Raw genomic sequence first — 72,089 nt, 5'->3', positions numbered from 1 at the left:
GAGGGGGCGAATCCGACATTTTGTCCAATCGTTATTTTGCTTAATTATTACTTTCTGCACTCAGCGGATCCGGTGTAGTCAGCGCTGGTAAAAAAAAAACGACGACGTCGTTGCGGGATCGTCCAATCGTCATTTGGTTTAATTAACACCTTCTGCGCGTCGATCCCCAGCGTCGTCAGCGTCCGGTAAGCACATCGACGACCGCGTCGATGTCATCGCCCCCTCTGCTGCTAAGTGGTTATTTACAATGAAAGTCTTTATGATCTTACAAACAGAGTGATCACTAACTCCTCCTCCTGTAGATCAATTAGGTTATTTGACTGATCGGTGAGTTTAAAATTAATTCTCGTTAAAAACCGATCATGGCATCGCATATAGACCGGATTAATCGGATTCTCAACGATTAAATATCCCGGAGGGGCTGTTGGTGAAAATGAATAAAGGATATATCCCTGTTGAGCTTGATTTGATTGATTGGTATCCACCTGGTAACTCCCTTCGATAGCATCACACACTAGATTAATTGCTATCACCGATGCGATATTTACGTTGTATGGAGCAATATGCCTACCATCATCTCCGTTATCGTGTCTGAGGATATGAGTTGATGAACTGATAAAATCATTAAGAGACTTTCTTAGTTCTGGCGCGTTGTATCCTGGAAACTTGAAATCAGGTAAATCGGCTTCTGTGATATTATACTCGGTTAGGAATTTTTGTTTATTATCATCGCTGCTATCGGATATTACTTTAACGATTCGTTCATTGATATATTCCATGTCTGATATAAGTTGATTTAACACCTCAACGTGTTTTTGTGCTTTTGTCTCTCGTAGCTGTTCTAGTTGTAATTGGTAATAATGATTAATTTCGGCAAACATATCAGTGATATTCTTTAAACTAATTACGAATGTGGTGTGCAATTTAGGAGTTTCCCCATGCTGAAAATACCATTGCATGTTATTCCTGTCTTGAAATGCAAATATACTGGGTAATAACGCGTTTTTCATATTATACAATTTATTTTGATAATTGGGATTAATATCATGATACGATTGCTTGTCCGCGGGGGTTTTATGAGGTGGATTCTCAGGCCATCCTAGTATGGTTCTTATTGAACTGTTATAAATATCAACCATATACCCCGGTGTGCTTATTTCAATCGTCGACGATAACGTCGGTTCATGAACCGTAATAGCGATTTTTGATTCCTTTCCTGTGATCGATTTTATCCTGCGTTGAAATTCTTTATTGATTTGTTCTATTTGGTATGACCCAGTTGGTATTGTAACCTCCTCCCAGTCTGGGGCCCCATCGGGTTTATTTGTCCGTGCAAAAACCAGCGAGTTATTAGGTTGTTGTCCGTTAAATGCGTCCGCTCGAATATTAGGCCAACTGTGATATACTCGCAATTTTGCCAGCGCTATTTCCTTCACTGGAACCGGCGACGGGAAGTTCACACTGAATTCGGGTTTCGTTGACGTTATCGATATCATATTTGTTTGTACCGGAGTGGTGTTCTCCGCGATCCGCTGAAGTAATTGAAACCCTTCGGGGTTCAGCGACATTATTATTATTTGTTGTCTTTAGTGTCTAATTTCAACAACCAGGTGGTTCCGGCTTCCAGTTGAAAATCCTCGATTTTTGACATCGCGGAGCTATACAACTGGACCATCGTGGAGAATTCAACATCGGATACGAACAAATTATCAATTGACAACGAGATCAACCCGGATAATTTCGAGTACGCGTCGGATACTATTTGATGTTTTACTGTATACTCGTTGAGTTTTTTCTGAAAACACGATGATATCTTCCTAGTGATTGCGTTGGCGACTCCAGCAATTGTTGTCATCGCGGAGACGGCGATTGGAACAGCGATCGGGGCTATCGTGGTCACCGTGGATAAAACGACGCCGGTACCGGCCACTATACCCGACACCGAGTACACGACCGCGTCGATGGCGGTTATTTTTCTGCGGTATTTTTTTATTTTTGCACGGTATTGTTCGGAAAGCGTTTTCAAGTTCGCGGAAAATTCTTTTGCGGTATCGAATCGATATTGATGTGACGTCGGTGATACCTCTGATTCAATTTCCTTGGTGGTCATTTTTATTTTAAAAGAGCTAGTGTTTTTAATTACTTAGATTCGCTACAAATTCCACATACCATGTGATGTTTGCCCCGGCTAGATTTCTATCAACGGCATAAATTGTAAACAGTTCAGTTGCGTTCTTATCTATAATTGTTGATATTGTATTGTTAAACCCGGATGAACTCGACGATAATATATTAAACTGCATCATTGAAACCAGTGTCAATCGATAAATACCCTTAATAGTTGCGGTAATATTTACTGTATTCTGTGTAGGAGTCCAATCGAATGATCCATGCCGAATTGTGTATACTGTGTTGATGATGTTCTCATGAGGGGTTTTTATTTTTTCGAGTTGCTCTGCTACTCTCGGTAGCCCGTCTTTAATCGCTTCAACATCAGTTCTGATTATTCCTACTTCCCGCCAATGCGCGTCTATATTATTCTTGTTCGCTGCAACATTAGTTTTGATTGTTTCTATTTCCCGTGTATTCTCGGTCATACTTTTTTTGTTCGCTGCAACATCAAGTTTGATTGTTTCTATTTCATATGTATGCACGTCTATGCCTTTTTTGTTCGCTGCAACATCAGTTTTAATTAATCCTATTCCCCGCCAATACGCGTCTACATTTTTTTTGTTCGCTTCAATATCAGTTTTGATTGTTCCTATTTCCTGTGTATGCGCGTCCGCACTCTTTTTGTTCGCTTCAATATCAGTTTTAATTAATCCTATTTCCTGTGTATGCGCGTCCATATTATTTATGATCGTCGTAACATCAGTTTTGATTGTTTCTATTTTCCGTCCATGCGAGTCTACATTATTTATGATCGTTGCAACATTAGCGCCGATTATTTCTATTTCCCGTTCATGCGCGTCTACACTCCTTTTGTTTGTTGCAACATCAGTTTTGATTGTTTTTATTTCCTGTCCATACGCAGTGATATCATTTATAGTTATTGTAATCTCATCCGGCTTGGTATTTTTTTTACCAAAGAATTTATCAAAGTTGTCATCGATCCTGTTAACATTTTTTCGCAACGGGGGTAAATTGGCCGACAGCGCCATAAGTTCCGAAATAGCATTTTTTATCATTACAAAATTCGGTTCGGTTGCCGTCGGGGGTCCCCGAAAAAAACTATCGATAATGTCTTGCACATTGTCTAAATGCGTTAGTATCGACCTGAACTGTTCTTCATGCAAGTTAAATTCACTACGTAAACCCTTTAACGAATTTGACATGGTTATATAATTGTCGCCAAGTGTACTTATTTTTCCATTTATCGTCAAGATGGATTCACCCGGTTTGAGTCGTCCGTCGCTGGTATACAGCGCGATAGTGTCCTCGGCGGTATCACGCTGTCGTATTAAAACGTCATCCAGCGACACATTACTGGATTTCAATTTACCCTGGCGGTCTTGAAATACAACTATTTCGCCTGGGTCAACACTGGTTAAGTTCAACGTATCAGCGATTTCATCCTCAATTAGTTTTTTTATGTCATCGGTGGCGGGCGTTTCCGTGGGCTTTTTCAGCGCCGAAACCGGTCGTCCCCAGATATCAATCATTATTATTGTAAATGTTATTCTCTAAAATCCGTTGAGCTTCTACGACCCCACTAGTGTATTCGTTTACAACCACATGAGGTGGTTTTCGCGATGATGAAATCGCCGCAAGTACGTTTAATACCTCGCGGCCACATATCGGTGGGTCACTTAATCGCTGTGTTGGCAGCGTGGAATAAAAAACCCGGGCTGAACACGCCCGGGCTGAACACGCCCGGACATACCGCATGAACTCTTTCGGCGGGGCTAACCCGTATGAATCAAAATAGACGATCGCACGCGGATCAATCGCGTACGCAACCCAGTGAGTTCCCGCTCCGGAGGATCCATCGAGGTTAATTATACCGGTTTCAATATTCCTTGGTGCCGCCGGTAATTGGTCCCTCATAAAAACACCTCTGAAGTTTTTTATCGCTAGCGCGTTTGCGGCGTCTATTAAATCAAAATTAGACATTGGAGTCATTAAACGGTTCCCGGTAGTCTTAGACCCTTCCCCGAGTACCATGAATACGGGGTTCCCGGTAGTCTTAGACCCTTTCCGGCCACGGGTCGTTTTTTTTTTGTAGCCTTTCCCGGTTGCCTTCTTCAATGCCATTCCCGCCGCGGTACCAACGGCTCCTAACACCGCCGCCTTAGCCACTGCTGGTGCGGCCGCGGCAATCAATGCCGGAATCTCAGCTAACAGCGGAAATATCCCACCGGTCTTTTCCATGTTTTTAATTGCTGCGGCCGAGAAATCTATTTGAACACCCTTTTTATTCTTCATCGCATTATTGAAATGTTTTATTTGATGCGCCGTCAACGATATCTTATGATTACCACCTGCCATCTGCGACGGCTTCGGCGTTATTGTGGTTCCGCATTGTTTAGCCGACTTTGATCGTAATTTCTTGACTTGACCATCAGTCAACTCTACACTGACGACACTATACGACATTTATTGTAAACGCGTTTTGTGCTTTCAATTACATGTTTTCCACTGGCGCATCAACGATTCTCATTCGTCCACCAACGCCTTCTAGCAGCATTGATTTATCGCTGAGAATGACAGCAACCGCTCTATAATTGGCACCAGCCGGGGCTATACGAGCTCGGAAGTGTATATCAACGACGGATTGTCTCGTTAAATCAAGATGTTCCAGCGAAAAATAATAAATCGGATACAGGTTTTTAAAATCAAGTTGTGATATTTGCAAACCAGTGTCGACGTTTTGATCACGACCCATATACGGCAGCAATCGATGATACACACGTGCGATATGGTTGTCGCCGTAATTAAGCTGTATATCCTCGGATGGTTCCTGTTGTCCGTTTATTCTCAGCGAAACCTCCATGACTCCTAATCGATCAAATATCATATGGCTGCGTTCTTGACTGCCCAATCGTTCCCTATTCTGTAGCGCTATGAATATATGACGCGGGGCTGAAACACCCTGTTTTGATGCCAAGTGCCATGTAAACGTATCGGCGACGTTATCCTCTTTAGCATCAGTTGTTACCGCTAGCCAACTCAACAACGATTTTCCTCCCTGTTCCATAAATGCTAACAATCGTGCTTCCGTGGTAACTGATGGAGTCAGCACCGGCATCCACAATGCCATTTTAGTTAAAATGACTTTACCGGCAGCGACGCCAGCAGCATGCCATATTGCATTGTTATCATCGCCCCTTCGCGTCAGGGCAATTGTGTGCTTGGCCCCATAGATGACTTTTCTAACATTTCTGCAGAATCCAAATATGTGATGGAGTGGAATCGCGCATGAAAACTTTCGGCGTGGTCCTTGCAACATCCCTACTCGTGTTGCGAATCCCATATTGTAATTATCGTTAAGACTTTTTATAATATTGAAATTAGCGCCTGGCCTTGCTCTGCGGTCTGGGTTATTTGCTTCAGCCTGTGGGTCAGTTGCGGTATCTCTTTCCACCAGCACGTTAACGTACTGAAGATGGTCAGCGTTATCGGTGGAGTCCTTCGCAAACATCATCGATGGGCCCGCCGATCTTGTATATAATCATCCGAGTATCTCGCTAACCCAATTATCGTCGTTGCAACATCAACCTCGCGTTCTATTGATTCAATTTCTCGCCCGTCAATAAGATATCTGGCGCTCTCAAATAACGCCATAATACCGTTGTTGACGAAGCCAACTCGAACACGATGGTCATCTGCGTATGGTGCATTATCGGCGGCATTTGTCACGAGTTCTCCCTCAATTTCGATAAACGCTTCACACGGCAAAAAATATTTACTGGTATCTTGGACTTGAAGTTCAATTCGCGATCGTAGGTCAGGTTGCGCTGCATAATAAGAATAAAATTGATAATCACGGACAGAATCATCCCTGCGCACTGGGGCATCCATATCAAACGCGGGGTCAGCGGTTCGCGCAAACATTCTATTATTTATCATGTTGATGTTTTCAATTGCGATTTTTTCGTCGTAGACCACTTCCCGCTATCGCGTTCATGAGCGCGTTGGTTGCCGCATCGGCGGATGGCGAAGTCGCCAACGACTGAGTCGTCGCCAACGACTCTAGTTTTTCTTCCACGGCGTTATTTATTACTTTACTGACATTTGCAGGCATCACTGTCGTTGATGGCATCACCGGTGGTTTTTGTTTTTTTCGTGAAAATCCTTTGGATTTTACCAACGACATTAGTTTGTCCCGCGCGGCTGAAAGCGCCTTTCCGGCAACATCTCCAATAGCACTAATTCCCTTATCACGAATAACATCAATAGCCTTCATTCCTAATTGTTTGGCTAACGGCGCTACTTTTGGAGCCATTCTTGTAAATAACCCCGCAATGGTGCTACCGAGACCATCTCCATAGTACGCGCGGTAAACAGGCAATCGCGAGTTTACCACGTAGACGAGTACTGGTTTATCGTGGTTGTAGTGTATGATCATCCTTATTAAAAACACCAGTTTTCCAATTAATCATCCACGAGCTCGTCTATGAGCGTTCGATATGCATTAATGTCCATAATACCGCCTGTAAATAACCGCTTGCAAATATCAGCGGCCTCATTGATTATTTCCGTAGAGTTATTTCCGGCTCGTTTTCCTCCAATTAGTACCTCTAGCCGTGATATATCACTGAGAACACTACCAGGACAGGTAACGCCGTAGGATTCTTTACCAACAGAGTATCCTTTTCCTTTTTTTGGTTTTATACTTTTTACTTTATTGTGGAATATTATATATTTATTATCACGCGGTGGTAATGCATCTTTATGTTTACTCGCTAAATACACCATTCTTGTCCAATCCTTTAACGACTTTATATTTTTCTCGTAACCGCTATTGATATGCTTCTTATCTCGTATGCTCTTAGCAAAATTGTTGGCAGCAAAATTAATTAATTCTTCATGGCTGAAGCCTCTAATTTCATCTATTGTGCTCTTCTTGAGTACATTACGGGGTATATCCCCCTCTTTTTCTTCCGGTATTTCTTCTTCTGGTATTTCTTCCGGTATTTCTTCTTCTGGTATTTCTTCTTCTGGTTCTCTTGCGGTGGCGCCTAGTTCTTCTTCATCGGCCATTGTAACATAGGGTTCTTGTGGTTCGGTTATAGCGAGTGGTGGTGGCCTCCGTGTTGTAGCAGCCGCTATTTTTGCAGGGAGTGTTTCTAAAGACCTTTTTGTTTGTTTTGTCTCTGCCGCTATCTTTTCAAGCGCATCGAGGACGGGTACTGTTGCCGCCGTAACATCTTTGGTCGCTTTAGTTACCGGGGCAAAGAGTTGTTCGCTTCCAACGGCAAAATCAGTTTGCATTTGTTGCCGCGTTTGAAGTTGTTCTCGGACCCTGTCTCGTAACGGTATGAACTTTTTAAGCGCTGCTAGCCGCTCTCTGGCTAGCCGAGTAGTAAGTGATTCGCCTACCATTATTGCAATTGCGAAGCAATTTCTAATTTCCCGCCCAGTGTGTCATCGGAGGCTCCGTCTATAATCCTTCTAATGTTTTTGATCTTACTAGAAATCTCCCGGCGTCGTTCATAAACACGTCCAATTTTTTTTCGTATTATTTCAACGGCAGTAAATAGTCCAATGAATGCATTTGTGTCATTGTGGTACAAGTTTTCATTAATCGTATGTTGCAATCGTTTTATAAAAAAGTACTCGCGGGCCAGGGTAAAACGCCCCCGTTTTGATTGTTCGTTAATAATTTCATAATCGGATAATATTTTTTCACTGTCGAGACCATCAGATAATTCAATTCCTTGATTTTTTAATTTTGAAATCTCGGCTAATATATTATTGATGTCTTCGATATTCATTATTCTTATAGAACATCTTGTTTTTAAATAAAAAAAAATGAAACCCCGTGTATCGATCCCGAGGTGTTCATACTTTGTTTTCTTCCGGAATGGACAATTTATTGTCATGGCGACTTCGTCAGCGCCATAGGCGCCGGTGACTTCGTCACTCGCTGATATTTACATATGAAAATCGAATTCTATGCCCGGTCTTTTTTGAGATTGCTGTTTGATATACTCGTTCTGATACTTTTCGTATTGAGGCGATACAAATGTCAAAGTATCTACTGGCTTCATTCATCGACTGAAATATTTTTTCCTCGTGAGTTGTTGTATCAAATGACTTTACGGGTTTTGCTTTCTTTGGGTATTTACCGGTTTGGCCTTTTTTGGTATTTTGACTTTGAGAGATAGCTTGCAAGTTTATAAGACAATTATCAGTCTTATTATTATTAATATGATCAATCACAAGTCCATTTTCGATTAATCCGTGAAAACATTCATAGATGATTCTGTGAACAAAATATGTCTTCTTTCCAGCACCAAATTGCAAATACCCGTGATTATTTACGGTACCAACCGGCTTCTTCAGTTTGCGGTTTCTAACAATGCCGTCGCGAGATGCCTCGTAACTGACGAGCACAGGATGCGGCTGAAATTCTTGGTCCATTTGTATAATAATACTATTTGTCTAATTTATTATTTGGTTTAATTATAAATCTTTCAACGTAGTCTTGGGGGGTTTTGATGACGAAGTCAGCGGTGGGGTCAATGACGGCGTTTTTAATTCGCTTGTCATAATAGCGTTTTAGTTCCCTGTATCGCTTTCCGCCACAATTAATACACAACTGCGATTTTCCTCTTACACCGACGTGGCAAACCAAGCACGGGAGGGGGCCAAGAGAACCATTACGAACGCTTTGTAAATGATATCCGCAGAATTCACCTCTACATGATTTATTGCACGGGGTTGTCGACCCAATCATCAACCATTTGCAGTGATTCATTATGCTATATTCTTTCATTTAAATACTTGTTTTAATTATATGGATGAGTTTGAGAGATTAGCAGCAATTAAGCCCCGGAAAAATATTAAGTTCAATCTCGATAGAGTCCTCAAGGACACACCAAAAGCGTTAATAAACGATAGAACCCTGTTGAATAAAATACGCGATTGTATCAATGAATTCAAGCGTGATGGTGCATCTCATAGTTGGTCAACATTTCGAATTGATGGTGTTGTTGATGCAACCATGAACGACAACCGCGCAGCAATGATAATATCACAACTTGACGGTAAAAGGTATTTCTTCAGAGTAAAATTCATTGTCCGGGTGGAATCAGGTAATTGGATCATACGTGATAAATTTGAACCAGTTCTCAGCGACATGAAAACAGTCATTGTTAGCCGCGACTCCAAGCCGGGGCTGTTAACCGGAATTGACAGACCATACTATGAACGAGCGTATCCTGAAACAGCAGTTGTTTATGGAATATACCCGTTAAATAAGAAACCTGATATCGGAAAACTGAAACCAATGAAACAGTCAACGGGGATAAATTGTGTAGCAGAACGAGTAATAGAGCATTTTACAAATGCATGTCGAGGAAACAAATTGACTGATTTACGACGTAGCAAAATCAACCAGTGGGAACTAACCGTAAAAGAGCGTGGAGCAACCATCAGCGACATAGCGAGATTAGAAACATCGCTGAGATTTCCAATAACCGTTACAACGATAACCGGTGAAGTATTATACGAATCAAAGTACAAATCAAATGGGGCCCCAATCAAAATTATTGATCATAACGAACACGCATGGACGCCCGCGATCACAATATTTCCACGGGATAGAACAGTAAAGTATATACCCGAAGAATTCCTGGGAGAACAATTCTCCAAGGACGGTTTTCTCGCGGAGAGGAAACTATTTGATGCTATTGCCTACTTGTGTAAAAACGACCCTGTATCAGTGTGGTTACTTCGCAGCGCTGAAAACGATGCGGATACCTTTGATCAGTTTGTAAGACCAAACGGTGAATTATATCGCACTGAAGCGTTTCACAACAAGATGAAAAAAACCGCCATGGAATTTGAGGAGCATGATGAACAACTGCTAACAAATTGTTTTACGATTCCATCGGTTGTAGCTCATGTTGCAGCAAGGAAAAATGCGTGGAGACCAACGCGCAAGGAATTTCTGCCGGATGTACAATCCAGTTGTTTGGAGTATTATCACGGTGGATTATGGAACACTGAATACAACCGCGACGCTATGATTTCCGTTGATATGGTTGCCTGTTATCCAGCGAGTTTTCTCGGGTATGGATCCGCCGCTAAGTACTTTAGACGATTTGGACACCCCAGACATGAAATGACTCGTGTTGCTATTAATGGACCACTGCCTGATTTTGATTTAACCGGATTCGCTCGCATAGTATCATTTGAATTCGCGGCAGGACTCCATCGCTGTTGTTATATTTGGATCGGTAGACACATGGCTGAAAAGAAGTGGCTGCCAATAGCGCTGCTACGGTATATGATTGATTGTAGCATGCTAGTTTCGTTGATTGTCAGTGACGCGATTATATCATACCGGGCGCAGACTGAAGTCTGGTTACCAGAACCGGAGCGTCTAGATAGCATAATTGACGAATCCAGAAAACACATTGATGCCGACGAGGAATATATCATCGAATGGTCCAAAAAGATATTCAACCAACGAAACTGCGAGGCAAAAGATCTCGGTAGAAGAATAATCGGTAAGTTCACACAAGGTGGAAAAAACTGCGACTACAAACGATATTGCTCACGGCTGATTATAGATGACGCAGAATATGATTTCGTAATCAAGGACGCAGTGGTAAAAAATAGATACGTGAACTGCAAAACAGCTTTCTTGTCCAATGGAACGAGGTTGGGTACAGTTGTTTCCTACAGCGATGGAGACAGCCCCGCGTATCCACATTTGAGGGCGTCTATGTTGGGTTACGCCGCTATCAATTTATTCTCGATGATAAATAGATTCCCCGATACCGCGGTTAGAGTAGCCGTTGATTCGTTTTATGTTGACGTAGCGTATAAGGAAAACGTAACCGAGTTTACTAGTCCGGACGAGAGTTGGGGTACATGGAGAATTAAAAATGAAATACGACGCGATTATTCTCCGTCAGCGGATGTCACCGTTGAGAACGACTACTTACGCGGTGATAAATTGTCAGAATGGTCTAATGCACCACCGTGTTCTGATCCAATTTGTAGACATAAAACAGTTTATTTAAGCGGTTGTGGCGGGTCAGGAAAGACGACTCGGGCAATTGAATTATTTCGAACGCGGGCAAGTATAATCGTGCTTACACCGACCCATAGACTAGCGCGAGAGATAAAACAACGAAATGTTGACGCCGTTACTTATCACAGCTTTTTTCGATACAGCGGCGGTGAGTGGACTCCTGATCGAATGGGTGAAAAATTTATTCCTGGGGTTATCATTTGGGATGAGATATGTACTGTTTCGTTAGATACTTTACAAATGTTTCTTGAGTGGTTGCTGCGCGCGAATACAGCGGTGATCATGTGTGGCGACCATGGTCAACCACCACCATTTGTCGGCGAGGGCCCACATGATTGGTTAAAGGGTTTTGTGGACTATTATGAAGAAACCGATACTGATTACCGAGCACTTGATGAACAACTGCGCGGGGTTAAAAAATTAATCAGATTACAGCCGGATAGAATTCAGTGTGAAATAATCCGCGAGGTGATTCCGGAAACGCCGTTAAATGAATTATGGGAAACATGGAGACCAAACGATTTGATTGTAGCGAGTAGAAAGATAGTCAGAGACACACTTCAGCGGAAGTTGTTTGCGTTGCATAAGGAAAAGTTTCCAACGCGTCCAGTGCCGTTATGTTATAGACCCGCGGACACACGGCGGCAGAACATTGAAGTTGAAATTCCAGGCCTGACAGCGTCAGGGACAAAAAAACAAATTCTCGTGCTGAATGATATTGTGCTCGTTGATATCAGCGTCGTCGAGGACGCGCTACGTGCTGATAAATCCCCGTGGACGCTAGGATACGCAACAACAATACATTCCTCGCAGGGACTAACCATCACGGACACAATTGTTTGGATGGTTGATAATCGCATCGAATGGTCAAATCTAGTCTATCTTGCAGTGTCCAGAGTACGAAGGATAAATCAGCTTCGAAGAATTGTTATTGACGGAGTCAGTGACGAAGCCGGTGACGGGGTCACTGACGGAGTCATCGATGCAAGCATCATTGATAGAAAACTCTCGGGTTACCGCCAACAGGATAAAAAAAAACAGCGGCGTTTTGATATTGATGCCGAATTAATAATTGCGTTACGACAACAACAGAATAATCACTGCGCGAGTTGCAATTGTATAATGAGTTGGCGTTATTCGGATAAAGACGCTCGCCAATTTACCGTGGACAGGATCGATAACAGTCTCGGTCATGTCAAAAACAATGTGAGGTTGACCTGTCTTGAGTGCAATAGACGCAACGGCGCTAGTTAAGACCACGCGGGGGTAATTGAGTATCGTCAGGTATCACTTGTAGTTGCTCGCGTGTAAATCCGCGCTGAGGAACAGTTGAATCCAGTCTATAGATCGGTGGTCTACCAGTTGATCGTGTTATCGTTGATATGTTATGTGTGGTAACACTCCAGATAGTATCAGTAGCTCTTTTTTTACCGCCTTCAAGCTCTCCTGGTTCATACAGATATCTAACAGTGACATCGCCGAGAATCGGCTTGGAAACGCTATCTATTTTTGATCTTCCGGGTATATACTCGTATTTAATCGCGTCGCTGGGCTTCATGTTGATTGCTCGGGTAATCTCGTTATTTAACGCGGCAATTACGCCTGGCAACCTTTTGACCCATTCACAAGATCGTTTTTCTTGGATGAATTCCTTCGCGTATTGATATCCAAATAACCGTTCAGCAACAGTCCGATTGAATCGTTCAACAATTGCCTGATCACGATGTAGCGCAGTATGACCTCGTCGTATCGCGACGCTATGATGTTTCAGCGTTGATAGAACAGCGCCGCGAAATTCACTACCGGGATCAACTTGTAATAGATTTGGCCAGCGCAGAGGACCTCTTCGATAAATTCTTTCAAACGCATCGGCTACTTCAGTTGCTGACTTTGTTTTTAACGGCTCCGCTTGTTTGTATCGACTCGCAACATCAACTACGGTTAGCGCGTATTTGTAACCGTTGTCATGCGGCAGAAATAGTATATCAGCCGCAGTGGTCCTCGTTACTTTTGCAGCGCTTGCAAGCTTACCAATTGCGGCCTTCCCCTTCCAGTATCCTCTCGGAGAATAATAGATGGATTCCATATTGTTATTATAAACGCTAGCGTTTTCAATTACCAGCGCGAGAAGCTCCGCTTCCAATCATTAATTTACCTTTCATAGCCGATTTTACCAACCATGAGGCCAATTTTTCTTTGACGGATTTATTAGGAATAGCATTTAACGCGTGAATTAATTTTACGTCCGCGATATGACGCTGTTGCAAATCGCTACTTTTGTAAGCAACATCATGAGCATGACACGCCTTATCGATAGCGTTTATTGGATACTCACCGAGTTTGGGCTGATTTTGATCATCGAGTCTGATATCTAATCGTGTTCCGGGGCCACAGTAGCTATATCCTGGGAGGTGTTTTTCTCCTGGATACTTTGCCCACGGGGTTCCGGGGAGTTTTGATAACTTGGCTGCAATATCACCTCCTCGCTTTTTTTTAAAACATCTCCGGGTCTAATAGAAATAAATCTAAATTTCTTTATACCGCATTGTGCACACTTGCCAGTAAGCGCCGATCTGTTATTTCTTGTTGTAACGGTTGTCATATCATTTGTGCCAGTACGCACTCTACACTTTACACAATATAGATCCATAATTTATGTATAGAGACATGAATATAATTGACTTTTCAGCGACTAAAACAAGAGAACCAGTCAAGCATGTTGCAGCGTTACCAAACTCGATCCGGATGATTATCATCGGACCATCTGGATCCGGCAAGACGCAATTGTTACTTAATTTAATAATGAGATGGATGAAGTGGGATAAGTTGTATTTAATCGCCCCTAGCGTGGATGATCAACGATGCTACGAGGTGTTGAAAGATTTCAACGAGAATGCATCAGCGATCGCTAAAAAAAATGTCATCGAGTTTATTACAGATATCAATGATGCACCAGGTATCGATGATATTGATGGCGACGTTAACAATCTAGTCGTGTACGATGATGTTATGTTAGACAATCAAAAAAACCCAGCTAGGATATTTTCCAGAGGCAGGCATAAAAACACTGACGTGATATATGTCACTCAACGGTATACTCAGATTCCAAAAGTAATTAGAGACAACTGTAATATTCTTGCTGCATTCAACGGCGTTGATACACACACGCTACGAAATATTTGGCAGACATGGTGCGGCGGTGACATGGACTTTAATGGTTTTCGAAACTTTTTTAGTCATGCTCAGTCGACCCCACATGGATTTGTAACGATAAATTTACATGATCCTCGGACACGATATCGTATCGGACTTGACCAAATATTCGGTTAGTTGTAACTAATTTTCATTGTAAAATGCCCCTTAGCAGCAGAGGGGGCGATGACATCGACGCTGTCGTCGATGTGCTTACCGGACGCTGACGACGCTGGGGATCGACGCGCAGAAGGTGTTAATTAAACCAAATGACGATTGGACGATCCCCCAACGACGTCGTCGTTTTTTTTTTACCAGCGCTGACTACACCGGATCCGCTGAGTGCAGAAAGTAATAATTAAGCAAAATAACGATTGGACAAAATGTCGGATTCGCCCCCTCTGCTGCTTTCTCGTCTACACCAAAAAACAAATTACACTAACAAGTCCGCCCTTGCTGAATAACATTTGAGATTACTTTCTCGTCTTGGCTGAGTTAATGTTGGTGCAACATAATTAAAGAGGAATACAACCGGGTTAGATCTATTGGTGAACGCCACCTCATCGTTGCAAAAACAATCCCTGAGTGCATTATGCCAGACAGTGCATTTGGTGACAGAGTTATCAGGTACTATTGCAGTGATTCCAAGTTGGCTTCGAGTTCGCTTTGATATATCATTGTGGTCCCAACTGTTGATTTATATTTGGCTCTAACAAAATTATATTTGACTGTACACGAGGGTCTGTTATCACGGTCTTCACGCAAACAGATAAGTGGAACTAAATCACTATCAATGTTGGCATCACTGGTCATCCGTTCCAACGGGGTGTTCACGAATTCCATAATCACATCAACGCGGTAAGAATCCATTATTTATATGTAATGATAAACCTATCTTGAACACAAACGCTAAAGACAGTTGAATATCTTTCTCAATAGAAGCTACATACTGTATACTTGAAACAGTCTGTAACTTAACGGGGTTTGTCAATGAGCGATATTTGAGACAAAAAATCAAGATGTTGCAACGGCAGTATTACATATAACAGTGGTAAATTCTATGTAAATAATCGACAACTACAAATTTCGGTGCAAGCTCGTACGAGTCAAATTATAATAGATGTCAAGGCATTATATGTATGCGTCCCAATCAATCCCATGTCCAGATAATGAAACCAGATTCACGATGCCAGTTTCCCTTGTGCGTGGAATCATCGATTCAAGTTCATTCCGCATAAAGATACATAGGAAATGTTTGATGACTGAATCATCGTGAGTAAATCAAGATTGGCTAATGGCTCGGCAATTTGCGAGTTTTAACCGGGTAGTCGAAGGTCTTTGCCTGACGGTAGTTTGCTAGTTGTCTCAGGTAGTCGAGGACATTCCCCTTTTTTTATTCGTTAACAAGACGCTACGCGGCCTCGAGAAAATAATAATAATAATAATAATAATAATAATAATAATAATAATGAGGACTTTGTATAGCGCCTAATCTTTAGAAGCTCTAAGTGCTTTACAACATTAGACAACACCAATAAGATAAAAAGCATATATAATGATATGATTACAAACACAAACACCATGAAATTAGAAAATATAAAGAAAAAACATGTTGAGAATATTTAAGGTAGGAAACATTATTAGGTCTTTAAGTTTGTTCTTGCAGTCGAAATAAGTGAGTTTTGAGAGTACTCTTGAATGTGATCACTGTGTCTTTGTGTCTAAGTTCAGTGGGCAATTCATTCCACGTTGATGGGCCCTGGTATGCAAAAAAACGCTGTCCACATGACTTTGCTTTCATAGTGGGAATAATGAGTATACGATTGTCAGACGAGGAGCGTAAGTGTCTTGCTGGTGTGTACACATGGGTGAGGTCGGATAGGTATGTTGGACTAGAATCCGTCAGTGAAACGTAGCACAGAGAACAAATGTTGTGTTTTGATTCTGGATCGAATGGATAGCCAATGTAGGGTACAGAGCAGCGGGGAGGTGTGCTCTGATCGTGGTATGATCCGAGCAGCTGTGTTTTGAACTTTTTGAAGTTTTTGGAGTAGATATTGAGATGAACCAGACAGAATTGAGTTACAATAGTCCAGTCTTGAAAGTACTAATGAACACACACGTATTTTAGTGGCATCAACTTAAAGATATTTGCGAATTGAGCTGATGCGTCTCAGCTCAAGATATGCAGCCTTGCATATGTTCATGACATGTTGGTGCAATGTGAGAGTACTGTCCAGAGTAACACCTAGTTTTCGTACTAATTGTGTGAATTTGATGTTGGTGTTGCTGATATTTATTGTTTGAGGTAAAGGATGTGAATGAGAAAGTCTTTGTGTTGTAATCAGAATGGCCTCTGTTTTATCATCATTCATCTGCAGCTTGTCACATGTCATCCATGATTTCACATCAGAAATGCACCTCTCTACATCTTGGATGTAGCATCAACTTCAGTTGGGTGGCTAGATTTGTATATTTGGGTGTCATCAGCGTACAACTGGAGAGACACTGGATGATGATCTATGACACTTGAGAGCGGCTGAGTGTACAGAATGAATAAAATAGGTCCAAGAACAGACCCCTGTGGAACACCACAACATAGATTAACTGAGCTGGAGTGTATTCCATTTCCAGATACAATTTGTGTCCTGTTGATCAAGTAGGACTTGAAGCACAGTAAGGCTGTATCATGAATGCTAAATACATGCTGGAGACGGTAAAGTAATATATCATGGTCTATTGTGTCAAATGCTGCAGACAAATGAAGGAGGGTGAGGACTGTAATCTTTCCGCTATCCAAAGCAGAGAGAATGTCATTAACTACTTTTATGAGAGTAGTTTCAGTACTGTGGCAAGGGCGATATGCAGTTTGTACATTGCTAAAAAGACTGTTTGAATTCAGATGAGATACAAGCTGGGATAGAACAACCTTTTCTAAGATTTTTTATATGAATGGGAGATTACAAACTGGGCGGTAGTTCTTTAAAATCGTTATGGTATAGTGTTGGTTTCTTCAGCAGAGGCTTTACAATGGCAGTTCTGAAAAATGATGGGAATTCCCCTGATGAGAAAGAGGTATTAATAACATCAGTTAGTGAAGACAATACTGGATCTAAGCACTCAAGCAGCAGTGATGTTGGAACTGGATCAAGTTCACATGACTTTCGTGCACTCTTCATCAGGATTGTACTTACGAAATCCATAGAGACGAGTTCAAATGCTGCTAATGGTTGCCGCTCAAATTCTGTATCCCTACTCATCAGGAACCCTTAGAAGAAATTTTGCTTGATTTTACCCAGCTCCAAGTCGCACGTGGATATCAAAACCGTGGTCGTTCATGGGCCGGGATCAAAACGTTGACACTAGACACGTTGGCCAGCAGCCTTTTTCAAAGCCATCCCGGACACGGTTCAAACAGTCCTTAGCGCATCCGCTGTTTGCAACCGCAAGGAGACGCTGTCGCTAATGAAGTTGGAATGGCCACGACGAATGAAAATGTTCCACTAGTCTTTTGCACTTGCGTCAACTATGACTCTGATACCTTTCATGCCACTAAAGTGTTATAATGTTTGGCTTCATTAAACGGATCAAGTTATGTTTGGGTCAACCACACGCTTCCAATTCCAGTTAACTTTGTCGGTACAACCTCCATGTGTCACCTCAATCTTTTCGTATTGCACTACTTTTATTTGCAAGCTACTTTGGGCTAAGGTCAATCTTAGCTTCGTGATAGGACTTTATTTTAGAGTATGCTGTTAAATTACAATAACTGCAATAATTACAGGCGCGTCAATGAAAACTTTTTGACCACCTGTGTCCTCCATTGAGCAAAATTACAACAATGTATGTATTACTAACATGGACGGGGGAGCAGCGGCGGGGACCTGAGGTACTCTTACATGATTGTCAGTGCAGGTCCAGGTGTTCGAACCAAAACTAATAAATCGGGTACGAACGTCATGCTGGGTGTCTAGTGTCAACGTTTTGATCACGGCCCATGAACGACCACGGTTTTGATATCCACGTGCGACTTGGAGCTGTTGAAAATCAAGCAAAATTTCTTCTAATTTTTCCTGATGACCGTTTGACCGCGAAGAAACTTTCCTAAATGATCAAATGTAATTTTATTAACGCGCTGTTCAACACGCGCCCGAGTTTGAAAATCTATAAATACTTGTCATGTTTCGTTGATACCTCGTTGACTAATTGTTTGCCATAATAACTATTGAACGTTGCCTTGTTATGAATCTGTGGTAAGCGGGTGAAAAGGCAGCGGTGATATGCCCAAAGATCTCATAAACGACAACAAACGTGGTTCTGCAGTCACAGAAGGTATCCCACGTTGTAATTAGGGTTATAAACTTTTAACTCTTATACAGCTACAGTAGTGGGGGATCTGCCTGGTTGATAGGCTTTTGTATTGCAAATAGTACATGTTCAGCATTTGGGTTTCCGACCTTTGAAAAGTATAAAATCGTCATCAGATCTTGCATAATCGTCACTGTATCTGGCGACTCCGAGAATGGTTGTGACAATGTCAACATTTCCAACACTTGCGTTGGTTTCCATTTCACCGATGAAATAGTGTACTCTGCTAAACAACTCGAGAATAACGTTGTTGACAGATGCAATCTTTGTACAAAAGGAGAAATCGATTCCGGCAACGAAGTTTTCTAACATGCTTTCTTACATCCTTTTCCAAGAAGTCTTCACATAGGCCGATAAATCAGCCCTTCACCCGTTACGATCTTGATGTTGGGGTTAGGGGCTGATTTCATGTATTCATTGAACTCTGCAATTATCAGCAGACACTTTTGGCTGCACATATATGTGTATATTTCACACACTTACCGGTATTTTTCGCGGCTGTTGAGCTCCCGTCGGCTGAAGAGTTCTTTTTGCGATATGTACAGCATATTTCCGAATCAAATCTTACGTCTGACAACTTGTAAATCCAAGCAGAATAACACAACCCTAAAATACCGTTGACATTTAAGTTTCGTGATCACCATACTACACAGAGCAACCAATCCGATGCGACTTCCGCTCGTTCCCTCATTCGAAACACTCGGGAGCTCAACAGCCGCGAAAAATACCGGTAAGTGTGTGAAATATACACATATATGTGCAGCCAAAAGTGTCTGCTGATAATTGCAGAGTTCAATGAATACATGAAATCAGCCCCTAACCCCAACATCAAGATCGTAACGGGTGAAGGGCCGATTTATCGGCCTAGTCTTCACACAACAGAAAATACCCATACGTATGTATTTGTAAGTCTAGACGACCTCACTAATCTGGATCCTTGCCCGAATAAACTGATAATCTCGTACGCTTCGATCTAATTTCAATGGCACGTCCGTGTCAAACACGGGCTCCGATATTTTTCAAATGTTGCCCTTGTTTATATATTATCAGTTTCGTCTAATGCCTTTTGGATGGCTTTGCCGCTTGTATCGACGTTTGTCCACAACCGTAATCTTCCCATTACCGTAATTTCAAGTACTGAATAAGTTATATGTGGTTCAGCTTCATTCATGTGTTTCTTGATTGGCGCGGAGATTGTTTCTGTTGATGAAACTGTAATCGCTATTTGGTTCTCCCGGCTGGGAGTATTGTCGTAGTCTATCTTGAATCGACTGAACCACTCGCAACCCAAGATTTTTCAACGTTTTGATGCTATCAATAATTCGCATTGTAAATAGTTTAGCGATAGGTACAGTGCGCGAAGACAAGATTGCGAGCACCTTTGGCGCTCATGTATACAATTCCTCGACAGACAACATCATTCATTTACCTACTACATCATGTAAACGTTTTTTCTTGCTTTAATAACACGCACCGGTATTACACGCAATTTGTCATTTTACGAAGTCTCACGTCGGTCTCTAATATACAGCTGTATTGCTGAGGTCTTCTAATAAAGATATACCATGTACCCGTCCTGGTCCACAACGGTATAATGAATAAGTGTCAGCCGTGGATTGTGGCATGGAAGATGCACACGCGTCTCGGAAATATAATCAATATCAAATCATCTGGTTCCACATTTTGGGAAAACCCAAACAGTATGTAACCCTGAGAGGTTAACCGTGCGGAAGCTCCACTTTCATAACAGCCACTGATGGTGTAAATGGTTACATTGGTCTCAATCGTAAAGGTAATTCTCGGGCAATATGGTAGCAAAACGCTCCAAGCCAGGCGCACAAAATTCGTTTGTCCTCGGGAATTTCAATATTGTTTTAGACCACTTAAAAAATATATTATTGACGACCGTGCAACCGTAACGGTGCAGATTTGATTGAAATAACATAGCTGAGTGTAGATTTATATTCGCGTATAAAAAGTGCCAGACTGATCTCTTACATGATCATTTTATGTCCCACTCGTCCAGGGGAAGTTTATCTTCTTTCTAATTTGAGCCACCATTTATTTAAAACACAAAGGAATTATTCGCGAAAAGACAACCGAATGGTCTTGATCGGGCATTCCGGAAATGTAATACACGTGCGACGCAGATACAAATCTATCTCCAAAGTCTGTTTTAATGAGTTAGCGCGTCAATCATAATAAAATTAACTCAGCTTGGTAGAACGATACTCATCCACGCAGTGTATATTTTACTGCATCGGATTTACTGTGTGCAAATTCGCGTCCCTGCCGCAGACATACCACATAAATGTCATGTTTAAGATCTTTTACATAAGAAAACCCGGAGAATTTATTTTGCTTTCTTAATATTTTAGAACCACCAATCACAATTTAGTACATATTCCTCGAGAGGATCAACCTTGAATTTTCCTACTACACCTTTGTTAGTGTTACTGAACAGAGGACTATCTTTCGGATACTCACTTGTATCAAATTCATTTACCAATCTGTGTTCGGTCATGTACACGCCATTTATTGTGATGCATATCATCCAAAATTCTGTATCCGTACACAAAATCTTGATCTTGACTTAGTAGAAACCGCGGGGCCCCGAGTGGCCGAGTGGTCTAAAGCGCTCTTCGTTACGGATCACTGCTATCTCACCTCTGTCTGCGGCGGTTCGAGTCTAAGATTCAGCCAATGTGGGCATGTGAGAAAGCTTGCCAGTAGCTTCTCGTGGGTCGGTGGTTCTTTCCGGGGTTTTCCGGGTTCTTCCTCCACCATTAATACTGGCCGCCATGTATAGCCTATCGTGCTGAAAAATGGCGTTAAACCCCACAACAACAACAACAACAACAAGTAGAAATCGTACATGAGCAGCTTCGACAAATCAACATAGACTGGCTCTGCTAACTTCAGCTTGACTTTGTTTTTACTGTGGACAGCTACGAGTCTGCCATCAAACATTTTGTGTGACTGAAATGCCGGGTTCGCATTTAATGGGTTGAGTTTGTCTTGCTCAATGCCCCGAACAAGATCAGCGTTATTTCGTTTTCGTAAATTTTTCATCGTTTTGCCGAACACGGTATTGTTCATCAGCTTAAAGAAGTCTTTCTTAGACCCATCCTTAGCGTCCGCTCACAGATTCGTATTCATCTGGATATAAAGAGACATCCAAGCTCCAAGTAACAGGTGAATTTGCGGAACACGCGTTTCGAGCCGTTCATGCAACTGTAAGTTTCGCATGGTTATTACAGAGTAGCTTTTGATCAAAAGATTCGGGACAAGCTTGATTAAACTCACGTTTTAGATTCGTCCACAATCGAACACATGGACTACCACCTGCGTGGTACCAATAACGCTTCTGGAACCAGTAGTTAGTTGCTATGGGTTTGATGAAGCTCGCCTGGATGCTGCATGTCAATCTTCAAAGATATATACATTGTCGTTGTTGCTGTTGTATCATGTACGCATTTGTGAATGTTTATGTGCTCATGATCAATGCCTTCAAATCCAGCAACATTTATGGTCTGCATCATTGACCATTAATATAAGTTGATGTTGTTGACGTCAAGGTCCATCATGAAAATCTTGTATAACAGCAGGATCTTATCTGTCCACGTTTGAGTTGTAGCTCTATCGCATCGGTGGCTTGCATGGAAATCTCGCCGCCGACTCCTCTTTGAACAAAGAGGTGCTATTCAATGTCTGATAACAACTACAGCTCAACCTAAGTTTCTGACTGCAGCGGATCCAGAGACATTCCTGGTTACGAAAAGTAGTGGGCGGGATCGCTTTTGTACTCACGCCAGGCGGTATCGCAGAATATCTCAAACACATCAGCTAGTAGCAGTAAATCCGTACGCAGGTACAGATCGTGATAATCACAAACATTATGAGAACTACATTGTTTGCTTTTGCGTAGTCGTTGACGGAAATACTTTAATGAAAGGCCTTAATCGGTGGTAACTTTGGTACAGCAAACTTGTTACAGTTACACGTAGGAATATATTCTTTTACGGATTAATAAAATGAATGTTCCATCATCAGCGGAATTACCGTATCGACGAGTGATTTTAAATCAGTCATTGCCTTTGGAAGCTCTGTCCTGCTGAAAAGATGCTCACTAGCTTATCCAGTCTAAAAATGAGGAACTACATCAAGCCAAGAAACTACCTAAATATCTTCTATTTTCCATCGTGTTTGGAATGACACTCATTTGGTATAATAGACGCTGTTGCAACTGCTTGAACTATCAAGTCACCACCACCATACCCACGAAGGTTATGAAGCACATCGGGAATTCTTGTTTTGGTTGGATAAATTCGTAAATGTTGACTGCGTGCATTGTGTGCAGCTTCTCAGTGATGTGGCATTGGTTGAACACTTTTTCATAGGTAGAACCAAAAACACCATCACAGATCCAACATATATTGCCTTGGAAAAATGGAGTGTGTCATCATTAGTCCTAATCATGGAAAAATAGAGTGTGTCATCATTAGTCCTAATCATGTTTGCGGGCGTATCCATTCTACTGTGACGCTGAGTGATTTTATTAATAATTCCTACATGTCCTTGCCGTGGTACAACATTGGTGGCTCAGTTACTCTGTCGGATTAGATTATAGAAGAATAAAACCCGCATGGAACTTGTTCAACGGCTTGAGCAGTTTCTTACAAAACCTCAGGCGCTTCCACTTTTGCTTAAGTATACTAAGTCCGTGTAGATAACATATGGGACCTCAGTTTTTCGGCGAATTTCAAAAATTTGTTCTAACTAGGCGCTGACAAAATTATCAGCTGCGTTTTTTCACAGATTCCAACACAATAACAATTATGTTTTTTGAGTACTAAATAAAGCCAGATAATATCGACACGGACATTTTACCACAGTGCTTTCCGTGTCAGTAAAGAATACAGGAAATATTATTTATCCACACTTAATGAAATTTCGCCTATGAGATAACCACTTCGCTTAGCAACAACATGTCAATGTTGCATCCCGCGCCTTTTGTGGCGGTTAATAGTTTCGCATAAAATCCATTGTCAGAGTTAAGCTGTTCAAAATTTTGAGCAGGGTATTAGTATGCATACTCTCGAGTTTGACGGAATGGTGAAGTCATAGGTATAGAAGGCAGTGACCTACATATGTAAGCTCGGTCCAAACCACCCATAATGACACTATTAACAGAAATGACGTTAGATCTATATATAAGGATGGATATATCTGCATCAAGCAAGTGACGGTCGATTATTAGATTTCACTGCAGCAGTTCCCTTTGTAATCTGACAGTTGCATCTGTTGATTTTAATGTAACTGGAAATATTTCAAGATACTGAAACATAATGGCAAAAGTCAGATTTAAATTTTGAAATAGTATTTGCCCCGTAGAAGCTCACTTCAGTATGACGTCACGTTGAGTTAATTTGAACTAGAGGCGAGAGGCCCCGGGTGGTCGAGTGGTCTAAGTCGCTAGCCTTTGCAGGTCACTGACAACTCACCTCTGTCCACGTTGGTTCGATTCTCGGACTCGGCTAACGTGGGTATGTGAGATAACTTGACAGTAGCTTCCCGCAGATCGCTGGTCTTTCCAGTGTTCTTTTCCAAGGTTCTTCCTCCAGGAAAAGCACTATCATGTGCGGAATAAAATGGCGTTAAATCAATAACAATAGGAACTAGCGGCGAAATGTAACTAATCATGCGTTACAGTCATTTAAATATATTATTTTTCTTTCAAGTATCAAACTTCTAGTTTTTAGTACAAAATCATTTCTAGACTGCAAAAATCATGTCCCTTTCCTTTTAAGTGGCAGCCCTGTCGATTTAAAAAAAAAAAAATTGCCGTTTCATTTTCTTCTCAGCTAAATTGAAACCGAAATGGTCATTCGGTTAATAACCACTGTTATCTAGATTAACCGCATTAACCGCTCTTCCGCGCAGATTGGCATTGCATTGAACATTACTTAAAGAGCCTTTAAATCTCGCTATTTGATTACCCTGTCTTCAACGGCTCAAGACGTCTTTTCTTCTGTAAAAAAAATACATTTAATTATGTGTTACATGGTTGGGCAAGCTACGGGCAAAAGTTCGATTACAACATGACCTTAACTAAATTCAGTTTGGGAGAAATATCAACATATACTTTAATGCAAAATGAATGGGGCTCATCTCGAAGTATTTAATAATGATATATGATATTATACATACAGTCAAATATCACTTGTAATCGGAATAGTATCGGCCATTTCCGTTAAGCCGAGAAAGATACCAAAACCATTGGGAACTTTATTTGCATGGTACACAATGGCGATAAAAGGAGACGGAGTTACAATCATAACATCGTCTGCCTTTTATGAGACAATATATTATGTGCGCTCCGCCAAAAACCAAAAACTTTGAATTGATGTGTATTCTACAACTACTTTAGAAGTTTTTTCTCGACTTGACGGAAAAGGACCAGCGATGTTCCGATCGATTACTCGACGTGCTTTCCTAAAATATCGCGATATATTAAGACTTCCGTAATTATGTGTAAAATGGTACATCTATAACGTTAGTCACGTGTTACATTTTTTGCATCCCATCTATCATTCGTATAAACTATTCATTTGTAATGTTGGTCATTGGTTTCCTTTTTAGAGTACGCTTTGATAAGTTAAAAGCAGGGCCGCGAACAGGATTGGTAGGCCCTTGGAAAAATTCTCCAGTAGTCTCCTATGAATTACAAATTGTGGAGGGCCCCCTGACCGTTGTGGGCTCTCGTAATTTTGTATCAGTTATCTTACTCTGTCCACGGTCCATGATACAAGTAGACAATTCAACCTTGGAGACTCCGGGTTGTGTAGAAGAAACATTAACCTTGGACTTGAGCGGAAGTGTTCATTCTCCACACGTGACCCGGACTGGAATCAATACAAACATATCTCCTGACAGGCGAGGTGTAAAATTATCACCCATTTTTTGGCAAATATCATATTTAATATCAATATGTGGGCAAATAAATGACCCTTTGTTTGGAAATTACGCTTTAAGTTAATTTATATCGAAATAGAAGGAAGACGATGAAGCATGGGTTCTTTTCTGTAATGATAGGAAACAAATTGGTGTTAAAATCCGTCTAATAGTCTGTCCGTAATAGTAATTATAATATCCATTTGAGGAAAATGAAGACGCATTATATTTCCAATGAACATTATCACCTTAGCTGGTCCATTAAGATGTGATAATTGTATATCTGGACGTCAATTATCCATGAAGGGCATCCGCGGTCACTTAATATCATTTTGTCCCACATTTCAAACACTCTAGCATCAAAAGAGTATTAACAGTTTGGGTTACATATCAGTTGTGACATAAAGAACCATGTCAAAATTAAACATCCACATTTTAGCCAAAAACAGAAACAAAGAATGTGAAAGAAAAATTTAAATTGCTGAATTATGTTCAGGTTGTGCGTTTTGTTGTGGGTAGAAAAAAAGTACAATCACACTAGATGAAGCAAACATGCATAGCGCATATGAAGATTGATATAATTAGTTTGCCCAAAAGGAATTTTCAATCTCTGAATTTTTAGTCATCTTGTTTGCTTTGCTCTAGAGTGCGGCACTATTTGAATGATCACAAATAATTCAAGCCGTACTCTAGAGTGCGGCACTATTTGAATGATCACAAATAATTCAGGCCGTACTCTAGAGTTTGGTACTATCTGAATGATCACAAATAGTTCAGGCCGTACTCTAGAGTGCGGCACTATTTGAATGATCACAAATAATTCAGGCCGTACTCTAGAGTTTGGTACTATTTGAATGGGCAAAATTAATTCAGGCTTTACTCTAAACTGCAATGCTATCTGAATTATCAGAAATAGTTCTGGCCTTACTCTAAACTGCAACGCTATCTGAATTAACAGAAATAGTTCAGGCCTTACTCTAGAGTTTGGTACTATTTGAATGAGCAAAATTAATTCAGGCTTTACTCAAAACTGCAATGTTATCTGAATTATCAGAAATAGTTCAGGCCTTACTCTAAACTACAACGCTATCTGAATTATCATAAATAGTTCAGGCCTTACTCTAAACTGCAACGCTATCTGAATTATCAGAAATAGTTCAGGCCTTACTCTAGAGTTTGGTACTATTTAAATTAGCAACAATAATTCAGGGTTTACTCTAAACTGCAACGCTATCTGAATTATCAGAAATAGTTCAGGCCTTACTCCAAACTGCAACGCTATTTGAATTATCAGAAATAGTTCAGACCTTACTCTAAACTACAACGCTATCTGAATTATCAGAAATAGTTCAGGCCTTACTCTAAACTGCAACGCTATCTGAATTAACAGAAATAGTTCAGGCCTTACTCTAGAGTTTGGTACTATTTGAATGAGCAAAATTAATTCAGGCTTTACTCTAAACTGCAATGTTATCTGAATTATCATAAATAGTTCAGGCCTTACTCTAAACTGCAACGCTATCTGAATTATCAGAAATAGTTCAGGCCTTACTCTAGAGTTTGGTACTATTTAAATTAGCAACAATAATTCAGGGTTTACTCTAAACTGCAACGCTGTCTGAATTATCAGAAATAGTTCAGGCCTTACTCCAAACTGCAACGCTATTTGAATTATCAGAAATAGTTCAGACCTTACTCTAAACTACAACGCTATCTGAATTATCAGAAATAGTTCAGGCCTTACTCTAAACTACAACGCTATCTGAATTATCAGAAATAGTTCAGGCCTTACTCTAAACTACAACGCTATCTGAATTATCAGAAATAGTTCAGGCCTTACTCTAAACTACAACGCTATTTGAATTATCAGAAATAGTTCAGACCTTACTCTAAACTACAACGCTATCTGAATTATCATAAATAGTTCAGGCCTTACTCTAGAGTTTGGTACTATTTGAATTAGCAAAAATAATCCAGGCCTTACTCTAAACTGCAACGCTATCTGAATTATCAGAAATAGTTCAGGCATTACTCTAAACTGCAACGCTATCTGAATTATCAGAAATAGTTCAGGCCTTACTCTAAACTGCAACGCTATCTGAATTATCAGAAATAGTTCAGGCTTTACTCTAAACTGCAACGCTATCTGAATTATCAGAAATAGTTCAGGCCTTACTCTAAACTGCAACGCTATCTGAATTATCATAAATAGTTCAGGCCTTATTCGAAACTGCATCGCTATCTGAATTATCGGAAATAGTTCAGGCCTTACTCTACATTGTGGCAATATTTGAATTATCAGAAATAATTAAAGTCTTTCGAAAGCCCTTGTATTTTACTTTCTTTAGTGGCATCCAGTTTATAATCTCGCATCATTGTAAGACTTCTTGATGTTTTGGCGTCGAGCCCATTGAATATATAGAACAAGCAGCACAAAGAAGCAATGACAACATCAACAAACGGAGCAAATTAACATGAACAATGTCAACATCAACAAACAACGGAAAAACATGAACTTCGTAAGGTAATCAAAAGAGCATTTTAAAAAAGAACAATTTCAGGCCTTAATTCATTCGTTATATATCGGACTTTATGAATCTTGTGATTGGATAGATGAAATGTATACATCAATGATCACGCATATATACATAGTGTGTGTGTGTGGGTGTGGTTGTGTGTGTGACCATTGATGTATACTTTGTTTCGGTCAGAAATACTAAAGAAGATATTGCTGTCATTTCGATATATATTTTCACGTGTATCTCTAGCATTGGTACAAAATTAGTATCATCCAGATGTGGCATTTCTTCTAACTCACAGATGAGACGTGTGATCGAATCCCTAATAACTCGAACTTTGAAAATGAGACAGACGGGAGATTCAGCAGAACACCGTCCAACTGACTGACATAACATTTCAAATGATATGGACGGAAGTTTCAGCAGAACACCGTCCAATTGACTGACGTAACATTTCAAATGAGCTGGACAGGCGTTTCAGCAAAACACCGTCCAATTGACTGACATAAAATTTCAAATGAGATGGACAGGAGTTTCAGCATAACACCGTCCAACTGACTGACATAACATTTCAAATGAGATGGACTGGAGTTTCAGCAGAACACCGTCCAACTGACTGACATAACATTTCAAATGAGATGGACTGGACTTTCAGCAGAACACCGTCCAATTTGCTGACATAACATTTCAAATGAGATGGACTGGACTTTCAGCAGAACACCGTCCAATTTGCTGACATAACATTTCAAATGAGATGGACTGGAGTTTCAGCAGAACACCGTCCAATTGACTGACGTAACATTTCAATGAGATGGACTGGAGTTTCAGCAGAACACCGTCCAACTGACTGACATAACATTTCAAATGAGATGGACTGGAGTTTCAGCAGAACACCGTCCAACTGACTGACATAACATTTCAAATGAGATGGACTGGACTTTCAGCAGAACACCGTCCAATTTGCTGACATAACATTTCAAATGAGATGGACTGGAGTTTCAGCAGAACACCGTACAATTGACTGACATAACATTTAACGAGTTGGACTGGACTTTCAGCAGAACTAGCAGACGTAACTGAATTTCAAACAAAACAACATTAAGCGATGATATAAAAGGATAGCTAAACAAAAATAAAGCATTCATTTGTGACCCCAATTCTGAACCTATGTGTGTCTTTAACGTTAATCTTGCCTCTCCCATGTATGAAATTCTACATATATATTGACTCTAATTTCAATCAGAACTTCAATTCCCACCGCGGGCGATATGCAGGTGCTAGCATCTACTTTATGTCACTTCTACGTGGTAGGTAATGTTTCTCGGTCATGTGTGATGTTTAACTTGTTATTATATACCTTCATATATCATACAAAACCTCAGGTGACAAGGGGTGTTCGGCAGGAAAACGTTTTCATAATGGAGCTGAACACATCAATTTCATGAACGTCCATCTATTCATCCATCCATCTAAACATACATACATACATACATACATACATACATACATACATACATACATACAAAACATTAGGTTACTGGTCAGTGTCCATTTTTCTAATAATTACAGTAATTAGTATGAAATTATAACATTTTCAAAGTATGAACAGATAAAAGTGTTAGAATTTCGACATGAATATTTTAAATATAGATCACTATATGAAATATAGATCACTATATGAAATTGGAACTATTAATTACAGTGGTACTGTAAGATATTTTCGCAACGTTTTAAGGCTAAAGGTTAAATGACAGTATGATTTCACGAATCCGAGCTGAAAATGTGAGAATTATTCTCGATGTCTGGAAGTATTTTATTACAGTTCTGGTTCTCGAGATACATATGAAAATGTGCAGTTATGAAATTCAGTTAGGAAAGACTTGCTTTCTTTTATTTCTTTATAATGCTGATTTGACAAAAGATTTTCAGTCATTAAATTAAGTTTGTCATACTGCTCCCATCTAAATTTAAAGTAACCATACTACTCGTTATCACACACAAATATATCCCTTTTAAATCAGCAAATGAGTTAAAATCGGTTTTACCGCATATTTTATTTCAAATTAGTCATACAATATCGTAATCAGACAAAACACAATACACAACACGCTGAATAAACTTGCCATGAGTTTCAAGTTCCCACCAGAGCCTCTAATTTAAAACGACTAAGGAGTAGGTAACGTTTGAATATGATACCTTCATTTACAACTTATAATATCATTTCATCGTCAAACAGGGCTTCAATTATCAATGACAACCTGTATCATATGTCCACATTTCAGGTATTCCCTCACCGAAGTAAATTATTCAGAAGAAGTATATTGAAAAGTAAACGCATGGTACGCCAATAGAAATCAAAGGCGAGGATCAAGCCACTGAGCATAATAAAGTCCAGCAAAAGAAAATCATATATATATATATATATATATATATATATATATATATATATATATATATATATATATATATATATATATATATATCCGTGAAATTGAAATAATTACGAAATAATAGTAAGTGAATTTACCATAACATATATGGAAAATTCAGTCAAATTCACAAATAACATCTTTTGGCAATAAGTACATGGTGGGAAATAATAGTTAACTACAATATCTTTAAATATTCCTTATAAAACAATCACCAGTAATATATTTAAAGAATAATTTTATTTACATCTATAAAGGAATAAACTCCTAAAAAGTTGTCAGTTTTATCTTTCAAAGATTTCTTCATTTATATATATATATATATATATATATATATATATATATATATATATATATATATATATATATATATATATATATATATATATATATATATATATATATCCTAGTGGTTAGAGCGTCGGTTCGATCCATGGTCGAGTCATACCAAAGACTTACAAAAATGGTACTAAGAGCTGCCTCGCTTGGCGCTCAGCATTAAGAGGTTAGTGTTAGGACTGGTCGGACTGGTGTCAGGATAATGTGACTGGATGGGACATCATGCTACATGTCTGCGGCTTGATGCCCCAGTGCTAGACATCACTATAAACTGCCACATTGTAGACATCGTAGCGATATGACTGAAAAATTGTCAAAGCTACATTAAAAATCCAAATCACATCACACATCACACACACACACACACACACACACACACATATATATATATATATATATATATATATATATATATATATATATATATATATATATATATATATATATATATATATATATATATATATATATATAGATAGATAGATAGATAGACCTTTACGATTCTGGTGTTTCTTTTTCATGTTGAGGCAAATTTTAGTTTAGAAACACTGCAACACTGCTTGCTTTTTTCTTCTTCTATATTGTACCGATAGTTAACGAAACAGGCCAAATATAAACAAATGTTACCTGTATTTAACTTTCTTACGTGGTTCAAGATGATCCCTTTATCTACTGTTATATTTTTTTTTTAATCGTAGCTATTTGCATAATTATCATCGCAGATATTACTTTGCTGCGGGACTGTTTAAACATGTATAACAATTTTATCGGACGCAGTAAAATAAGGCAGAATAAGTTACTTTGTTTTAGAAACTTGTCGGTCGCTTACATCTACGTTTTTTTCTCTGTTTAGATGATCTCAATGTTCTGATCTAGATAATTTGGACAGGGTTGTGTTTTTTATTGTTGTTATTGTTGTTGTTGTTGTTGTTGTTGTAGGGTTTAACGCCATTTTTCAGCACACGATAGGCTATACATGGCGGTCAGTATTAATGATGGAGGAAGAACCCGGGAAAACCCTAGAAAGAACCACCGACCCACGAGAAGCTACTGGCAAGCTTTCTCACATACCCACATTGGCCGAAGCAGAGACTCGAACCCAGGCAGAGACAGGGTTGAGTGAGGGTAGGGTGTCTCATCGTGCATAGCTGAAGTGAGACGCGTTTATCACCAAAATAAAAGACAAATGAGCTAAATTTATTCAAATTAAAAGGATCAACTCCAAAAAAATTGCAAAAAAACATCCAATTATAAAACCAAGGGTACCCAAATGAACTCTAAACGACATAACAGAATCATTATAACTATAAAGTTTAAAAATGATCGACTTGTTTTCAATTACAATTTATCCTTGGATTCATGGAAGAGAAAATGACCACTAGATATTTCACTGATGGCCTGAAGTAAAGCTAATACTCTGTAATACAAACTGTACCCATTAATCATACACCAATATCAAGGGAATTTTAAAAAAGAATTAATAATACCTATGATTTACAAGGTCTTTTTTTAAATAGCCAGTATTACATTTGAGGCAAACCTTCAAAATTCGTTTTCTTTAAATATTTAACCCTATGAAAAATATGAAACAGTATAGCGACATCCGAGAAAGAAAATCCAAAATTGAAGTGCTCTTTTACTTCAATAAATAGAAAGAAACAGAAACAATGCAAAGATACCCGATGTGTGTGTGTATATATATATATATATATATATATATATATATATATATATATATATATATATATATATATATGTGTGTGTGTGTGTGTGTGTGTGTGTGTGTGTGTGTGTGTGTTTTCGCGGAATTGTTGCTGTTGTTTATTTCGTCTTTCGATGTTGCACGAGAGCACCATTGGTCTTGATTCAGCGATACCCGTCAAGCCAATAAATTAAATGAAATATAATTGAACGATGACATATGGAAGATTTTAAAATGGACAAGCTAAGAAGAGGTGAGAAGAGACGAACTGCCATACTTGATCGGCTTGTGTGTGTGGCTTGTGATCTTCCTTGAGTGATGTTCCTATTAAACATGCACGAAGCATTATTGTTCCAGACTTATCGGAAATTTCAAATTCGTTACTGGAAAAGTTGAGGAATCATATATCTTGATAAGTGTAATATTTGACTTTGGAAATTGATTGGAAAATGCACCTTACAGGTGCCTATCCTGTTAGCCTTGTAACTTACATTTATTTCTGATAAATCTTGACAGTGGGCGCTGTAAAACAAACGTTTACAGAAAAGATGATACCAATGTTTTGTCATGTTGTTGTCATAATGATTATGAGAAATTTGTTATGTCAATTTCAGTCGTGTCACTCATCCAATTACCTTGTTTAGTGTCCTCCGTGCGACATGACTGGTCTTTCATCTTGCCGCCATACCTTGCGGCGAAGCAACATCACCTTGTTAATTTTATATTTTGATATCTGAGTCTTTGATCTGTCCAGAAGAAAATGGTTTAAAAGAAATATCACATAACCATTGTCTTGTTATTCGGCGATGTAAACCCGCATGACAAGTATGAACGTTCTACTCAACGTAACAGTTTAGTGTGAATGGGGGAAAAAAAGAGATTGAATTTTGTATGGATTTGAAAGAATACGGCAGATGTAATAATAATAAAAATAATAATAATGAGAAGAAGAAGAAGAAGAAGAAGAAGAAAAAGAAATGAAAATTATATTATATTATATTATATTATATTATATTATATTGCGCTAGTAATTTGTTTCATGCAACTTGGTTTTCATTCTAATTTTTACAGTAGGGAAGCTTTGTAATATAAACGAAAATCGGTCAAATATAAAGTTGGTGACAACGTTGAAATGCGTTATTTATCCTTAGGCCAAATAATAAAATGTGTGTGGTTCCGGTTACACAGAGATAAATATTAAGCTCGGTAGGTCAGTAGAAACTTGTCGTGGGCTTATTTAAATGAAGTGTAAACTATAAGCGTCGTTAACACCCTGACTTTATATTCAATCGTAGTTACATTCTATTATTATTGTCCCCCCAAATTTTTTTTTGATATTTTTCAAGTTTACTTTATAAAAAACAGTGTAACGTCGGCAGAAAACAAAATAGCGTCGGTCGGCTAACCCGAACCGTATACGTTTTTTAGTGCGCCTTATTAGAAACTGAAGACCGTACAAAGCAAGAAGATACATAGCGCCATCTAAACAGGTGTTGTTTTAAACAGTTTATGACTTTTACCGCTTCTTGGCAGATCATTTAAGTTTTCCTAATCCCTCTTTTCCGCATCCAGCGACAAGTCATTTGTAGAGATTAGCTTTAACTTTCAGTGAAGCCATAAAACGGGACCTGTCTCATATATTATTTCGTTGTTCGCCATGGTTTCAATCTTGAGTGGACCTCGTTTTGAACAGCGCTGTAGCAGACGAGATATTATTTGTTTAGAAGCCTCCAATACACTCGGAATGTCGAACAGAATCTGAGAACAAATAATGTTTTCTCTCTCTCTCTCTCTCTAAAAGATCAAGGCGACACTCTGCGAGTATCAGTCTCGTCTGACTTGTGGAAGTAAAGCGACAAAATAGTCAATTGAGATCATTATTGCCACAGATGGGTTTCCATTTCTCGCTTAAATCCGTGTGAAATTGTGTAATTATGCCTGGGATTACAATTTTTAGCCATGAAATGTTGGGTTATAGAACAATTTTCTGCTTCAATTTTGGTGTAATTGCTATGACTATAAATAGCCTGAGAGCTGATTTAATTAGAAGTTCTCCACGAACAGAGTGATAGCTTGTAGGTACATACATCCAAATGTCCACAATAACTATTTCTTAAATATTTGTTTAAAATTCCATACATATCAAAACTTTTCTTTTTACTAATTAAGTGATTTAACATAGCACAGTTAAATGATGAATTCATTTTGTGAATGTATGGAATCAGGGCCTCTAAGGAAATAATAATTTCTTTTTGACTCGGAGTTTCTTCAATTGAGAGAAAAGTTAATCAATTCCATGGAATGAAAACCTAATCTCATTTAAATATTTCTGTGTTGTATTCCAACCATAATAAATACAATTTCAGATAAATAAAGAAAGTAAAAAAGAAAAGGAAAGAATGATATTGTGGAAAATTATGAATCATTCAACGTCTGAACAGGGAGTAAAACTTAAGTGTTTACTTGATAAAACAAACGGTGATGTGCAGCTCAGAGAGGCTGATGCTTTGCGTTATATCTTCCAGACAATATTAATGGTCACATTCGCAAATCCAATAAACCTAATCTAGTACAATTTTGAAGGTGTAGGTCGTAACTCAGGAGTTACAGTTTAGCAAATAGTCTCTTTCTCAACCTGACGTATCGCCCGAGATCTACTGCAACATCGTGTAAATTGGACAAGAGAAAATAAATGTCTCGTCTAAAAAAACGACAAAACATTACTTTTAATTCCGTAAGTCAAGAAAAAGACACATTTTACTCAACGGTCATGGTATACGCAATAAGGGTCAATTATTTAATTGCTTGTTGTCGCATCTCTTGACTGCACTTTATCGAAATGCTTCAAATGTATAATAATAAAGTTTGTTGCGTTTAATGTATAATTATAGCTCAGCTAAATTTGAAATAATAAAAAAATATGAGAATGGAGAAAGAAAAAGAACTAAGAACTAACCATGCAGTAAAAACGCTGATGCATGCACTAATCATCTTAAATTATTTGGGGGGTTTTTTCTCCATATAATCTCGTTGTTTCATATTTTCATATTTGTTGTCACCTTTTGTTTATCTTTTCATTAATGTGATTACCTCACTTAGTGGTTTCTTGGTCATATTGGTATGCTTTTGGGTTTTTTTTCTTTCCTTCTTTTCTTCCCTTGTATTATCCCGTATTCGTTTTTCTCTCTCGTTTTTTTTCAGTTTATTATTTTACATGCAGTCATATCTGAGAGAAAAATGGATAGATACATAAATAGAGGGAGAGATAGATAAATTCAGAAACGAATACAAATATAATCTAAAGTATTGATATATTTTCGAATGTCGATATAAAGATAAAACTCAGCTTTAAATAAAAAAATATAGATAAGATATACAGCTACGATATATTGACAGAATAAATTAATATGCAAATAGATCATCGTCATCATTCCGACGCTTTAAAAAGTGTCTGGGATATTGTGATACCATTTATTTTCCTACCGTCTGTCTGCCTTTTCCGTTCACACTTAAACCGCTGGGTGGAATTTCAAGCTACCTTGTCGTTATGTTGCCCCTGTTGTAACCGTCTGTGGGAGGAGAGTCACAGCAGGAAGACGTTAGGTGAGCTGAAATATTATACAGCTATAGTATATCGACTCTGAGTGTGTGTGTGTGTGCGTGTGTAGAGAGAGAGAGATACAGACAAAGTCACGAGAAAAGAAAGAATTTTATATATATATATATATATATATATATATATATATATATATATATATATATATATATATATATATATATATGACACAATATCATAACACATTTTTATGATTAGATGCAAGTACAGGAAAACATATTTTCTTTTCTACGTATCTGTATTTGACTTGATTTGTCCATCTAGTGCCTAGCTATCCGTCAAAATTGTAGGAGGGAAATCTTGATAACAAATTTACAATTCAGTTTCATCAAGTATTAAAAGATTACTTATCGTTTTTTTAATATTCTGATAGGTTTTGCTTTTATGGATTTGCAGTTATCCGTCCTTTAGCTCATTATCTGTTCACACCTTTATGGATTTACCGTTAATTCTAATTATATTTGCATACTGTTTTCATAGATTGTTTGGCATTTTTCGAAATAGACTTATATATATATATATATATATATATATATATATATATATATATATATATATATATATATATATATATATATATATATATAGTATTCCAATCACAGCTGTCCTTATAGCTGCTGTGAAAAACTGTCTTCTTGTGAGATAGAATCAGTACTTTTGTACTGTGAAAAAGTCATGATCTGAGATGTGATCGGTAGTTTTGTACTGTGAAAAAGTAATCAGGTGAGATTCAGTTGGTACTTATTTTAGTGTGAAAAGTTCGTCATGTGAGATACTTTTGTACTGTGTGAAGAAAGTAATTAGTATTTTGTACTGTGAAAAAGTCATTAGATGAGATGTAATCAGTGCTTCTGTAATATGTAAAAATTCATCAGGTGTGATATGATCGTTGCTTCTGTACTGTGAAAAAGTCTTCCGATGAGATCTGATCAGTGCTTTGTACTGTGAAAAAGTCATCAAGTGAGATATGATCAGTATTAAATACGTTGTACTGTTAACAAAGTTATAAGGTGAGATATGATTAATATTTTAGTTTGAATTTGTTGTGCTCTTAAATTGAAATTAGCTGTAAATACTGAGAAGACAGCAATACCCAACAGTTTCAGAAGACAAAATTCTGGGTGATGTGCCATCTGAATACACGAGGACTGAAAAAACAAAAAACATCGTGAATTAGTACAAAAAATGAAATGAGCTCGAAGTAAACATATTTCATGGATTATTTAATTATTCATGGCTACATGTAAAGAACAGTCAAATATATAAATGCTAGCAATGTATGTTGACAAAATGCTGTAAAATAAAAATTTCTAATTAAATTAAATTAGATTATGTTGCGATATGAGAAAGACAGTATGTATCAATCAACAAGTGAATAAATTAACTACTGACTGACCGAATGATTGATTGATTCATTAACATAAAAAATTAATTATAATGCAAACGTAATTGAAAGTAAAAAATATACAAGCATTGTATAGGCGTAACTTTGCGCCAAATTTTATTTTATTCTTGTTTAAGTAAAGTTGTCATCAAGCTAGCCTACACAATCCGCCCCAAAAATGTCAACAAAATCCAGAAAAAGAAAATAACTTAGATTCCCATGCCCCATAGAAATGGAAAATTAAAACCAGTATGGATTTCCGTTTCATTCTTTCACTTTGAAACTTTTCATGCTTCTTTGATTTCACTTGAATGCAATACACAGACAAAAATAACCTCCCTGATCAAACGAACCTAGTAGCGCTTCGAGTTTACATTATGACCCGTAACTCGATCTTGTCTCCTTTATGTTCATTGAATTGCATCATGCTTGTTGAGCTGACATAATTTCATACTAAACTCGTGCTTTCTCTTTTGTTTTCAGCCAGAAACCTGCTTGAGGGTCACGAAAAAATAAGAATATATTTGCATACTATTTATGACAGAATAATGAAGCCGAGGAAAAGGGAAACCCAATTCGATTTTCTGCGCATATACATATAATTATGCAACCCCATTCCCAGGCGAATCCTCTGTTGTAAGCATTAGTAGCACAACCGTTTTAATGTTGTTGATCAGGCGAACGCCGCTTAAATCGCTGTGTTCGATTTTCTTGCGCTTTTCCACCACTCTCTGCACTGGAGTAGCTTTCCTCATTTCTATGTGCAGCGCTTGTTCTCATCCAAGCAAGATCTGTTCGATCAGACTCTCGCTTATTGGATTTAGTGCTGCTGCTGCTGCCGCCGCTCTTCGCTTCTGACGGAATCCCGTAACTATGAATATGAATTATGGACGGCTGGATATGAAACAGGGAGGTGAGTAGATGATTCGTCGGTGTTTGACTAAAGGGGGAGGGACGCTAATACATTTATGCCTATCATAATCCGTGCAAGCTCGGTAGTCCCGCGGGCAAAAATAGAATAGGCACAAGTTATTGTATTGGCGTATTATTACATACCGGTCTGACGGCTATTGTACACACTAAACGATTCCGCAAAGAAATGGGTGGGCGTTTTTTTTTTATTATTATTATTATTACACCGTGAGGTCATGCAGCAACAGCACGCTGAAAAACAAAATTAGAACATGTTATTGGATAAAAACTTGCGGCGTTTAGCGATTTTCTTCAAAGTATTTTAATATTCCCAAAGATATGAATAGGAGGTTTGTATTCAGTGCGACCAAATCTGTAGATCTTCATCAATGAAATATTGAAATTAGTCACTTTCTTTGAAAAAATCTCATTTATTAGAAGGTAATTTTACCACAATTTACTCTCTCTCTCTCTCTCTCTCTCTCTCTCTCTCTCTCTCTCTCTCTCTCTCTCATACATATATATCGATTATGTACACCAATATACATACACATCGTAGACAGATAAAAATGGAACCTTGTGTAAAATATGAATCATGAGATAACGTTCCTTGTAGGACACACGGTACTAATTATATGGAAAAATGGGAACCAGACTGGAAATGGGTGAACATATAATATAGTAAATATGGGTTTGGCAGTCCAGTATTGTTTAAAAATTACTGTAAGTTGTTTTAGGAAAAACAATCTTTTGAGAGCTTATCTAAGTTGTAAGTGAAAAAAATAGAGACATTGTTTTATTGATGGAATTTCAGTCCTTGGAACACTCATTACTAAAAGTAGCACCTGACTCTTTGGTGCGGAATTGAAAGCACAAGTTTCAAACACATGCAGGTCCAGAAAAGTCCAGAAAATCCCGCGGCTCGTATCCTTTTCTATACACATAATCTGACGTCCAGGTTTGATCTATACTGACAAATATAGGTTTGATCATGCGAACTCCGAAATTTTAAGGTATTGAATTTTTAATATCATGATTTTTGCATAGGTTTACTATGAGAACTGAATTAGTATTGTGAGTCCTTTTGAGCCAAAATATAACTTTATTTACATATTTTTTTTATATTTTTTTTTTGTATTTTGGAAAGGACTATCATTCCTGAATGGAAATAAGTAGAGCATTTGCAAAAACCACAAGCAGAATTTGAATTACAATAAATTTATGCGTACGTGCAATGAAGTAATATTATTGTTAATTTCTCTACGTGACGTTATTTTTCCCCTCCGGTAACGTCATATTTTTCGAAGGGATGTTTTCTTCTGCTAAAGTATTCTGTATCTACATATATATTTGTAAAAAAAATTTATTAATGACTTTTGCTTTATGATATGATTTTTTTAATTAAATTTGAATTGTGACTGAATTTTACCATACTTGTACCCGGAAAGAATTCATTACCTGAGAATTCATGAAGGCTATCTACGTGATCGTAATAGACGTTATATAGAAGTGTTTGATGACGAAAATCATGCATTGTATCTCCTGTCGTGCATTTTATATTCTGTCTTATACATTATCAAATAACGAGTTCCCGTTCTGTTACGGTAATGTGGTTCTTCTGAACATCAAAAGAAAATGACATTAAAAATAATTAAATCCATTGACTTTTCCTATGAAACCGTATTGCAGAAGAAATTTAGCATCATTTTATCTAAGTATGGTGCCATTCACACAATGAGGTAAAAATATACAAGTACAATAAGATCTTTTTCTCTCAGGCTGCAGTATATAGAAATATAAAAAATTTATTCAAGCATATATTCGCGAGCCTTGTAACAAAATACGCTTTGGTTGCAGTTGTACATTATCAAAATTTTCATTCCATGTTAAAAGCAAATCACGGAATATGGAAGGACACAATAAACCTTGTTTAATTTCTGATCCCATATTTGCGTTTTTTCATATTGCTGATGTAATAAACCATTTTCTTAATTGATTACTAATTTATGAGATAATTTTATTTGGGTAATCTACATCCTATATCCATAGGAGAGGTTGCATTAATTGCCATGACAAAATATTATTTCCTATCAAATATCCTGCATTCTGTGTGTTCTTAAATAGCCAGTTAATTTTCCGTCTGACGCTTGTGGCCAGTTTCGAATATCAAAATAATACCATTCTCGTCTATATCCAAAGAATTCATATGCCCAGAAGTTGTTTTATGTACTGAACTCGTCACCAAGGTCTTCCTAAAACATACAAGCGAACGGCAGTATATCTTCCCCGCAGGCTACAATATGTAGAGAAATAAATTGTATTCAAGCCGATCATTAGTAAGACATTTGTATAAAAAAGTTACAATTTGCATTTTAGCTGCAATTGTGTTTAATTCTTGATTTTATTCGAGATAAATGAAATCATGGGACTTATATTTTTCTTTTAAAAAGTTATTATCGTCTCAAACATGAAAGAAAATGACAGTAACATACATTTTGTTTACTGGACAAGTGGACAGAAAACTAAGAAAAACAATGTCACGCCAATAAACGAATAATTCTAAAGCAGAATTATGTTCATACATTAACTCCGAAATGAAAGAGCCTAACCGCATGCAAAATTGTGCACCTTAGAAAAGCAAGATTTAACAATGGACGTGCTTCTATAAGCATGGTCAATTTTGCGTTTCTTAAAAAAATAATTTAAAACAAAAACACATTTAAAAATGTGACAGGTGTATGGTGAAATTTTTTGCATTTACAACATGCACGATGGAAAGAATGTTGCCATACCTCTATGCTACTTTTATGTACAGGTGTCGAAATTTCATCAAATGTTGTAGTTGTGGAAATTTCGCATGATCTAATTCTAAGCACACATCTGATGAAAATGGCTTTCCCCGTGTCCTCGAAAAATCGGCTTGAATTAGTCCACAGCACACTAACTTTAGCGGGTATTAAAATGCTGAGTTTTGCCAGATTAGACAATACCAGTCTCTTAAATGAATGATCTGCAAAAAGATATTAAAAGTAAAATAAAAGTTATCCGCTCATTTTTCTATAATTTACTTTAGAAGTCCATTAAGAGAAAATGACCGAGAGAAGGAAACATTTTTTTAAAAAAATAGGTTGACATTTAATAAAGTGCCAAGCTGCATCGTCTGTAACCCTAATTACACACACGAATAATACTCCAGTATAAATTGCATTTAAAGCTATTTTAACAATACATAAGATATCCAAAATCTTTATAAGAGCTAAAATAGCCAGTAACGAAAACCGGGGAAATTCCTTTTCTTTAAAAATCTAACCTTATGCTTAGTAGGAAACTGTCGAGCGCCACCTTAGTGCCGATGGTGCAGAATGCTTATAAATTGATAACCAGTTTACGGCAGTTTTAACAACATTAACAACATGGATAACAACACTGTGTAACATTTGATGTGTTGACAGAATATAGTTAAGTACAACAACAACTGAATTAAATAGAATACTTACCACTATTCAACGTGATTTAATTACGTAAGTCATTTCCCGATACACCGTAAAGTTGAAGGTGAGTGCAAGTCTCTGACTGAAATGTTAGTTTATTTTATGGGGGAAAAAGTTTTCTTTCTGCAATCAGAATCGGGGAAGTTGTCAATATTTTCACTAAACGGATTCATTTTGAAAATAAAATATATACAAGTTTGCATAAACATTTCATTATGGCCAAAATTCCTCATTGATTCCTATATAAAATATAAACATGAAGGTTGTATTACATTTATGTATCTGGTGAGGACATTAGTTCGTTTATCCTGACCCACCCCCACCTAAGTCATTTTGACTTAAAATTGTATATTCAAGATAGCATGATATAAACGATTTCTCGATGTATGTAAGATGCGTAGCCGTGTATTTTAAACTCTGACGTAATAGTACATGAATTCAGTAACACCAAAAAGAAGTGGTTCTTGTTACATTAAAACCATTTTGAGAATCTGATCGATTACGTTGTTAAAGATACGTCGAGTTTTCAGATAAATTAGTTTTAATTATAAGGGTGTCATATCTTACCTATATTGGGATTAAAAAAAGCAACACAAACGCCGAAAATTCTGTGCAACTAGTTTCGCATTTATGCTTCTTCAAGCACGAAATATTTTGAAAGAAACGGATGACGTATTTTATTTATTTCTTACCTTTATACATTTCGGTCATTTTAAGACAGCAACAAAAAACTGTTAAGCTGCCTATAAATACGAGCAAAAATTACTATTGAATAAAATGTTTAGGACAAAAAATACATTATCTAACTTAACTATAATTCTTTTTCAGGATAGCACGCAGTATCCGCTCCGTTTGTTCTTGGACTTGACAACAGCTATTCATTTTTTGGTTTCACTTGTAAAATTTGGCAGAAGCCACATCCAAATCTGGTTTATATCTTTTGAAATGGTTTAGACTTTTGTTCTTGTTGATCATTTAAAGAAATATTATTGTCTAATGGAAAATATCTGTCATAAAATATATACATTAAGGCTTTGGTAAACCTTGTAGTAAATCTGTAAGAAAAAATGTGTGTCATGTTTTCGTTAAAAATTGGCACTTGGACTAGGTCATCAGTTTCAGCTGTTTGAATGTGTATTGATATAGGACTTAATCATCAATTTCAGCTGTTAGAATGTGTACTAATATACGACATGGTCATCAGTTTCAGCTGCTTGAATGTATATTGATATAGGACTTAGTCATCAATTTCAGCTGTTAGAATGTGTATTGATATAGGATTTGGTCATCAGCTTAAGCTGTTAGAATGTGTACTAATATATGGCTTGGTCATCAGTTTCAGCTGTTTGAATGTGTATTGATATAGGACTTTGTCATCAATTTCAGCTGTTGGAATGTGTATTGATGTAGGACTTGGTCATCAGTTTAAGCTGATAGAATGTGTACTAACATAAGACTTGGTCATTAGTTTCAGCTGTTTGAATGTGTATTGATAGAATTTCTATTGACAACCATTGCTGCGTTTCAAATAATGTTGACAGTTTTAAAGCCTGTAGATAATCTGTACAAAAAACTGTGTCATGTTTCGTTAAAAATTGGCACTTGGACTAGGTCATCCGTTTCAGTTGTTTGAATGTACATTGATATAGGACTTAATCATCCGTTTCAGTTGTTTGAATTTGTATTGATATAGGACTTAATCCGTTTCAGTTGTTTGAATGTGTATTGATATAGGACTTAGTCATCAGTTTCAGCTGTTTACATGTGTAGTGATATAGGACTTAGTCATCAGTTTCAGCTGTTAGAATGTGTATTGATATAGGACTTGGTCATCAGTTTAAGCTGTTAGAATGTGTAATAATATAAAACTTGGTCATCAGTTTCAGCTGTTTGAATGTGTATTGATAGAATTTGTATTGATAGCCGTTGCTGTGTTTCAAATAATGTTGACGTAATCATGACTCTTTATTACCTGAGCACGCGTTAATTTTGTTCTTCTTCTTGTTTTTGCTTGAAACAGTTCGATCGTTTTATTATATTCCTTACGTTGATATGAAGACGGAGTAAGGAATTAACTGACAATATATCTATCATAATTCTTTATACAGGTTTCAGATTTTTACCAAAATTAGTAATGTAAAACCATGCTGCCACATGTTATCACTACATAACTACAAACTGAAGATACCAATTTTTGTTGCTTTTTCATACCATTTCAATCTTCCAGTTTCAGTTAAGGAAACTGTTAAACGATCTTTACTTTTACTCGCAACCACGGATCATTTTTCTCAGTGAAAATCGGTAACTGACTACTTTATATATTACGAAGTGAAGTTAATTAAGTTAAGTAAAGCATGTGTGCTGAACACGACAATGTCTGGTATGTCTGTGCTAAAGAGATCGACCCACAGGGACCATCAATTCAGGGTAACCTCCTCCCGGAAAGTCTCATCACCTGAGCCCTATATCAGTATTCAACGACCTGTCTGTCGAATCATCCCATGCTTCAGTTTGACTTTATTTAGTCGTCATTATATATATATATATATATATATATATATATATATATATATATATATATATATATATATATATATATATATATATATATAGTAAACCGTTGTATAGCTGGTCATTACTCAATTATACCGCAGTTTATCTAATCAATACTCAAGCATAAAGCAGTTTATCTAGTCAATACGCAAGTAGACCGTAGTTTATCTAGTAAATACTCCAGTAGACCGTAGTATAGTCAGTATTCAAGTAAAGAGAGAGGACAGCTTATAAAGGGGTGGGAGTAATCATACCGAAGCTCATTTTCATGGTAGCTCTGATCGAGGAATGTTACTTCTTACTGGGATCTGATTGGCTGATTGCCTTTGGTTTTGTTCTGACACAGTGATTAACTTGTGGCGCATAACTACATGATTTCATCAACTATCAGGCGTAAATTGTTAGGGGACTGTGGTGATGGTGCTGTTGGTGGTATCTAGTATCATACAGCTCTGTGCAGAACTCATGTGTGCAAGGTCAGTATGTGCAAGATTTTTCAAACCTCGACTGATCGGTGATATCAAAAGCTGTACATCCTTGAAAAAGCATGGATTATGTCAACCCTTTATGGCCCAAATGGCACTATTATAACCACTTTTGTGCCAAGGTGCCGTAAATCGCTACTACGTATCGACCTGTCTTTTGTGAAATTCAGTTTCGAAGTAAAAAGTGTACACATTGGTGTTAATATACATATTGAATGTAATTTTCCCGCTTTTTTCAAAATAGTGTGAAGCGACAGGCGTTATAGTTTGTAAATGAGAAATCCTGATATGTATGTATGTATGTATGTATGTATGTATGTATATATATATATATATATATATATATATATATATATATATATATATATATATATATATATATATCGAGAGATAGGAGCAGAAGAATAAGAAAATTGAAACAGGCATAAATAGGGAAATATATTTTAATGGTATACATAAGGTCTGATATATTTCCTAAATATGAAAAGAACGTATTTCCAAAAAGTATATCGATGATGGAAATAAGAATGGTGTCGCCACTTTAGCAATATACATTTCTTCCACTGATACATTTCAATATCGTATTACGAAATAGATAATAAAATAAATATATGCGCCGTTATAACTTCGCGTGAACGTTGCTAACACTTGATTAAGCTTCTACCTAAACCAAGGCAATTTTCAAAACGTTTAATTTTATATGCAAACAAGTTTGCACCACCTTGGGCTAAATAGAATTATACATATGTGTTCATTTCATGTGAAAGTTATGAACACCGTTCAATGATTTCAGTGGGTTTATTTTTTTATAATCTAGGTTCAAGTGATAGAAATCATTCAACCCATCAAATCAAATAACCAATCGATCGTTTGACAAATTTCGTTTAAAATAAGCTGTCTGTTAAGATTCCCTATTAATGTTCCACGTACTGCGAATATTTTCAGGAATTTCAAAATGTTGAATATTCACTAAAATGGAAGTAATTCATTTCCTAATAGAGTCATTACGTGCTAGGTTTTACCTTTTTCTATAACTGCACAAACTTATCTGAACAAAAATAACCCCACTCCTTTGCATTTAGTCATGTTAGTTACCCTTGCTGCTTATAGGTAATGTTATAATGTTAATGTACTAATAAGTCTGCCATGTAGTTTTTTATATTCTATTCTATCACCATCAAACGTTCCTGAAAATTCAAAACTTCTTCAACCATGATTAAAACTACACGCAGTTGGGTTCTAAACACCACGGCCATAACACACACACACACACACACACACACACACACACACACACACACACACATATATATATATATATATATATATATATATATATATATATATATATATATATATACGCGCACACACACACGCACGCACGCACACACTCACAATAACAACAAAAGTCACGAACTCTATATCACTTTCACGTATCAAATTAGATTCATAGGATTTCGTAGCTTGTGCCAATTTTAAGAACTGAATCAAGATAAATGAATTGTAACTTTGACATTGGAGGAGAAAGAAAAAAAACAACAACAAAGAAACAGGCGATCCCGATAACGCAATGGTAGCACATACGATTCTGTCGTGGGCTAAAAATAAATGCATTTATAAGAGTTCAACCATACATAGACGATATCGTTACTCCTTAGGTATTTCAAATATCCAAGGGCTCAAAGGGCATTGCGGGCACCGTTGAGTTGTTGTTGTAGGGTTTAACGCCATTATTCAGCACAATATAGGCTATACATGGCGGCCAGTATAAATGGTGGAGGAAGAACTCGGGGAAAACCCCGGAAAGAACCACCGACCCACGATAAGCTACTAGCAAGCTTTCTCACATACCCACATTGGCCGAAGCAGAGACTCGAACCCACGCAGACAGAGGTGATATGGCAGTGATCCGTAACTGATAGCGCTTTGACCACTCAGCCACCCGTGACCCCATGCACCGTTCAGATTATGGTGACTATAAGTAGGTGATATCGTTTGTTCAATCCACATCAAGTATATAGATATATACGATACAAACAGCTATAACATTGAAAATGAAATTCAAACTTAGTCTTATCTTGCAGTCTTTTTCACGCTTGGATTTATTCGTCTACTCATTGCTCATACCAACCGATATATAAATATGGAAGAAAATTAATAAGCCGAGAAAAGTAATGGTACAAAATGCGCACGTTACAGCAAGTATACATTTCCTTAGGCTAGGTCTCTTGTCAGTCTTACAATCTGTAATTAGAATATGAAACGTGACATAAGACTAGATTGTGAGAAAATATGCATATCTATACACGCTCTCCGTACTTATAGATTCATATTTAAATGAAGTCATCGCAAGGTCATCTCATAGCCGACCGCGCTATGGCGTGCAATTCTCCACCTGGTACCATTTTATATTAACAACAAATATTATACAGATTGCTCTACACGATGTTAAATCAGCATGCTTACTGATACATTAGTCACACCCTTTCCTGATTGAAAAAAGTCTGTAAAATTTGGCCTAAATATTGGAAAATTTCCATATTTGATACCTGAATTTATTACAAATTAAGAATCACGACCATTACGAATGTTTGTTTTAGAATAAACGGGTAGAAGCTAACTTATAACTTTTTTGTAACTTAAGTCTTGAATTATTCATTTTTTTAAGTTCTGGATTATTAAATTATTTAAGTCTTCAATTTAAATTTAAGGATTTTGCTAATGTATACTTTACTTAAAGGGATACACATCGTACTGTAAATGCGTTACACAATGAGATCGATGAAACGATACACACACACACAGAAACATAGACATTTAAATTTAAGTGTGGGTGTGAGTGTATATATATATATATATATATATAGAGAGAGAGAGAGAGAGAGAGAGAGAGAGAGAGAGAGAAAGAGGTTCCCATATATGCAGACATAAATACGTATATAATTTTGACCCAGACGGCCAGCCAGCTATGCATCCACCAACCAGTCCTTCCATTTATTTATCCATCCATCAATCCATACCTACCTATCTACCTACCATCAATCCATACATCTATACCTACCTATCTACCTACCTGCCTACTTATCAACTACTTAAATACAAACAAGGACACACAAACAGACACACACACACATACATACATACATACATACATACATACATACATACATACATACATACATACATACATACATACATACATACTTTTATAGCTGAAGGTCAAAGTGTACGATATATACATGCCATCAACGCTTGTATTCTACACTGAAATGTCACATATTAATGCAATTGGTACCTGATTAGACGGAGGTGAAGTTGCCTACCTAATGGATGTGATTTGTTTCTTTTCAAAATGTCTGTACGTCAGATTCTGCTGACAATCTTTACTCGTCTCATTCATTTATGACATTTAATAGTATATATGTCTCTGCATATAATATTTCTCTTTGTCTGACTATACATATAATATAATTGGAAGGCACTGTTATAATTCTAAGTCTTTAAGCATAGCATAACGAATCAGTAATACAATTTTGTCATGTTTCCTGCATATTTAAACTTGATATGGGGACTCCTGGGTTGAAGAAAGGGTTGTTCCTGACTTTGCATAAAATCTGCATGTAACAATTGTCATAAATCAAGGTCATTATTTACAATGCATTAGAAATTTTAAAACATAATTGCAATATTTAGGGTCACAGAGTACAAGTGCTGATTAGGAGTATGAAATGATGAAATATACTGCTTCATTATCGGAATATCTCTTCCTTATAGCGCATATAATTCATACCAATGCAAAATTACATTTGTATGTTCATACTCGTTGATATTGATAATATTATTGATGTTAAATGTGATAATGCCGTATTACGTACTTGACATTAAAATATCGATGCAGGTGATCAATACCTCAGGGCAGAAATTATGAGTGAATTGTTTTTTGTCTTTTATATGGCACTGTGTAACCTTGGAATTATTACAAGAGAAAATGTATAGTTTTGGAAGTAAAAAGTGGCAATATTTGTATCTGGAAAGAAAATCTTTTTCATATCAGTTTATATGATTATACATACATGCATACGTACGTACATACGCATGCACACGCATATATATCCTTAAACACACACGCACGCACAAACATACATACATACAGTCATGCATGCATACATGCATGCATGCATGAATACATACATACATACATACATACATATATACATGCATGCATGCATGCATGCATGCATGCATGCATGCATGCATGCATACATACATACATACATACATACATACATACATACATACATACATACATACATACATACATACATACATACTTTCTTACTTACTTACTTACTTACTTACTTACATGACCAATAGGTTCATATAGCGTCACGATTAAATTATTATTCCATGGGTGGATTGGAAAATTAAGCATATTGTTTGAGATGTTTGATATTTATCTAAATCAAGGAAAGCAAACAATGATACGTATATAACATGGATATTTGTCCACGTTCAGAATATACAACCTACTTGTTGCAATTCATCCCTGCGATAAGACTAAATACCTTCAATCAATGCATCACTACTGAAGAACTGCTAGAGTCGTTTAAATTGCATATTTAATAAGAACAGATATAAAGATGTGGCAATGTGACTATATGTTTTTATTTTTCTGTTTCTGTTTTCCAAAATTAAAAGTAATTCTTCGCATTTTGGACTGTGAAGCAAGTATCTACAGCTCTGGTGCTGTCTACTACTATGGTCGAGTGCCTTCCTAAAATTGTTCTTTTTTTCCCCCATTTAAAGCATGATATTGCCGATTCAATCATTGGACAGACAAAACGGCCCTGAAGACAAGACAACTCTGTCATTTGTATTGACATTAGCGATTTCTTTGCGCCTGTATGGCAGAAATAATGATGTTCGTGAGAATCGTTCTGCACCAATATAGGAAACCATTACCGTTAGTTTCTTTGGCTTTTACTCGTTTCATAAGATAATGAGATTCCAAGATAAGACAATTCCAAAGATAACCCAACCAGATCTTTGTCTGAAAGAATTGGTTTGCGAAGAAATATAAAACGCTTCATCAAATGAATTTGTTTCGGGAATTTAGAACGTAGATTTGTTTTTATGGTCTACGCTTAAAACATACTGCCTTCCGAAATAGGTTGCAGAATCCTAAGAGTGACTAGTCAATGAAGTATTTAATGCTATGATTTTCTGTTCCCTGTTTGACGATTTATCAGCTAATTTTCCGTTCATTCTCAACGTGTCTGTCTATCATATTAAATCTTTCATTTCTGCTCAACTAGGAATTTTATCATTCAATCCATTTTGTATGGGTCTTATTGTTTATTTATAACTCATATACATGGAATGCATAGTATTTCATCGTATTATAAAAGCGTTATGCTTTGATATTGATGCTAAGTAGATAATTACACTCGTATTAAACATCTAGATGTATTGCCATCCACCTTGATAGTGTTCATTACAGACGATGTGCATGTGTGTATTTCCTTAAGGTAGATGTGCATGGGTGTGTTTCTTTAAGGCAGATGTGTATGTGTGTATTTCCTTAAGGTAGATGTGCATGGGTGTATTTCTTTAAGGCAGATGTGTATACGTGTATTTCTTTAAAGTAGGTGTGTATGGGTGTATTTATTTAAGGCAGATGTGTATACGTGTATTTCCTTAAAGTAGGTGTGTATGGGTGTATTTATTTCCTTAAGAGAGTTGTGTATGAGTGTATTTCCTTAAGGCCGATGTGATTACGTGGATATTGTAAGGTAGATGTGTATGGGTGTATTTCCTTAAACAGGAATGCAGATTTTGTGGGGGGGGGGGGAGTTATATTCAAACTATAACATTGTGACTGAATGTACAAAGGGACTATTTGTAATACACTATTGGAATGGTAAACATTGACATCCATGCGTTAAAAAGGAATAAACACATGTTGTGAAGTGTTGAAAATGATAGTTTACGTTCAAAATATATGTACGTTTGGCTTGGTTATCACTCCAAAAGACAATTAGTCGAGAGACAATAATCTGTTGATGCCATTTTAATTTGCTAACTTCATCGACTTTGCAGAGCAAGCGAAAAAGCAGTATTTTAAGTATCTTTAATAAGTTCTTAAAATTTACTTGCTTGCACATACCTATCAGTTGTGTGGGACAAATGTAACGTGACAAAGAGAACATAGCGAAGCACAGATAAAGTCCGATTCAATTAACTAAATTGGGAGAATGATTAACCGAATAATCTACCTTCACATTACACAAGCAACCTAGAAAAAGATTTCCTGACATTCATGTCTATGTTACTCACGTTAATAATCAGTGGCAGGCAGACATTGTTGACATGCAAATATATCGAGCATAATATGATGGATACTATTCCATATTTGCGGTGTTAAATATCTTTTCAAGATATTAATTAGCTCTATGACTAAAATCCAAAGATGAGAGATGACATACACGCCGGTTTCAAGGACGTATTCTAGCAAAGTACGCCTAAAATATACAATTTGATTTCGGCAAATAAGTTGACAATAAGAAGGTCAAGAATTTGTTGGACAAAGGAAAACAGCGATTATCCTTCAACGCACTAAGACAAAACGCACAGATAGGGGAAATATTTAGCATAACACTGAACACTAGAATTTTTAAGTATTACACTCAAAACGTAAACAGAAAATGGGTGGACGTCTTATTAAAGCTAATTGAGGGATGCAATAATGGTATGTCACATCGATAGACATGACTTTATTTGAAGCGACTATGGAAAATACAATAGGTCATAAGTATGGATCCGTCTATTTGGTTATCCGACAGCTAATACATACACGGAACGTCAACTAAAAAATTGGTGAAGCAGTCAAACTTTCAAATTATAAGACAATATTTCTAGAGGGCTACCTTCCTAATTTCATTAAGGACATGTTCAAAACCTGGCAAGTAATAATGGGAGATCTGGTTGTTTAAAAACTAGAAGGCCTGAAGGGAGAGGATACAGATGGCGTTTATTTTTCAGTAAGTGTAATTATCACACGACCAACAAGATGACATTTGCAAAGTTGAAAATATTTTAAAGACCAAGAGAATGAAAAGACAAAATGACGTATTCTTGACATGTTGGGATATGATGAATCGGTTCACTGTTGTGAACATGCAGGAACATTATTACATTACAATAAACGGCAAAGCTCAATTTATTTAGTACAGAATCAAGCGGCATCACATCTTTTGGAAAGAAACGAGTTTCTGGTATGTGACAGATGATGATGATGATGATGATCATCATCATCATCATCATCATCATCATCATCATCATAATAATGATAATAATAATAATAATAACATCGTCTTCCAAAAAGAGGGAGCGAAAACCTGCACGTCATGAGGATGTTTATTGTTCGTGATACCATATGAAAATACTAGGTCCAAAAACATTGCTGTTAAACAGCAAAATGGCACATATGAGAAAAGAGATAAGACGAATCAGATGTAAGCAATGATACATGACATTACCTAAGAAATAATATTTAAATATATTACGCAGTTTCAAGATAGTTGAAAAAGGCTGAAAAACAAATTACAACATAAAGGACTATAGGTTGATCTACGACATTTTCAACAAAATAAACGGCAACGAAATCCATACCGATATTGATACACTCATAAGGACATTCTAACTGAATCTCAGTTTGTGATATACAAAACTGGACTCTAAAATTTGACACTTATGAGTCAATAAAAACATGAAAGTCACACAGTGACATACAATTTTTGCCGAATAAGCGAAACTGGGCAGTATTGATGTAATCACCTGGCAACTGTATTTTGTACTGGTATTTTATTAAAATAATTGTTCCAGATTTGTTAAACCAGTATACCAACGTCACATTTATCCCCCCCCCCCCATGTGAACCTTTCTGTCTAGATGTAAAATAACACTGGCTAATGATGCTTTATTAAAATCGAAAGACAACAACATAAATTTTAAGCAAATACATTTGATATGCAACAATGTCCAAATCCCACGCATCAAGACTTGAAATACATAAAACGAAAAAATAAAACTTGATCAATAACGGGTCACAAGACATTATCCATCGCTGGTCTAGGAACTGACATCCGCCGTTTAATCAGCTGCCTACAAACGTAACTACTGTCGTGCTGGATGTAATGTTGAGTATTGGTGAGCACTAAAAGCTGACGAAACGAGCCTGTTGACGTTGCCGTACTGCAGCAAGTATAGGCCCCTGGAACGTCGACAAATCCAAGCTAAAATGACGGATATGTTTTCCTCTGCATGATAGTAATGGTCTGAAAGATGAGAACGTGTATATTACGGAGTTTTTATTCGACAGTAGCAAAGTAAAACAAAAAACTGTACTGGACTAACACAAATACAAAGTGGGTAAACGTATGTAGAGAAGAACAACTATGATGATGTGTTTAGCATAGGTTGCACAGTTCCTGTTGTCATTGTACCTCCGGTAGACGCCTTGCTACTGAGAGACAACGTCATAGCCGTTATGGAACAAACATTTCAACGGAGCAATGTCAGGTCTTTTATGTGTGAAGCACAAATTGTCTCTGATGCTATGACACGTGAGAACTAAGAACATCAAAAATAGCAATCATAAAAACGGAAACTAGCATTTCTTTTAATGCTCACGGATGTGGGAGCTAGTAGAGTTTAGTTTTTAAAATAAGCTACTAACCTTTAAACAGGTCAAAGGCAGTGAGTGCTGCAAGCACTATTGTGATATGCACCTTAGTCTCACACCAACCATTAAATCCAGAGTAGGCTAATTCTGGTTTATGTCAACTCGTACACATATTTGGCTAGCGTATTCAAGCCTTTCTTGATCATGTTAGCAAATAGCTGCTCACCTTAAATAGGATTATGTAAGCGTTTCGTTGTTAGAGTAGGTGGATTAATTGGTATTGTGGTGAATGAGTTGTTATAGTGGGTGGTTGGATAAGTTGGTATATTGGTGGATAAGTTAATATAGTGGTTGGATGAGTTTGTATAGTAGGTGGATGAGTTGATATAATCGGTGGATGAGTTGGTATAGTGTGTGGGTTAGTTGGCAGAGTATGCTTATTGGAGAATGTGTATGAAAGACAGCACCTTTTACCACAGTTATATGGACAGTGCGAGTATTGATATTAACATTGTAATTGTTCTGTCTTAAGCAGCTATCATTATACTCTGCTTTTGAAACAGTTGCTTTGGCCTTTCAGCAAATACTATTGACCATAACCTTTGAATTAATTTGTATAAGGGATCTTCGTTAAATGACCAACTAATTGGTTATTTTAGCCCTTTGCAACTGTTTCTCGGATACAGCTTTTATATTTGAGTATTTCTCTTTATTGGCGTTCATTTTAAGATTCTAATTCTTTTTTTCACACATGTCATCATCAGCATAGCATTTTCATAACATCTTGTTCTTCCTGTGTAGTAAATAATCTTTTCCAGCAACTGGAGTAATGCTGCTGCTTTTGCATTTCTGGCCTGTTCTAAATATGGTTCATTTGAGTCTATTGTTTGAATCGTCAGGTTCTTAGCTAATTATACTGGTTGCCTGATGGTAAACGATGGTTCAGGATAATAGTTTTGTTGCATCTCATCATCATCTGATTCCTCACTAGCTAGTGCACATTTGCTGCCGTTGTATGTCCAGCCTAACATGGTTAAACATTATTAGACCCTGTGGTATCGTGTATGGCTCTAGGAGTCAGCACCTTTTAATGTCACTTTTCTTCGAACTAGTGTACTATCATGTTTTTCGTAAAGAGAGTGTATTTTTTATTTTCAAATTATTGTAAATCACGTGCTATTTATCGTCCTTTATTTTAAGCTCAATTTTTGCTTTCGTTTTTTATGTCCAACAATAACTTTCAGCGAGACGCTTTCTAATATACAAGTTAATTGAGATAAAACTGTACTAAATCAACGTTAATTGCGATAGACCTGTACTAAGTCGACTATAATTGAGATAGACCTGTACAAAATCGACGTTAATTGACATAGACCTGTAATAAATCCATGTTAATTAAGATACACCTGTACTAAATCCACGTTAATTAAGATACAACTATACTAAATCTACGTTAATTTAGATATACCTGTACTAAATCCACGTTGAGACACAATTGTACGAAATCCACGCTAATTGAGATGCACTTTTGTTACATCCACGCTAATTGCGATACCCCAGTACTAAATCCACGTTAATTGAGATACACCTGTACTAAATCCACGCAAATTGAAGATGCACTTGTGCTAAATCCACGCTAATTGCGACACACCAGTACTAAATCCACGTTGATTGAGATACATGTGTACTAAATCGACGTTAATTGAGATGCACTTATGCTGAATCCACGCTAATTGCGATACACCTGTACTAAATCCACGTTAATTGAGATACACCTGTACTAAATCCACGTTAATTCAGATACACTTGTTCTAAATCGACGTTAATTGAGATACACCTGTACCAAATCCAATTGCAAGCCTTTAAGTACTATCAACATATGTGTTTTGTGTATCTATGACGTTGTCATATTTGTACACTGGATTTTCAAATTCATGTTGAGTAATCTGTTTATTTTTTATGTTTGTTTCCTGTATAGGTTCTGAGAAAATGTATACGTTTCAGCTGGAAAAAGAACTGGAGATTATAACATATAGATTCATTTATCTAGGAAAGTACAAGGAACTGAAGACTTCACACAGGAATTGAATATAGTAGTAGCAAATATGTAACGAAAGAGGTAGCCTGGAAACACTTGACACAAAAATAGTTGAAAATCATATACGACACACGAGTCCAAACCACATCTCAAATCTCTGTTAGTGCCAGGGCTGCTATGACCTCAAAGGCATTATCAGAGATCGTGACTTTGCGCTTTGATATATTTAATAAGCAAAATTATTCATATTGACAACTACATGACATCCAATAAAATTGGACATTTCACTGGATTTGTGTCATACTGTGTTAGCTTGACTCTGTCTACCCTGAGTGGTAGCTGATAGCTTGATAACTTGAATTCAAGCAAATGGGATTGAACAAGGACAGATATATTGATGCTGGAAAAGATGGTGAAAATGATCGACATATGAAATTTGTACTGGTTGCTTTCTTATTGATGCATATATTTACCTTTAAATATACCTTACTTTAGTTCAGTACAACCTAGTATTTGCTGAATAATTATATTAAATCATTTAACGTTTTCTGATGATTTGCCATTTCTTGTTCAAACGATATTTATCATATCTGGATATGTTTCAATTGCCCTCTTGTAACAAGTATTGGTTCACTGACAACATGATCTTTGTACAGACAAGTAAAACTATGCATTGTGAATGATATGGTCAATATCAAGGCCATATCTTTTAATTCTCGAGGCAATGTGAATTTTAGCCTTCTTTAGTAAAAGTATTTTGATGGTACACGTAGTTTTTTGAACGATGTATCTAAATTGATATTGTCTCTTAATGCTTTGAAATTTCTACTTCCTATCATGTTAAGTAATTCGCAAATTTATTCCTGTGATATCCTTCTTTTAAGTACTTTTCTACACGCTTTCGTTCATTTTTGCAGTGATTCCTGTCATAATCTCTCAAGGTTTTGTCATATGCTCTGCGATAAGATTTGTAGTAACTTTGTTAGCCAGATGTAGTTATGACTTTATATTCGCCACACTTATATTCGCCCCAGGTTGGACATGGCCTTGTAGCGATATTTTATTTCCGAACTATATTTCAAATTAGTTTAACAACATATTCTAAAATGGAAAGTCACTATGTAACTGCCCTTGTTTTTGTGTTAAAACACCGTTTCTTTATCTTCCAAATTTACTGTCAATCAAATGGAATACAATGAAGCAAGCATGAATCTAAAAACAAGGATGAAACAGTTCTTAACAAGGTAACTTAGCAAAGACAAAATACGTCCATATGGAGTTGAACTGGTTAGGCAGTTTGGTTAACGTTCATAGCCATTACAAACAGACAAAGCTGAACATTTGAAGAAGGACAACGATGCTTGAACTCTAGATTAAATAACACTACGTGACATAAATAAAACGAGTTGAAACAAAACAAATCTACACGATAGGTCATGGCGCAGGTTTTATGTGGCCTTTTGGCTTGGACAAAAGGTGAAGTGGCATCTCAACACTCAGTATTAAAACATATTAAAGAAAAACAATTAATCAAACTACCAAAACGATAAAAACCTCTTTTAACCGCCAGTGGGGCCTGATTGTTCACTAGCCCAAAACAATAATTGCTTTAACACGTTTTAATATATTACCCTGAATAAATAGAAACACATCTTTCAAAAAATAACAAATATCATCAACACAATTCATTATGCAGCACATAAATTAGTTTTCAGAATTGACGATAGCATGCTTTTTGTTTAAAGTGTCGGCAGATCCATCGTCAAGTATGGACATTGCAGAACTTGTGAAGTTCATCATTCCATTTGCACTAATCCAGTTCACAGTCATGTACCTGATATCAAGTGGACTCTTATCTGAAAAAAATCTAACGCCACACAACTGAGCCCAATCACGCAGGCAGATTTAAAATAGGCGTTGTTAGCTAGAAAAACGAAAATAAATGTGTCTTGCGAAACAAGCTATATTATCAACACAATTTACCTCGAACATTAACTTATGTCCTTGCAATTGTCTACAACGTGCCTTTGAAGAAGATTTTGAAGTTTATAATTGCTCCACCATCAGGTGTGACAGCTAATGAACTTTTATCTGGCAAAATTATTACTCAACCAATAGCATGAGTAAAACGAGATGAGTAAAACGAGATGAGTAAAACGAGATGAGTAAAACAGCAAGACAACAACTGGAGAAGTTACATAAATTAAATCTGATTTAATCAGGGAAAGCGGGGGATACAAATGCGTCAGACAAAACTACAAACGGTACACAAAGGTTTAAAACAGTTCTAACAGGAATGAAAACAGTAGAAGTTGTTGTAGATATTGCAACAGCTGAATTGTGTTTATCTGCAATCGAAACTTAGATGGTATCATTTTCTCGCATTGCATTTATTGGAATTGTTTCAAAGGTTTTGAATGAAAAATTAATTTGCAACAAAGTCTGAAGTCTGACATATTATACCATAGTTACATTATCCAAGGGAAGCCACTAAATAGCATTGCCCCAGGCAGCTCAAGCTCAGAAATGCGTTACAGATGGTTAATTTTGACTATTCTATGAATAAATACTTACTGTTCACATTTACAGTGACTTAGCACTTCGTCACTTAAGCCATCACTTAACTGATTTAATTTTTCCTTTGATTGGTTTATATTTATTTAAATATTCATTTTCTGTGATATGGTATATGCCGTAGGAAAACTATACCTTACATCTCATTAATAATTAAAAATGTGGAAAGAAAAGCTCCAGCAATTCTCTCCATATATTTTCATTAACCCATTTTAAAGTCGTCATCATTTCCAGTAGGAATATATTTGCTGAGCTTAAACGTATTTCTTTGCACAAGACGATGCTAAAGGACAGTAAATATCGTTACATCATATTAATGGAGTTGGAATTGTAGATGCTTTTTGCTTCAAATGTGTATTTTGTGAGATTGACGGTTGGTGAAGATTTCATTATAACTCTGTCAGTATTGATCAACAAGTAGGATGCTTTAAACAAAAACAACAATAAATAATTTGAGCTAATTAACCTTTTTTCCCTCTTAACCTTAGCTGCCGTTACTGCGCTAGCCTGTGTACGTTTTCGAGCTTGCTGAGTTTCACCCGAAGTTTATATTGGGGTATATTTGCTGCACTGTACCCCTATAGCGTTTAAGGATTATCTCCCTTGCATAACAAAATGCGGGGCACATCACTCGGGTATTAAGACACTTTTCGGAAGATCTCAAATGCATGAGAGGCTTGCAGCCATTTTGCTTTGGGTGTACTCTACGTGGCTGAAACATAAAACATTTGAGTTGGAAAGGTTAGCTCGTATCTTTAGTTGAGAAGAACAATTTCACACAACAATACCAGTCCATAAAATATTACTGAATTTGTAACTCGATTTTTCGACTTTTGTCCTTAATGACGGATTTGTAAAGAATACTCTCCCTTCCCATTCAAATATCTATCCACAACAGAACAATTTTAGATGACTTATGGCTCTATTAACCTTTGTCCAATAAATTATTCCACTTTAATAGAACCCTGTCAAATTTCGGTCAGATCCATTTACGTACCTTGGTGAAGGCATCTTCTAAGCTGAGATTTGTGGGAATCTCTCCGGCTTTTTATTACTATAAACTATTGAAAGATCTTAAGACAATTTCTGCGCGTGGTTTGCATTACACAGCCAAATCCTATTACAAACACCTGCTGGTAAATAAGAAAATCTTATATCTGCTCGTTAATTTTGCTGTACATCATGGTATGGTAATTTGATACCGCCTTGTTGCATCAGGAAATAGTCATGTCAAAAGTAATATATCGTATCCCAATTAGAAAAAACTTTATTTATCATACACCTTGTGTAATAAATTTCTAGCAATTGCGCCAGATTATACCTTTCCATGTATGTATGTGTGTGTATATATATATATATATATATATATATATATATATATATATATATATATATATATATATATATACGTTGATGGTCGGTACAAATTATTTAAATAACCAATTGATCAAGAAGATTCGTCATTTGTTTTGCCAGCATATTGTGCAGAATGTGTATTTTCAATTTGCAAACACACACACAGACAGACACACATAAATGCTTTATTAAACTTTCTTCTAAATCAGGGAAAGAAAACTAACAAGGGTGAAAGTTCTAGCCACAGAGCAAAAATATATGATAAAACAGAAAGAGCTGAAATGAAGAATTCTGTTACAATTGGATGAAATATTTCAAAGAATGTGTGCATATATATATATATATATATATATATATATATATATATATATATATATATATATATATATATATATGAAATGAGAATTTTAACCGTCTTTGTTATTATACAATGAACAAGGCTGAATTAGCAAATATCCTGTGCAATACAATACTGGTTTTGACCGAGTCTCACTTAACCGCATGTGTGTACTTGGACCTACATCAGAAAGAATAAGTTGTTAATGTCTTTAAAGTCTATTCCTATCTCACGGTATTAACTCCATTAATATAACACACATATATATTAAATTGTTATCTTGCGGCTAACGAATTATTTACTGAATTAAAAATGTCAGTATCGTTGTGGATAAAAGCTATTTCCGCCTGCACCCTTTTGCTTCGTTTCGACACTTCACCAAGCGCTTTATTAAAGAGAATTTTAATAACAAAAGCAATTAAAGAGACTAATTAAAAATTAGCGTATGTTACTCGAAGAATAGCCATTATATTTGCATGTAATTTTTTCAACCATATATGATTTTTTGTTCAGTTGGGACATTCTCGTTTGTGAGCAAACTTTTTGACTAGACGTAACACGAAAGATAACTCCGCCTACCAATCACGTGGTTCCGTTCAGTTGAAACATCCGACAAACAATGAAACTTACGACAATATCAAGACAAATTATCTAAGTTCGACACTCACTGACATTGAGAAAATGTGCTCCACAAGTTTTGCTAACCTTCAATTTCAGGTGGGCTGTTTACAAATAATGTGCCATGCTACTAACCTTTTCGTAAATAATGTGCCATGCTACTAACCTTTTCGTCGGTTTGCTTTAGACTACGTGACGAGCAAGGTACAGCGTACACGAGACCACTCCAGCCTGTTTACATGCTATCTCGTCCGCCCAAAAATGCGTCTGGCCCCTCCCCCTCCTCATTTTGATTCATTCTTGATAATGTCATCTGATTTACATTTTTTAAAAATAGTTTTGTAAGAACCCTTCGCTCAGAAAGCCAACAAATCATGTTATGCCAATATCTCACAGTTTATATTTTATATAGACTATTTATTTTCTACGGAGCCTTTATATATATATGAAAATTGTCTATACCTATCCATCTTGAAAAGCACAGATGAGAAGGCAAGCTTTACGTAAGACTGAAAAGCAAGTGTAAATATTATAGAAATACAACTCATTATTTTTTACATCTCGACACTTACTGTAGTTTTCTTTGAATCTGTCTTCATTCGCTTCTTTTCTCAATGAAAATTACAGACCGATTAAAGTATCTACTTGTGTCAAATCAATGCTTTCTCTCCAGCTTGAAATGTTGGGATTATTGCATTAAGTTGGGACCTTGGTTTATCGTGGTGTTATGAATTATGGGATAGTTTGTAGATAAAACGACATTGTTGCAAAGTCCTCTTTTATTAAAGAATGAGAAAGAACATTTTTCTTCGATTGTAATGATTGCATTAATAGTCATGTGAAAGAAAATTGTAAGGTCAACGAAAAGCAACGAAGACCTTTGAAAATCTTCATCGATTTACTGCCTGCTGTCAGTCGGCTGCACAGACTCTCTATTATGGAAGAGTGATGTAATCTTGTAAATTGCGATATGTATATATATATACTAAAAAATAGTCACTCACCACTACACAAATATACACTAATATATCATTTTCTTTGCTTATGTAATAAGACTATCAGAGAATGTTCTAAGACGGAATAGTGCCTCTACCTTGCTTGTAAACTATAATGCATTATTCTTTTTTGAAGAAGTAATGAGAAACTATGTGTTTTCTGCGAACTGTATCTTGAAATCGCCGTGGAACTGTGATATTCGTTTACATTATCGAATTATAGATACATAGATCGAACAATTTATTCTTTAATTGCTTTTCATAATTTTAGTGATAACAATGCCGGTCACATACTGTAGCTGTCGAGTGTGCGTGTGATTAAGATGTTTAACATAGCTTTACCATTTTTTCAGTCATATTGCTATGATGTATGCAGTGTGTCAGTTTATGGTGATGTCTAGTAATGGGGCATCATGCTGCAGACATGCAGCATCGTGTCGCACCCAGTCACATTATCTTGACACCAGGCCGACTAGTCCTAACATTAACCTATTAATGCTGAGCAGCAAGCGAGGCAGCTGTTAGTACCAGTTTTATAAATATTTGGTATGACTTGGTCGAAACTAAAACCCGCGACCTCCCGCATCCGAGGCTGACTTTAATCACTTAGGCCACCAGACTGGTCCTGTAGCCGTAGCTGTGTCTGTATATTTTCATACAAGATACATATGATCTTAAAATGTTTAAAATACATATATATTTTATATTTCAATTTAAATATGTAGACAACGCAGTTTGACATTTTAAAAAAAAAAATCCTTACCTGAGCATATTGGCTGAATTTTTAAATACTGCGTTTTTAATTTATGAGCAATTTGTGACTCTTACTTTTGGGTGGATTATCCTTCTTAGTATGAGTTACTAATCTGCTATGGGTGACCAGTGGATTATTATCGTTACACAAATCAATGCAAATCTGCGTGAGAACTTATCTGCAAATCTGAGTGAGCGGTCATCTTCCCAATATCGGCAGAGGTACCATCTTGGTTGCGAGTGAGTAAATTTCTCCACACTTGTTTTGCTGTCAGTGATTTCATGATTTCAGTGCAATATTCTAGTGATAACTGCAGTATAACCAAGGTTACGCATTATTTACCTTTATGGAAAATAAGTAAATTCCACATGACCGTTCCTTCGTTTTTTTATTTTGTTTTGTTGACGGTTTTGTACAAGCATCGCGTATAAATATTTTCCAGCATTGGACATCTTCCTATATGTTTTTTTACATTTCATTTTATTTTGTTATGCAGATTATAAGAAAAAAATAGTCCAGCGTGGTTCGCATTTTAAAGCGAAACTATATATATATATATATATATATATATATATATATATATATATATATATATATATATATATACTCTGATTTATACGATCAAACGCTTTTTCATATGTTTTAAAATCAACAAATTGTGCTATTCATTAGTAAATGAAAATATAAGCACTCAGATGATTACGACATTCAAACCCATTTTTGCAAATGTCAAAGTGTGTGTGCAAACGCCAGATAGCTTCAAAGAAAAATGTAACTGTTGGAGTAAGGAAGGGTTGTGTTTTATCCCCCATTTCATTTTCATTTTTATTAAATCACCTTAAAGCACATAGCGTTGTTACCTCAGAATTTGTTCAGTTATTTGCACTGTTGTATGCCGATCACTCGGTTTTATTCGCAGAAATCGCTATTTATCTTCAGAGAACTGTAAAAGAATTAAATGAATACTACATCTGAAAATTAAAGATAATCTTGGAGAAGATTAAAATTATACCTTTTTGAAAAGGAAAATATTTGGGAAGATATTAACTTTGGTATTTTGGCGATAGCCTGATAGAAATACCATCTTATTAAAAATATCTTCAAATATTTGTAGTACAGTAAAATAATTAACTGAATACTGCAACATCTGAAAATTAACGATAATTTGTGGTATGCGTTTTCTCTTCTAAATATTTGTGGTATGTGGGGGACTCTAATGTCACAAGAGGCATGGAAAATGTATAGTCTGTTGACTACATTTTGGTAAACTGTCTACAAAAATCTTATTCCAAATATTATACACGAAAATAGCGCGAATTTTGAATAATGGGTCATATGTTTGGATTTTCAACAAAGCTTACTGCACAGAAGCTGTGCATACATAAATTTTGTAAATATTTTATTCGTTTTATGATGTATATACCAAATATTTTTTGTCTACAATGAGTTAGGTGGAATGGCATCGCAAGTAGTAAGATACGATAGAACTCCTAAGTACTGGTTCCAATTACTGCAGATGACAGATGATAGATTCCCAAAAGAAAGCTACAACCTACAGTTGACTTGGAGCGAACATCGTAAATGCTGGAAAAATAAAGTTAAAAATCTATTGTTTTCACACGGAATGGGAGACATTTATGTAAATTAAGGGGTGGGTGATGAGAATATCTTTTTCATATATATATATAAACAACTATGGAAAGATATTTTTCTACAAGAAATGGAGATTTAAATTCAGTGGATGGATCACGACTGTATACTAAGATCAGGAACGACTCGAGTTATCAACACTACATTGAGTGTTTAAATTTTTATACAGCTTTTGGTGACTGTGTATGTTTCTTGGTGTTCTCTTCCCTGTAATTATAGATGATGGTAGATTTAAAATTGTCCTCTATGTTCAAAGAATGTATCCCTTTTGTGCTTATAAAGAAGGTGGATATGACATTGCTGTTCAATGTCCAACGTAGAAATAACTTGAGAAATGCTTATTTTACCGTCGAACAGTTACTCTAATGCAAAATAATCACGTTCTGCACCCTTATGTTCAGAATGGGAGATTATTTTTAACTCAAACATAATGAAGCAAAATCTTCAAAAACTAGAGTCAGTGTGTAAGTCCTAAAATTGTTCTGTTTCGTAGTTGTACCATATTTTTCATACCTGTGTGTAATTTGGGCCAGTAGCCTTTGATTCACGAATGATTACAATTGGTTAATATATAGCTCTCATTTTATTTTCATAACTATCCCAATTATTTTGAATGATAATTCCACCGTTTTATTCAATGCTGCAACATCCTTTCACTGATGGACAAATAGAAAGACACAATAAACTAACGATGAAGCCAAAGATACGTAACGCTGTTCTCTTTAGTTGTCGTATACCGTTGTTCCTTGCACACGATACGTTCATCGTATCATCGTTAGAAGATGTAGAGATATGTGCCGCTGCAGAAGAAGCATCTCCTTAGCTGAGATGTGTGTCAGTTTCTATAATGACAGAAGCATCTCCTTACCTGAGATTTGTGTCACTTTCTATAATGACAGAAGCATCTCCTTAGCCGAGATTTGTGTCAGTTTCTATAATGACAGAAGCATCTCCTTAGCCGAGATCTGTCAGTTTCTATAATGACAGAAGCATCTCCTTAGCCGAGATCTGTATCAGTTCCTATAATGACAGAAGCATCTCCTTAGCCGAGATTTGTATCAGATTCTATAATGACAGAAGCATCTCCTTAGCTGAGATTTGTGTCAGATTCTATAATGATAGAAGCATCTCCTTAGCCGAGATTTGTGTCAGTTTCTATAATGACAGAAGCATATCCTTAGCCGAGATTTGTGTCACTTTCTATAATGACAGAAACATCTCCTTAGCCGAGATTTGTGTCAGTTTCTATAATGACAGAAGCATCTCCTTAGCTGAGATTTGTTTCAGTTTCTATAATGACAGGAGCATCTCCTTAGCTGAGATTTGTGTCAGTTTCTATAATGACAGAAGCCTCTCCTTAGCTGAGATTTGTGTCACTTTCTATAATGACAGAAGCATCTCCTTAGCTGAGATTTGTGTCACTTTCTATAATGACAGAAGCATCTCCTTAGCTGAGATTTGTGTCACATTCTATAATGACAGAAGCATCTCCTTACCTGAGATTTGTGTCAGTTTCTATAATGACAGAAGCATCTCCTTAGCCGAGATCTGTGTCAGTTTCTATAATAACAGAAGCATCTCCTTAGCCGAGATCTGTGTCAGTTCCTATAATGACAGAAGCATCTTCTTAGCCGAGATTTGTATCAGATTCTATAATGACAGAAGCATCTCCTTAGCTGAGATTTGTGTCAGTTTCTATAATGACAGAAGCATATCCTTAGCCGAGATTTGTGTCACTTTCTATATTGACAGAAGCATCTCCTTAGCCGAGATTTGTGTCAGTTTCTATAATGACAGAAGCATCTCCTTAGCTGAGATTTGTTTCAGTTTCTATAATGACAGGAACATCTCCTTAGCTGAGATTTGTGTCAGTTTCTATAATGACAGAAGCGTATCCTTAGCCGAGATTTGTGTCACTTTCTATAATGACAGAAGCATCTCCTTAGCCGAGATTTGTGTCAGTTTCTATAATGACAGAAGCATCTCCTTAGCTGAGATTTGTTTCAGTTTCTATAATGACAGGAGCATCTCCTTAGCTGAAATTTGTGTCAGTTTCTATAATGACAGAAGCCTCTCCTTAGCGATAGTTGTGTGTCAATTTATGTGATGAAGTAGTCTCTCCGTTGCAATTTGTGTCAGTTTTTATGATGACAGAGGTCTCGCCTTAGTTGAGATTTGTATTAATTTCTAGGATGATTGCGGTCTCGCCTAGTTGAGATTTGTGTCATTTTCTACGATGACAGATGTCTCGCCTTAGTTGAGATCTGAGTCAGTTTCTATGATGACAAATGTCTCGCCATAGTTGAGATTTGTCTCAATTTCTATAATTGCAGAAGGCTCTCCTTATTTGAAATTTGTAAATTTCTTTGATGATCAAAGCCTCTCCGTAACTGAGATTTGTGTCAATTTCTGTGATGGCAGAGACATCTTTTATTTAGGTTTGTATCAGTTTCTATAGGGTTTTCTCAGAGACACGATAATTTATACAAAGATCTTAATAGAGTTGTTTAACCGTGTGGTTAAGATTAGCGAGCAAAGTTCCGTAACAAGCACCTGCTGTTGAAAAAAAGAAAGTCCTGCCTCTCTACTTCGTCATTAATTTTGTTCTAATTTATGGTACGAGAAAGCGATACCCTCCGCGATCATTCGGAAATTCAGCGATGTCAAAATTATATCTTATCTCAAAAACGAATGTTTTATTGTGCCGCAGTTTGTGTAATATAATTCTAGCAATTACCCCAAGTTTAAACCTGCTAAATACTTTTAAATGAAAATAAAACTATTTATTGATAAGTTTATGAATTGATTCAAAAGGTTTTAATTCATTCAAATTACGCTTCTACGAAACGACGCTGAATAAAAACAAATGATGACGATTTAACTGCAGCATGGATAAAACGGAATGGAATGCTACACATAAAATAGATTAGTTTTTCATAAAGAGAATGTAACCTCGTCTGATTGGCAGTTGAACTAAAAGAAAGATATCCACGTTGTCAGTAGTATGTGTCATCTCATTTTCATTTTGCGGCTCTTTGATTTTGCTGCGGATAGGTAGCAGTCCTAAAAACAATCAGAGAGCCCGACCACTTATTTCAGATCCCCCCCCCCTCTTCAAAGTGAAGTGCCCATCAGGCTTGTCGAAAAACAAATCCTACTTGGGAAAACTTCTATCGCGCTGACAAAATGCAGAATTTTACTTTCAAGCTGTTAAAAAACTAGTAACTTATGAATATTTATCCAAATGTATGCCCATTACCGTAATAACAAGCTTGTTCTTACCGTGCTTCTATCTAAAACTGTAAACTTAGTGTGAAAAGCATGTAGACCCTATGAAGATCTTCTTTGTGTACTTCTATCGAAGGCTGTAAACTTAATGTATAAATGGTGTGGCCACTGAATGTGGAACAAATTGCCTGGAGTATGTATAAAAATGCTCACTTGACTTTAACATGCATGTGATTCTTCAGGCGGTAGGACAAAAATATCCGTTATGGCTATTTACAACAACTCTTATTTATATTGAAGTCTATCGCTTTTGAAAATTTAACAGAATTTTCTTTTATTTTAAAAAGAAAGAAAGAAAGAAATAACGGCATTTTTAAGCGTTCTATATCCACGCAACACAGAAACCCGCCAGAAACAATATACTGGGGATAGAACCATAGGACCTATTAGTGTTCCCGTTGCTTAAGGTGTGGCGGAGTAATTAAGACTAAAATGTGTACACAGTAAGCTGTTCATTGATTATCTGTTGTAATTTGGAGAGTTTCGACCAAATGCGATATGCTTTTTTAAAGTGTTAAAAGTAGTAAAGGACCAAAGGTGGTCCATGATGGCTCTTGAGTCTTTGGTTAAATTTCTGCCATCCATTGGCAGTGGTGAGATTAAAAGAAAGTAAAGAAAGACCGAATAAAAGAAAGACCGACCAAAAATAATTTCGGCAAAAACCCTTGAGTAAGTAATGAAACACTGGTTAAATATATTAAGCGAACACCTGTGAACAACACAGAAAGTGTAAAAAGAAACTGTAAAAAGCAAGACACGCTTCAGATGCTAATAAACATCAACAATGATGATCCAGTGAATAAGGAGAATATTGATAGAGCATCTGGACAATGATTGACAACAGGACCTGGAAGAAAACATTGCTTTACGTAAAATATTTTGAGATATGAATAAAAACTTAAGTCAATTTAATATAATTTTGTTTATTTCTTTTCATATTTAAAGTACAACAAATGCAACGTTGTGTGACAAATAATAGCCAAAATTAGGACACTTTTGGACACATGAAATTTGAGTCAGGGCTTATGATGTTTTTTAAAAGTCAGCAGCCTTGACTTTATGTCTGAAAAGCATTTCTTTGAGCATGATGTATGAAACTCGACTACACGTTTTACTAGTATAAAAGGAATTTTAAATGGTCCAAAAGTTAGAATAAATGACGTTTTTATTTTATCTTCTACTCATGTTGGTCCAATCAGGATCTAAATTAAAACAAGAAGCATGAAATGTTCCTTTACTTTAACACTGATTCATTGAAAAACTCTACAACATTATTGCTAATGGCTACATACATCGAATGATTAAAGTGAGAATATATGCTGTCGTTAAACACGTTACCCTTTTATAGAATGAATGCATTAATTGTATGCATGTCGAATGATGTCCTTAGAATTACATGTCATAAGGTCTAGATGTTAGCTCGACACGTCACTCCGTTCTGCCCTTTTTGTTGTCTCTGTTCTGTTCCTGTCATATATCTGGAACAAAGATGTCCTCACCGTATTCGTCCAAACAACTGAAGCCAATGGGGCATATATATTAGGACAGAATGTAAAAATGCACGGATTATCAGTGAAACGTGAATTCAAATCTGAGTTTCTCGATACCGGATGACCCTAATGAAATGAATCCGTCTCTCCAATGCATTCCTGCAAGAATTACAAGTCAATTTAACTTCTGGGTATTCTAGTAAAATTTTCTCCAGAATAAGCCATTCGAATTGGTTGAGACGTAATTCTAGCAAAGATATCTCTTTGCTTGAAGAGTGTGTGTGTTTTTTAGATTTTTAACGTAGCTTTAACATGTTTTCAGTCATATCGCTACGATGTCAGCAGTGAGACTGTTTATAGTGGTGTCTAGCACTGGGGCATCATGCCGCAGACATGTAGCACGATGTCCAACCCAGTCACACTATTCTGACACCAGGCTGACCAGCGCTGACACTAACCTAATAATGCTGAGCGCCAAGCGAGGCAGCTGCTAGTACCATTTTAATGTCTTTTGGTATGACCCGGCCTGGGTTCGAACCCGCGATCTCCCGCATCCGAGGCGGACACTCTAACCACTAGGACACTGGAGCCGTCTAAAATTTGTGTATTTGCAGACAAATATAAAGAAGATATAAAAACAAGTTATCGTAGGTTTTGGATTACTGAGCTAATTACAGTTACAAGCACCTGCTGATCAAAACGAAAATGTTAGCTTTAGGAATTCAACGATGACAACATTCTTTCTTAATGTAGTAGAGCCGTTTTATTAAGCTTACGCGTTTTGACAAATAACACAAGTCGCGGTTTCACATTCGGACTCACTATGTTGTCAGAATAAAAATCAAGACAATGCCCGCCCTCTCGAACTTAATGTTTTATCTCAAAATATAACATTTCAATCAAATGATGAGTCCATCACACAATTTATTCACCAGACAAAATTTCAATCACAGAGTTTGTTTTCATGAAGCGTGAAACAAAATAGTAAGCTATGTTTATCCATCTTGATTTCCCTTATAGAGAAAGACACTGCATTTTTAATGCGAATCCAACAGGAATAGATTTATATGGACTGTCACCTCTTTGTTGCAGCTCACGTTAGAATCGAATATTTACACGAGTATTAAATTCCTATTCACAAGGTTTAGACACTAAGAAAATGGTTTCAGATTTAGAGCAAAGGGTCAAATAAGAAAGATACAGTTGTGTAGCAAAGCCCACCATTTTCTAAGCTATCATATATAAAAGTATGCATCCTATATTTGTTTAATCCTATATAAGAGCACAGTAGTTCATTTCACTGCATTTCTTTGCATGAAAGCTCTGCAACACTTTTAAAGGGGTGTAACCTAACTTAATTAACCGAAAATGAAAATAGGAAATAATATTTTCGAAGTACTATCCAAACATTGAAAATACAAGGATTTTATTTTCATGGCGACATAGATATTCCGAATAAAGTGTTGTAAATGCTACTCGTTTATCCGACCTAGAAAGCTCACTAAATGCCGCTAACTTAAAATATGTATGGAGTAAACAATGTCTTCGTTAAAACAGCTCAAACCGATAAAACGTACCAAAACACTCAGATTGTGTGTTATAGCTTCCTAAATATGCTCAGCTTTAACGCAGTTTTACGAATATTTCATGATTAGTAACCTGTATAAATCTTGCGTCATTTCTTGTATGGTATGTGGACCCAAAGTTTGATCAAAACCAAAGAAGAGTTTTATTGGTCTATTCATAATTTTATTTATTTATTTATTTATTTATTTATTTATTTATTTATTTATTTATTTATTTATTTTGCTGATGTTGTCTAAATGAAGAGAGACTAAAAGAATAGGGATCTACTGAATGTAATGTGTAGGAACGGAAGTTATTAGGACCAGCCGTCCGAGTGGGCCCTTATGTTCCGTCTATCTTTCTAAATATATTGCAAGCAACCAATTCGTCACAAATCGTTGCTAACGTTTTAAACCGATTTAGACTCATCATTTGGATAATGCTGTAGGGAAATGAGAGAGAGAGAGAGAGAGAGAGAGAGAGAGAGAGAGAGAGAGAGAGAGAAGAAGAAGAAGAAGTTCAGGTTCCAAAAATGTAAAATGAAAAATGCATAAAAACCGGGGGGAAAATTCTAAATAGCGTAACCATGAAGTTAAACACATGTGTTCTTTAAACGTTCGCTTTCCAGAATTATGAAAAGACAGTGCAGCAGATATCAGGCGGAAATGGCGAAATATTGTGGATTTACAGAGTTATCTTTAAATAGTTAGGCATTATCTTTGTCCATTTTTTCAAAGCCTGCATTTTATTCACGTTGAGTTATTGTAGATAATCATGACTAAAAGTGTTTTTTTTTTCCTGTGGCTTAAATGATAGAAACTGTAGCAAGACGGCGGTTCAGCTTTCAAATGCACAGTATGTTTTTCCAGCAATTGTCATCATGTGGTGTGTGTGTGTGTGTGTGTGTGTTCGTTTAATGTCTCAATGACTATATTGACTGCATGAGCAAAATTGGACGTTTCATTTTCTTATGTGCCCACAGGATTACTGTTTATTTCATGATACATCTCGTAAATTCCCTACACTACAATATCTGCCTTTGCAATTTCTTTTATTCATGCGATACGTTACTTCCGACTCAGAGCAGATAATACTTGTACCAGCTTTGTGGGAGTCATACTTTTAAACGCATAAATATCTTTTTAAATGATAGCGAATATCGGGTTTTCATGTATGGAACATTTTAAAGAAAGCAAAAAAAAGTATGGCCGTGCAAGACCTCTAGGGCTATTTAGCAGTGTTGTCTTCTTGATTTAGAGGTATGGAAAAAAAATTATCTTCATTTTCTTCACGGAAGTGAAGATCAGAAATCAATAATTCTGTTTGGTTTGCATTAATGAACGAAGACATGCAAGAAAGACCTGTTTATAGTTCAATTAATCTTTATAATAACTTTTGGTTGAAATTGAGGCACAAGGCATTGGAGACATTCATGTGCAGTTTTACTGTTTCATCTTCGTGAAATGGAATACAGATTATTTCTCTTGCATATAATATAATATAATATAATATAATATAATATAATATAATATAATATAATATAATGACTACAAACAATTTCCATGGTATAGCAAAGTAAAATATTTC

The 72,089-nt window shown here is 36.7% G+C and overlaps 1 long non-coding RNA gene across 1 annotated transcript; it reads left to right on the top strand.

Moving 5' to 3' along the window:
• The first annotated feature begins 38,282 nt into the window (after nucleotides 1-38,282).
• On the top strand, nucleotides 38,283-56,421 carry LOC149779812 (uncharacterized). Its single transcript, XR_016414862.1, has 2 exons — nucleotides 38,283-38,625; nucleotides 55,815-56,421. It is a non-coding gene; the product is annotated as an uncharacterized LOC149779812 (long non-coding RNA).
• Nucleotides 56,422-72,089: the final 15,668 nt, after the last annotated feature.

This window comes from Sinohyriopsis cumingii, chromosome 16, assembly GCF_028554795.1.
Source record: "Sinohyriopsis cumingii isolate HCF-2022 chromosome 16, ASM2855479v2, whole genome shotgun sequence".
NCBI lineage: Eukaryota > Metazoa > Mollusca > Bivalvia > Unionida > Unionidae > Sinohyriopsis > Sinohyriopsis cumingii.
This window is presented reverse-complemented; position numbering and strand designations above follow the sequence as displayed.